This window comes from Salmo salar, chromosome 11, assembly GCF_965601325.2.
Source record: "Salmo salar chromosome 11, fSalSal1, whole genome shotgun sequence".
NCBI classification, from domain to species: domain Eukaryota; kingdom Metazoa; phylum Chordata; class Actinopteri; order Salmoniformes; family Salmonidae; genus Salmo; species Salmo salar.
Genome location: NC_138301.1, coordinates 25,062,006 through 25,134,094, shown reverse-complemented (window position 1 = coordinate 25,134,094; position 72,089 = coordinate 25,062,006).

Below are 72,089 nucleotides of genomic sequence, written 5' to 3'. Positions count from 1 at the left end.
GCCCTGGTATCCTGGAAGGATATTGACCTCATCCTGTCAGTAGAGGATGCCTGGTTATTCTTTAAAAGTGATTTCCTCACCATCTTAAATAAGCATGCCCCATTCAAAAAATGTAGAACTTAGAACAGATATAGCCCTTGGTTCACTCCAGACTTGACTGCCCTTGACCACCACAAAAACATCCTGTGGCGTACTGCATTAGCATCAAATAGCCCCCGCGATATGCAACTTTTCAGGGAAGTTAGGAACCAATATACACAGGCAGTTAGGAAAGCAAAGGCTAGCTTTTTCAAACAGAAATTTACATCCTGTAGCACAAATTCAAAAAGGTTATTGGACACTGTAAAGTCCGTGGAGAATGAGAGCACCTCCTCCCAGCTGCCCACTGCACTGAGGCTGGGAAACACTGTCACCAACGATAAATCTACGATAATCGAGAATTTCAATAAGTATTTCTCTACGGCTGGCCATGCTTTCCACCTGGCTACCCCTACCCCGGCCAACAGCCCTGCACCCCCCACAGCAACTTTCCCAAGCCTCCCCCACTGCTCCTTCACCCAAATCCAGATAGCTGATGTTCTGAAAGAGCTGCAAAATCCGGACCCCTACAAATCAGCTGGGCTAGACAATCTGAACCCTCTCTTTCTAAAATTGTCCGCCGCAATTTTTGCAACCCTTATGACTAGCCTGTTCAACCTCTCTTTCGTATCATCTGAGATCCTTAAAGATTGGAAAGCTGCCGCGGTCTTCCCCCTCTGCAAAGGGGGATACACTCTAGACCCAAACTGTTACAGACCTATATCTATCCAACCCTGCCTTTCTAAGGTCTTCGAAAGCCAAGTTAATAAACAGATCACCGACCATTTCGAATCCCACCGTACCTTCTCCGCTATGCAATCTGGTTTCCGAGCTGATCATGGGTGCACCTCAGCCACGCTCAAGGTCCTAAGCGATATCATAACCGCCATCTATAAAATACATTACTGTGCAGCCGTCTTCATCGACCTGGCCAAGGCTTTCGACTCTGTCAATCACCGCATTCTTATCGGCAGTCTCAACAGCCTTGGTTTCTCAAATGACTGCCTCGCCTGGTTCATCAACTACTTCTCAGATAGAGTTCAGTGTGTCAAATCGGAGGGCCTGTTGTCCAGACTTCTGGCAGCTCTATGGGGGTGCCACAGGGTTCATTTCTCGGGCTGACACTTTTCTCTGTATATATCAATGATGTCGCTCTTGCTGCTGGTGATTGTCTGATCCACCTCTATGCAGACGACACCATTCTGTATACTTCTGTCCCCTCCTGGACACTGTTAACAAACCTCCAGACAAGCTTCAATGCCATACAACACTCCTTCCATGGCCTCCAACTGCTCTTAAATGCAAGTAAAACTAAATGCATGCTCTTCACCCGACCCCTGCCCGCACCTGCCCGCCCATCTAGCATCACTACTCTGGGCGGTTCTGACTTAGAAAATGTGGACACCTACAAATACCTAGGTGTCTGGTTAGACTGTAAACTCTCCTTCCAGACTCACATTAAGCATCTCCAATCCAAAATTAAATCTAGAATCGGCTTCCTATATCGCAACAAAGCATCCTTCACTCATGCTGCCAAACATACCCTCGTAAAACTAACCATCCTACCAATCCTCGACTTCGGTGATGTCATCTATAAAATAGCCTCCAACACTCTACTCAGCAAATTGGATGTAGTCTATTACAGTGCCATCCGTTTTGCCACCAAAGCCCCATATACTACCCACCACTGCAACCTGTATGCTCTCATTGGCTGGCCCTCGCTTCATAATCGTCGCCAAACACACTTTCTCCAGGTCATCTATAAGTCTTTGCTTGGTAAAGCCCCACCTTATCTCAGCTCACTGGTCACCTTAGCAACACCCACCCGTAGCATGCGCTCCAGCAGGTATATTTCACTGGTCATCCCCAAAGCCAACTCCTCCTTCGGACACTTTTCCTTCCAGTTCTCTGCTGCCAATGACTGGAACGAATTACAAAAATCACTGAAGCTGGAGACTTTGTGTCGCACCACTTTGCTTTATCTCATATCATTGCTATGCAGACGACACACAATTAATCTTCTCCTTGCCCCCTTCTGACAACCAGGTGGCGAATCGCATCTCTGCATGTCTGGCAGACATATCAGTGGGGATGACGGATCACCACCTCAAGCTGAACCTCGGCAAGACGGAGCTGCTCTTCCTCCCGGGGAAGGACTGCCCGTTCCATGATCTCGCCATCACGGTTGACAACTCCCTTGTGTCCTCCTCCCAGAGTGCTAAGAGCCTCGGCGTGACCCTGGACAACACCCTGTCATTCTCCACTAACATCAAGGCGGTGACCCGATCCTGTAGGTTCATGCTCTACAACATTCGCAGAGCACGACCCTGCCTCACACAGGAAGCGGCGCAGGTCCTAATCCAGGCACTTGTCATCTCCCGTCTGGATTACTGCAACTCGCTGTTGGCTGGGCTCCCTGCCTGTGCCATTAAACCCCTACAACTCATCCAGAACGCCGCAGCCCGTCTGGTGTTCAACCTTCCCAAGTTCTCTCACGTCACCCCGCTCCTCCGCTCTCTCCACTGGTGTCCAGTTGAAGCTCGCATCCGCTACAAGACCATGGTGCTTGCCTACGGAGCTGTGAGGGGAACGGCACCTCCGTACCTTCAGGCTCTGATCAGGCCCTACACCCAAACAAGGGCACTGCGTTCATCCACCTCTGGCCTGCTCGCCTCCCTACCTCTGAGGAAGCACAGTTCCCGCTCAGCCCAGTCAAAACTGTTCGCTGCTCTGGCACCCCAATGATGGAACAAGCTCCCTCACAACGCCAGGACAGCGGAGTCAATCACCACCTTCCGGAGACACCTGAAACCCCACCTCTTTAAGGAATACCTGGGATAGGATAAAGTAATCCTTCTAACCCCCCCCCCCCCCTTTAAAAGATTTAGATGCACTATTGTAAAGTGGTTGTTCCACTGGATATTATAAGGGGAATGCACCAATTTGTAAGTCGCTGCTAAATGACTTAAATGTAAATGTAAATGTAAATCTTGGCCAGGTCGCAGTTGTAAGTGAGAACTTGTTCTCAACTGGCCTACCTGGTTAAATAAAGGTTAAATAAATGAATTTGAAATATTGAAATAAAAAGTATTTGTTTTCTCTAAAATGACTGTACTTCCCTTCCCTTCACTTTCTACATAGAGTAAATTAACTGAGTTAAATTCATCCAGCACAGTACTCTGCACTTACACATCTGTCATGATTGTCCTGTGAGGATCACAATGGGTCAGATCAGCTTGGCAATGGCTGACAATAACCATACCCTCTCCCACCCAGAAAGGGGGGGAGGAGGGAACTGCCAGGTTGACAGCTCACACTCGGTTGTAAAATAAGCCGGGGAGACTCTCTCTTGCTCTTTAGTATCAACCCAACGAATGTCTTTGTTCACAGACACAGAAACTCCAAAAAGTGATAATGGAACAATATTTCTAACACAACAATGTGGTAAATGGTCAGTGGGGAGATGTAGAAAACTAATGTCATATTGTTTTTTATTTTCTGATGTTATTAAAAACTGTATGGACCAAATACTGTAACTTGGAAAGGATACCCCCTTTATCTGTCAAGTTTCCATCCAATACTTTGTGCAAATGATATGAAAATGATGAACGTATTTTTGTTAAGATATGAATGTGATTTTAGGAGTCAAGAGATCATTTCTAATCATATCCTTTGCACATTAACTAGCCACGCCCCAAGGGAGGTTAGAGACCTTGTCAGCATAACGGAACGCCTCTTTTTTTACCAAGAGTGCATAAAGGCTTGGAAGAAGAATCAACCTTTAGACCAGGAAACGTGAGGCGGAGAGCTACACATTTGAAATGATTGAAACTCTCAACCTCAACACGAGGTGAAGAAAATGAACTTATCAGACCAGGACATGGCCAGTCTGCAGCATTGCGTGTAAAGTGGTTCAAACTCTGGTTATCCACACGAGGTGGAGGAAGGAGAAATCTCCCCTCTCAAGACAATCACTGGTACGGCTAAGAGGAAGTTCTGAGGAAACATCGCATGGAGAACGGACAAGAAGGACATTGTACCCTCTGGTGGACAATCAGAGCATGTACAAGTGACCCACAGGAAAGGCCTGCCAACAACTTTCTGAGAAGGCTTGGCTCCGACTGAGATAAACAATGAACGAAGGCATTTCACACGTAAATAAATTAATGCTTTCTTATTCCAAATGGGTGGCGGTTCGTGTGCAAGGTATATGATTAATGTGAGGACAGTCCTAGAATGTATCCACGATAAGTGTCCCCCCATCTATGTTGTAACAAGCCGTCATATCTTGTCAGTCTACTAGGGACCTTTGTCTTATTTAAAGGGTGTATGTTTATTCTGTGTTATCATTTAGTTAGTTAGTAAATAAATAATTAAACCAATTTGTGTAGTACTGAATAATGAACTAGGCTGCGGTTTTTGTAGATCCAAGGTTACGACTGGTCAGAATAATGATTTGATAAGAGGTAATGATTAATAAGATGACTGTTTATCAATGTTATAGATAAAGACCTTATAGAGTTTAATTCGGGAGATGATACCACACCCCAAATCTGAATGAGTTAATTGTTACGTGATTAATTTAATCAGTTAACAATTAAACATAATGGATTCAATAAATAACAGTCATCGGGTTAATGAAAGTAAAATCACGACACATCCTTCCCGCTATTCATTTATTGCAGCTATGGTATCCTAACCACTCCTTCTTAACTTCTACACCTCCAGGTTTCCTCATTTAATTAACTGGCCTTTCACTGACCATGGTGTGGAAGCTGAAGTAATGAGTCAGATTGACTCACTCAGTGATGTTTCACCACTGGTCTTTGTTAGGGTTGCTGACCTGAGCCTGATCCTATCTCTCTTCTCTCTCTGCATGGTGACTCTCACACCTTGCTCCTTCCTCACCTGGCTCTCCATGCCTCACTAACCCCGGAACGGAGCAGCAATTGCTGAAGCCCCTCAGGCGGAAAAGCTTCATTACAGGGAGGAGCTAGTTAGTGAACCTTGACCTCTGTTAACTGCAGCCATTGTCTCCATAGGCGTAGTCCCCTCTGCAGGCTGTGTAAGGTTATTTATAACTGGTCTAAGTAGGTAGAGATATATCTCTCGCTCTCTCTCGCTCTCTCTTTCTCCCCCTTCTCTCGCCACACAAAAGCTGTCCAGCACTGTAATTACCGTAGAGAGAGAGAGACAGGGAGAGGGAGAGAGGGGCGGGGTCAGAGGTGACGTGAGCATTGGTCCTCGTGGCAGAGCATGCAGCCATTAATGATGTAGGAATGGAGAGTACCTACGGGACCTGCCAAGGGAAGATAGCAATGACGGGGAGTTAATTAGCATTTAGCGAGATACCTCAACCGCCACACGCTTCTCACTGACCTTATAGCGACTCTCTTCACTGGTCTCTGTCTCCCTGCGTACAGGCTGTCAATCAGCCGCTCAGAACTGATGACCTCGTCATTCTGTTAGTAGGAAGCTATGTTAGGGCCATAGCTACTGGGTTACAGTACACAGCACCAAAGCCAATGCCAATCTCACTGTACTTTATCTCTGATGTCTACAACAGAGTAGTATGGCAGAGTAATGAAGTTACTAGTTACTAATGTGTTTTGACAATCATGTTGGGAATCCCTAGTCTCATAATGAAATATAAGCCATATGTAACTAGACAACAAACAAGCAATTCAAAACATATATGACACAGGTCAAGTCAACTTTCCTGGCACAAATTAACAACCTCTACTATTTGAGCAGACAGAGATTGGTCACCCCTTCCACAATGGACGTAACTTCAATTTCTCCACAGTGAGTTACAGTCAGCTACACAATAGCATTGAGGCAGTAGCTAGGCTAAAGTAAGCTAAGTGCTTTTCCCAAGAATTCACCTCCTTTCTCATTCACAGAACCAATAGATAAGTAATACACTGTACTGTATCTTCACTGAAAAAAATATGTTTCTGACTTCAGTTTTTTTATATTCACTTCTTTTCACATGGTCAATCTTTACTGCAGTAAAATAGAGGTGGGTATAACACTATATATTACTCTGTATAGATGTTCTATTTGGGTTGATAAACCAAAACGTACAACATACAAAGGTGATACAATTCTGTTGCTCTCCCTTCTATTGTTAGCTTGATAATGAATGAACAAACCAAAATAAGTTAGTTCTCAAAGTCATTAGGACACAGTTCTGACTAGGTTGAAGGTTGACTTTCTCAACACCACTGTTTGTGATGACGAAGGTTATTTCCCCCCCTATCCGGTCCACTGATACCCTGGTCAGGCTGTGGGTCAGCCCCTTTCTTCTAAACCTGCACACACTCATTAGAAAATTCAGAATAAAACCGCTGAGTCTAGCTTGTCTGGCATGTGGCAGGGCTGAAAGGAGGAACATCTCAGAATGGAGAAACAGCTTAGTCTTTGTCAAGGCTAGGCAGTCCTCTGGAGGTGACACTATCACGGACACTTAAAGATGCAAGCTTAGTAGTTTTACTATCCCTCCTTCCTCTCTCCCTCCTCCTCTGTCTGCTCTGAATCTTACGAAGTCAGAGGCCTCATTTGCATAACTTTGTCCACTGCATAAGCGAAGGGGGAAGCTGCATATTCCCAGCTATTAAAATGTGTATGGTCATTGATAAGTGGAAACTATGGAGCAGTGTAGCTAATTTTAGACTTTGACAAATTAACATTAATACAGTTGCTTTCAAATAATGACCTCCCACACAGAAACAATCCAATGCCTCTCTCTCACAGTCTGAGTTCATGATCCTACCAGGTGATATAGACAGAGCTGCCTCTAACCTTTCGACCAATTCTACACATTTTTGCCATGCGTAGAAACAATGTTGCAGTTTTAAAGTTACTTTCCTTCAATTCTACACATTTTGCTATGGGGCGGAGAGAAACATTTCTACACATTTTAGCTTGACTTATGCCATGTTCATACGATATCTCGGTAACTAACAAAATCAATGGGGGACCCTTGGAGGTCTGGGAACACTGGAGGTCTGTGGCCCACTGGAGGTCAGGGCCCCTGGGCATGTAATTCAGCCATGATTATAAAAAGGTTTAGAAAGCTGGCTAGACTAACTTACCTAACAATCTCTAAAATGCTAGCTGACATTGAGTGACTCTCATCGACTAGCATAACAAGAGGAAAACTGCTGATGCACTACCACATTTTTAAATTGCAACCTTGTGTATTCTAACTCCCAACAGTAACTAGAGACCCAGACGAAGTTCCCTTTTTGGGGGTTGGGGGCCCCCTAGCGGCACAGCACATAGTCTGCATATAGGCAGAGTGTCACGTCCTGACCAGTTAAGGGTTATTTGTTATTGTAGTTTGGTCAGGACGTGGCAGAGGGTATTTTGTTTATGTGGTTCGGGGTGGTGATTTTTGTAGTAGGGTGTTTGATTTATTATTTCCAGGTTTTTTGGGGTTATGTTCTAGGTTTGTATTTCTATGTGGTCTCAAGTCTTTTGTATTTCTTTGTCTAGTTTATTGGGGTTGGACTCTCAATTGGAGGCAGGTGTTTTCTAGTTGCCTCTGATTGAGAGTCCTATATATGGGTATGTGTTTGGTTAAGTGTTTGTGGGAGATTGTTTCTTGTTTTGCTGAGTGTGCCTGACAAGACTGTTTTGTTGTTCGTGCGTTCTTCGTTTGTTATTTTGGTGTTCTCTTTTATTTAAAATAAATACAAGATGAGCATGCACATTCCTGCTGCGTTTTGGTCCTCTATTCCCGACGACAACCGTTACAGAATCTCCCACCACAACAAGACCAAGCAGCGGAAGAAGGAGAGGAGGAACGCTGAGAAAATGGACTTTGATATGTACGATCGTGAGAAGTGGACGTGGGAGGAGATTATGGCCGGAGAAGGTCCATGGAGGAAGTCGAGCGAAGACAGGGAACGCTACAGGGGAACACGACTGGCGTTTAAGCCCGAGAGGCAGCCCCAATAATTTTTTTTGGGGGGGCACACGGGTAGTTTGGCTGGGCGAGGATTGAGCCCCAGGCCAAAGCCCAGTACCTTTTCTGGGCAACCAGTGACTGGACAGGTCCCATGCTTCGGGGTAATGGGTACTGTGGCGAGGCCAAGTATTTTTAGGCCGATACGCGCAGTACCAGCGCCCTGCATTTGCCAGGGGGAAGTGAGCATCCAGCCAGTAAGAGCGATGCCAGTTCTGCGCTCGAGACCGCCAGTACGCCTCTACGGTCCAGTGCGTCAGCCCTGTCCTCCTCGTCCTGTTCCCGCTCCCCGCACTAGCCCTGAGGTGCGTGTTCCCAGGCTGATACCTCCAGTACCAGCACCACGCATCAGGCTTCCAGTGCATCAGCCCAGTCCGACTCGTCCTGTTCCCACTCCCTGCCCTAGCCCTGAGGTCCGTGTTCCCAGGCTGATACCTCCAGTACCAGCACCACGCATCAGGCTTCCAGTGCGTCAACCCAGTCTGACTCAGCCTGTTCCCGCTCCCTGCACTAGCCCTGAGGTGCGTGTTCCCAGGCTGATACCTCCAGTACCAGCACCACGCATCAGGCTTCCAGTGCGTCAACCCAGTCCGACTCGGCCTGTTCCCGCTCCCCGCACTAGCCCTGAGGTGCGTGTTCCCAGGCTGATACCTCCAGTACCAGCACCACGCATCAGGCTTCCAGTGCGTCAACCCAGTCCGACTCGGCCTGTTCCCGCTCCCCGCACTAGCCCTGAGGTGCGTGTCCCCAGACTGGCACATCCAGTACCAGTACCACGCATCAGGCTTCCAGTGCGTCAGCCCAGCCTCGAGAGTTCGGCAACAGTGTGCAGTCCAGAGTATCCGGCAACAGTGTGCAGTCCAGAGTATCCGGCAACAGTGTGCAGTCCAGAGTATCCGGCACCAGTGTGCAGTCCAGAGTATCCGGCACCAGTGTGCAGTCCAGAGTATCCGGCAACAGTGTCTAGTCCGGAACCGAGGGAGTCTGCCTGCGACCCGGAACCGAGGGAGTCTGCCTGCGACCCGGAACCGAGGGAGTCTGCCTGCGACCCGGAACCGAGGGAGTCTGCCTGCGACCCGGAACCGAGGGAGTCTGCCTGCGACCCGGAACCGAGGGAGCCTGCCTGCGACCCGGAACCAAGGGAGTCTATCAGCAACCCGGAACTGAGTAAGTCTGTTGACGATCCGGAACTAAATAGCATTAACTGTGTATCAAATGAGTCTGCCTACAGTGTGGAACGGAAGAGGTCTGCCTACGATCCGGAACGATGGGAGTCTGCCTACGGCCCGAAACTGAGCAAGTCTGTCTGCATTCTGGAGGACAGTAGGCCGGAGCCAGAACCACCTCCTGTATAGGTGGGTTGGGGAGGGGGGGTGTAGCACAAGTGCCGTCGGTGACGGCAGCCACTCTCCCTTCCCTCCCTTTAGTTTAGGGGGATTTAAAAAAAAAAAAATTATGAGGTGCATCCGGGGTCTGTACCTTTGGGGGGGGGGGGGGGGGGGGTGTACTGTCACGTCCTGACCAGTTAAGGGTTATTTGTTATTGTAGTTTGGTCAGGACGTGGCAGAGGGTATTTTGTTTATGTGGTTCGGGGTGGTGATTTTTGTAGTAGGGTGTTTGATTTATTATTTCCGGGTTTTTTGGGGTTATGTTCTAGGTTTGTATTTCTATGTGGTCTCTAGTGTTTTGTATTTCTTTGTCTAGTTTATTGGGGTTGGACTCTAAATTGGAGGCAGGTGTTTTCTAGTTGCTTCTGATTGAGAGTCCTATATATGGGTATGTGTTTGGTTAAGTGTTTATGGGAGATTGTTTCTTGTTTTGCTGAGTGTGCCTGACAAGACTGTTTTGTTGTTTGTGCGTTCTTCGTTTGTTATTTTGGTGTTCTCTTTTATTTAAAATAAATACAAGATGAGCATCCACATTCCTGCTTCGTTTTGGTCCTCTATTCCCGACGACAACCGTTACACAGAGGTGGCACTGGATATAGATATATAATATTCATAGACCAAAGGGGGTCCATTCAACTCTGTAAACTAAAGACATAGAACTGATTAGATATTAATGGATGTCAACGGCTTCACTAAATTTATCGATTTGAAGAAAAATATATTTCTTCAGTCAGTGCTGATGAATGTCATTAACTGTGTGTGTGTGGCACTACGGAGGGACGATGTCAGATGGCAGGCTTGTTTATTATCAAAGGCTTACTGTTGTGCAGGACTGGTGTCGACTCACTCACCATTAGCATATTTACAGAGCAAGCCTGTCGAACAATACCCTAGGAAAAATGTAATGCAAATAAATGTGGAGTAAAGACTAGGGCTGGGAATTGCCAGGGACCTCGCAATGTGATATTATCACGATACTTAGGTGCCGGTACAATATGTATTGTGAATCTCACAATTTTATACTGAATTTATTGTATGATTTTATTATGATTTGAAGATCCAAAGAATTGCTCACTATATGTTTCCAGCAAAGAGACAACAAAGAGCATTAGATTAAAAGTTTTGATCAGTCAAGGAAATAAAAGTGCTGAAAACATTTTGGCTCACTATTTAAAAATAAGATGGAGAATGAGTTACTACGGTAGCAATTATTTATTTATTTACTTTACAAATCGGGCCAGGCATCCTTGGCTTGAACAGGGAGAGAGTGCTGGCTCCTACGGGCGCTGGATGTTCATCCAGGTCCGGAGGCAGGTCCAGATCTGGTCCGGGCGGTGGATCCAGGGCTGTCTCTGGATCAGGCGGTGTTGCAGGGGAAGGACTGGACTTCAGACTCAGTGCTGGTTGTGGGTCTTTGATGTTTCCTTGGTTGCCGGTGAAGGCAGCGGACCCAGAACTGGCGTTAAGTCAGCCGATGGAGTTCGACCCAGGACAGGAATTGATGGCTGGACCAGGACTTGAGCCTGGCCAGCTGGTGGGTCCAGGACAGGTCTGGACATCGGACCCAGTGTCTGGGTCTGACGATGGGCCCAGGGCAGGCATATCTGCAAGGGCAGCAGATGTAATATGGACCATGACCGGAGTTGAGTCCGGTGATAGTTGGTCAAGGAGAGACACCGGCTGTCGTTTGGGCTGCAGGGCTGACTGAGAGTCTGCTGGCTGAGCAGGTTGGAGATCTGGCACTTGCTGAACCAGCTGGGATGCGGAGTGGAGCTCGGCCGGCTGGTGGAATGATTTGGGCCTTGGTAGCTTTCGCAGGGCAGGCTTGAGCATTCGCAGTCACCAGTCTGGCTACACTGCTGTCATCAGGTTGGCTAGCTGGAGCACTTGGAACGACATGGTTAGGTGCAGTTCTGGCCACTGCTCGGCTGGCGCGTGGACTGGTGAAGATAGCCATGAAGGTTCCGGTGCCGAACTGGGCTTTAAAGGGATGCCCGCTGTGGTATCGGTGTGGATGACAGGATTCAACTCTGGTAGCTGCTGGGCAGAATGGCATGCTAGAGGCTGCATTGACGGCTGGACAAGCTGGGGTCCGGGTGGATATCTGATGACCAAAGGAGCTGGTGAGGACAAATGGCTGGAGCACCTCCAGGGGCATCAGTGTTCACTCCACATGAGTGAGTTGCGGCTGGACCGGCGGCCGTGACACCCAGGCCGTTTAAGGCTGGGGTACGTCTGGTCGATCCTGTGGTACTTAGGGAGGGGAGATGAAGGCCAGGAATTGGGGTGCCTCAAGTAGCCAGACAAAGGTTTGGGAGCTGGTGAGTTCTGGACATGAGGGGGACTCAGGACCGCCGCTGCAGGGCCTGTGTGCCTCAGTAGTGTCGTGTATTCCTACTGTTGACACCTGAGTTACTCCAGGCTCAGTTCCCTGACGGTAAGAATGTGACAGTAGGCGGACAGAACCCTCATGGGGAGCCTCTCCGTGACCTCGATGTTCTGGACTTCCCAGTCCTTCCCTTCTCGCCAGCGTGTGTACCTGGTCTGGGGCATGGCATGTGGCATTAACTTAATCCTATCGCTACTGGTCATAGTCCAGGACAATTGCACCTATCTGGCTCGAAGGACCATGAAAAAGTGTGGCACCAACTGGTGGTGATCTCGAAAGAAGTGCCGGTTTAGAATTTCAGTACAACTGTCTCAGCGTCCCTGTTAGAGGACGGAAAATACCAGTAGGAGACCGGTGTACAGAACATACGTTTATTGCCACGCTTAACACAGGCACACACACACAGCAGACAGAAAGTGGACTAGTGAATGTGTATTGTAGTAGGTTTTTCTGTCATTGATGCACTAACATAGGGAAAGTCCAGTGGTGGACGGGGTCTATAGTTGAGTGGTCTAGCTGTGTGAATGTCCTATTAAGTATGGTAAAAAAAAATGGTAAAACATAAACAAAAATAGCTTCTTAGCAAACAGCAATTTCTCAAGCAATAATTTTTCTAGGACTGTCAGAGAGTGGTCTGAGTGGGGAGAGAAAACTGAAAACTAGCTGTTATTGTCAGAGAGGTTTGAAACCCTCTGAGTGTAAACCCTTTACACTCATACCCATATATGGGTTAAGAATGGCAGATTTGGGCACTTATAAGAGCCTAAATTGGAAGGTAGTAAATATGCTTCACATGTCGTACAGCTATTCTGAACTTGAACAACCTGCGCAACAAGAAGTTGCCCCCATCCCTCCCAGTAATTGGGAAACGTTTGCACATTTTTTGTTGTCTGAGTGAGGGAAATGCTGTAAATTAAGAGGACTCAATATATTTTGTATTTAATATATACAGCTTTGATGTCATACTAGCAAGCCAAACACCCGTGAGTCCAAATCTGCACTTCACATTTCCAAATTATAAAACTCATGTCATATACAGTGTCAACGTTTATGATCACTATGTTTGATGTACACATGGCATCATACCCTGGCTTATTTTAAACAGAATGAGCCTATGTTTGTTTATTTTGAAGAAAATTTGCCGCAGTACACGCACCTGAATGCACTCATGACTCCTACGATCTGTTTCTGTAAATTGCCTTGTGAAACCCTAACACTGTAAGATCATATTTTATAACTTTGCTAGTTATGTTGGCAATAGAACAAGCTTTCAAATTCTGCACACCTGTCCCAGATTGCGATTTATAATGTACTGTTTTTGGATTGCCGTCTTATCGACTTGTAGTGCAGCCTAATCAGCCACGCAAAATGGTCTTGCATGGAAACAAATCTGCCCAATTAGCTGATTCATTTTCACTACTTTCGACACACCCACTCGCTCATACTCCGGTCGCCATATTAGGTTGCAGCTACCCATACATCAACGGCGCATGCTCAACTAGCATGCAGCCAGTTCACATACAGCGCTGGTAAATAGAGACAGATTAACAATAGCCTAAGAAACAAAATATTTACAAACATTGATAAATTAGCGACATTATAGATTATAAGACTCTGCCATTTGTTCTTTACAAAACACAATGTTTGATGGGACTAAGAGATAGCTAGGCCTCCTAACTGTCCCTAGAATCTTTAAGCAAACAGCTGGAGGCAGGGCTTTCTCCAATAGAGCTCCATTTTTATGGAATGGTCTGCCTATCCATGTGAGAGAAGCAGACTCGGTCTCAACCTTTAAGCCTTTATTGAAGACTCATCTCTTCAGTAGGTCCTATGATTGAGTGTAGTCTGGCCCAGGAGTGTGAAGGTGAACGGAAAGGCACTGGAGCAACGAACCACCCTTGCTGTTTCTGCCTGGCCGGTTCCCCTCTCTCCACTGGGATTCTCTGCCTCTAACCCTATTACAGGGGCTGAGTCACTGGCTTACTGGTGCTCCTCCATGCTGTCCATGGGAGGGGTGTGTCACTTGATCTGACGTGATCTTCCTGTCCGGGTTGGCCCCCCCCCCCCCCCCCCCCCCCCTGGGTTGTGCCGTAGCAAAGATCTTCGTGGGCTATACTCGGCCTCCTCTCAGGATGGTAAGTTGGTGGTTGAAGATATCCCTCTAGTGGTGTGGGGGCTACCGTCATGATACCTTTGGAATTTAGATTTTTTTTTAAATCTATCTTCGTTCCACCTGTCGGTGACCTGCAAGCTTCAGAATACCAAAGGTATCATGACGTCTGAGTTTTCCCTCCATTTCTCTTCAATCAAATTCAATCAAATTTACTTATAAAGCCCTTTTTACATCAGCTGTACAAAGTGCCGTACAGAAACTCATCCTAAAACCCCAAACAGCAAGCAATGCAGGAGTAGAAGCACGGTGGCTAGGAAAAACTCTCTATAAAGGCCAGAACCTAGGAAGAATCCACAACAACACACTGCTGAGGGGTATCCTACGAAGCAAGCTAGATCTACTCAGGGTTTTCTAAAGCTAACCAACTTCAGTTAACTTCACATTCCAGCTCAGGCTTCATCTGTACTACGACGGTTGTTATTGCTCGTCCACCTGCCGCTAACTCTAGCATGCAGGCTTGTAACTGCACGTGCATGTCGCACATGGCTAGTTGAATACCGAACTCTTCATTGAGACAATGCTGAAACATCAATCAATGGTCAGTGACACATTTCAATATGTGCCGAAATCAAAATGAAAGAAAAGTTACCTTGCAAATTCAGCTGGCTATATGGGAAATAGGCTTTTTGAAGTGCCTTCTTTACTTTATTACTTATCGTTAATTCTGTCTTTGGTGTGCTTTTAAATTTACAAGCACCTTTTTTATTAAGTCATACAAAAGTGTTACATTGTGTGAAGTTTAAAATGTATTCTGCCATTACTAAATGTGTAACGTGATATATTTTAACATTAAAATGTTTGAAAAAACATTTGATTAATAAAATATTTAATCAGTTGTCTTCCATAAATGAAAGGCATGATGACTCACTCTTTGCAAGAGGGAGTGAATCTGATTTAATTGGTTCTCGACTAGTGACTCAGTCATTTCATTCAGGGTAAGTGGAGTTAGCCGTGAGTTAGTTCTGCAGGATTTGTTGTCATAGAAATGTACCTGGCTAAAAGGTGAAACAATTTCATATGGCCGGTTATCCCGAGTTGAACTCAGAATTGAACGAAGTTATCCTGCTTACTCCTCAAACCTGCTTTGTAGGATACCCCTCCGGTGAATTTCATTCTAGTCCACCTGACTGTGGTGTTATGTTTATTCATGGTTCTTAAAATGTAAATTAGGTTTTAGGAAGGGCCTTCTGTTCTCCTTTACTATTGTGTAGGCTATTTTCACCCTGCAGCATTCAGAGGATATTTTTGAATGACTGCCAATTCAGGTCCAAATGTTGGACCTTGGTTCAGAATACTCTGCTTCCATTATGACCCCAGTTTTAGAAGAGGCATTCTCCTGATTGTTTCCACATTCTGGGATAGTGGCAAGTGAATGAACGGAGGAGAGGAACACAATGAGTCTGCCCCTCCCCTGCCCCTTAATTAACTGCTGGAATAAAATACAAAATACCATGTACATTTTCCTGGAGCCTCCTCCTGTAGAAAGAATGTAATAATGATATTGTCATGGTGGTAATTTGATTAATTGTAGAGAGAAAGTGTGTACAATGAGATCCTCTACCCCTCTTGCTCATAATTCATCTACATTTTCCAAAGAGTGTATTTTTGTGCCGGCTACCTTTGTATTGCTTTGTATTTTGGTCCTTCTGGCAGACTAGAATTTTGTTCTTTAATTTAAGGGACACAAAGGACACAATAAGATGCTAACATGCCTGACATTTCAGGGCTCCCTACGTGCAACGGAGATTAAATAAAGTCCATTCATATTTCAAAGAGGGAAACGGCACAATTTTCTGCTTATTACAGGGTTATGTTCTTGTTTTAAGAGTGGGACCAATCAGAGTGAATTTGTTATAAAAACAAAGGCTAACGGTAAAGTTGGCAGACAGAACAACCGTTCATCCGACAGTTTGAACAACACGGAGAAACAATGTTATGTGACCTACTAGTTTAGGGCTTTGTTTTTTAAGGGTTGGCTATTGGTTATTTTTGACTTTACTATTTCCAGTGTAACGTTAAGCCTTTGAATAGATGGACATGATTGCAGTACTTACTTATTTTCTTCACTCCCTGTGGCGCATATGTCTACTGCAAGACCACATCATGCTAGGCTGTCTCTAGCAATCTTTGCCCTAGGTATGTATAGTAACCCCAGGTGTAAAATAGTAAATAATGGCTACTTCTCAGAAAGTATTAACTTGTCAAGAGGACTAAAACAGGGCTGTCCACTATCGGCATATCTATTTGTTATGGCCATCGAAATGTTAGCTATTAAAATCAAATCAAACAATAATATCAAGAAATCCAGGGATTAAAAACAAAGGTGTCATTGTACGCTGACAATTAATGTTTTCTTTTAAGTCCGCAATTTGGATCCCTGCACAGCCTCAGAGGATCTAGATCATTTTTCTAACCTTTCTGGATTAAAACTGAATTATGAAAAGTGCACCATATTAAGTATTGTATCTCTAAAAAATATAACTTTTACATTACTGTGTAGTATACCAATAAAATGGTTCGAACAGTGAAGTGGACATATTCGGTATTCATAGCCCGAAAGAAAGAAATGATCTTACTACAATACATTTAATTAGAAAGTTAGCCAAATTAGTTAAGATTGTGCTACCATGGAAAGGACAACACCTGTATATTTGTGGAAAAATCAGCCTGATTAATTATTTAGTCATATCTCAGTCTACCTATTTACTTATGGCCCTGCCAATGCCTAACAACTTGTTTTTTAAAATTATATGAGCAAACACGATTCCACTTTACTTGGAACGGCAAGCTAGAAACATTTTAAAGGCCTATTTATATAATGAATATGAATTCGGAGGGCAGAAATTATTAAATATTAAAGCATTGGGCCTCTGACTAAAGAATTCATTCATACAAAAACTATACTTAAATCCGAACTGGTTCTTTAGCAGATTAGTAATGGCTCACCCCGTGTTCAAGAATGGTATTTTTCTCTTCATTCATATTACAACATCTCACTTTCGTTATTTGAAAATGAAATAATCTCCAAAATAATGCTATTTTTATACCAAGGAATAGAAAGCTGGTTGCAATTTCAGTTTAATCCACCAGAAAAGACAGAACAAATATTATAACAAATATTAGGGTTAAACTGAAATATACTAATTGATAAAAAAATACATTATACAAATAAAAAAAAGTATAATCTTTGTCAATTATATTATACATAGGACTGGTGCAGCATTACCACAAAAATGGAGGAGGCAAGTGGAAAGGGGAGAATGTAAGGAACTAGCCAAAATTGTATAGAGAAAATTGTGATAAATAAAAAGTATACCAGTTTCATTTTAGCTGCTCTATACAGGTTGCAAAATAGTTGGGAGGAGATTTTTGATGTACCGATTCAATGGCACATGGTTTATGAACAATGTCAGATTCAAAACTTTCAAAAGGTTCAAAGTTTTTTCAATTTAAATTAATATGCTAAACTCTTGCAACCAATAGAATGCTATATATTGGGGATACAACCATCCCACCTCTGCAGATTATGCTGCGAAGACAGAATCATTAGATGTTTTGGTACTGCCCACATGTTGCTTGTTTTTGGTCTCAGAGTCAGGAATTGCAGAAATCTATATTTACTTGGAGCGAACTCTGCAAATAGCACTGCTGGGTGATTTTATAAGTTATAGCCAATCAATAATAATAATACTCTTAGCAAAGGTGTTTACTGTATCTTTACAATCTTACAATCTGTAGAATCTATGAGAATAGAACGGTTCAGAACTTTTGTGAAACATCACAGCACAATGGAAAAATATAAGATAAATATAACTCTTATCTCTTATCTCTTCTACTCCCCTGCAGGGCTCTTTGTTTATCTTTGAAATGCTTTCTCACAGATCCCATTTCTTGTGGAACAATTCTAAAACCTTATATATATATATATATATATATATATATATATATAGTTAATCTGTAGTCTAGGACCCTATAAATGTAGAGGAGGAAGGGTCCCATAGCCCCTCCCCTTCTATTAATACAACATATTATAATAAATTATTATAATACATCAAACATTTGGTGCAGCCCCTATCATGACCCCAATTTGTACCATCAATGTATAATCTGAACGTGGAAGCCTAAGTGTTGTTGTCCATTAGTTTACTCCAATTAGGGGAGGAATGGTAGGGATAGGGGAAAATAATAATGAAGCAAAATATATTAAAATAAATATATATTTAAAATAATATATATATTTACCCCAAAAATATATATGGGGAATGGAAATTATGCAGACAATTAAATTGATAGAAGCCACAATATTAAAGCTGATCTACCCCCTAAAAGTAAATAAATAAAATAACAAAATAAAATTTAAAAATGTATATTTTCCGCCAGGTTTAGCCCAACTTGGTGGACCCAACTTTCCCTGTGTGGTCCGATGTAGGGCAGTATTCACAATGGGGAAAAGCAGACCCGAGATACACACACGTACAGTGGGGTTCGTAATTATTGACACCCTTGATAAAATGAGCAATAATCACTGTATAAAATTAATTATTCAAATACTCAGCTCTATAGTATGCTTAAACATTTTTGAACAATTATATTATTTTATACTAGTATAATTGCTCAGAGAAAGAGATTTTGTCAATCAAGTAAATTATTGACACCCCTAAAGGAGTAAAAATGGTTGACACCCCTAAAGATTCTTATAAATAAAGTAGTCAAAAGTTAGTCACTTTTATTGTAAATCAGAATATAATATGTTTCTCAGCACTTCTACCTTAATGTGGATGCTACGATGATTACAGATAATACAGAATGAATCATGATAATGATGATTGAGAAAGTTACAGAGGGTCAAAGACCATACCCCCATTTCATACTAACCTCTCACCATTACAATAACAGGGGAGGTTAGCATGTCTTGGGGATATGATCCTTGGCACTCTGTGACTTCTCACTCATCGTTATTCATGATTCATTCTGTATTATCTGTAATCATTGTAGCATCCACATTAATGTAGAAGTGCTGCACGTATTCTGACCAGTGCCAGCCTGGTACGTGTTTGGGGTGGAGATCAATGAAATGGAGGTATGGCAGAGGTGTGTCTACAGATACGCATACTCTGACCTTGACTTAGTACCCTCATAATTCCACCACTATTACGCTCTTGAAAAGGTGTAATAAGTTTAGCAAACCTGTTAGTTGCAAGGGGGAAAACACATTTCCTCTGATAAGAATGACACCATTCTCTGTGCAGTATCATTTATAAATTGATAAGAGCTATTATAGGTACATGAGTAATCAGTTTGAAGAAGTGGATGATAAATACGCTACACATACTGAAAAAGTATAATGACTGAAATTAGTGGAGATGAATGTGAAACCAGTAGTACGGAGGAAACTGACTGGTAGCCTATTCCGGCCTCTTTTCCACAGTGATGTATAACTAGCTGTGCCAATATTCATAATTCTAATAGTAGTGCAATAATCTGGGACATATAACCTACTTCATTCATTATGGAACACAGACCAAACGTGGCAGTTTGAACCTGGAGCCTGGTGCACTGTTCACGACAACTGGAACGTTGTCAATCATTTCCATGATCACTGAGGATAGGATAGCTTTATAGGACTATTGTGGGAGGGTTTTCAGCAGGTTGAATTGCATTTATTCAGTGCGCTCAAGGGATCCAAACTGAAAGAGCTTATTGCGCATCTGCATAAGGTAAGTCTGAATACCAAAAACTGAGAAGTGTATAGAGGGGATAGTGCAGCATTTTTCTACCCAGAGTCAGATTAACTCATGGATACCATTTTCATGTCTCTGCGTGCAGTTTGAAGGAAGTTGAATGTCATTTCTAGAGTCATTGCTAATCAGCGTTAGCGCAATGACTGGAAGTTTACAGGAACAACTAGCATGCAAGCTGTTCCTATAGACTTCCAGTCATTGCACTAACACTTACTTGCAATACAAACACTTACTTGCATAGCCAACATGGGGATGTGGTTCTGGAATAAAGGAAAAACAGATTAAAAAAGTCCCCTCCACATTACCACAGAGATCACCTCTGCACATATCAATACTAGCTATAAGGGCCTAATATTACAAAAACACATCTTATCCCTTGACTAAGGCTGGCAATTTCAGAACTGGCCATGACCAGTGTTGATGATTAGTTATTTGAGAAGGAGACCAAGTCAAGACGTTGGACCGGGTGATTCAGTTTATAGTAAGGCAGTTTATTATGAGACAAAGATATTTGGCAAAGCATGCACGGACTCCTTCGTTTAGCTCATAGGGAACTAGCAGAAGAGAGCCCCGAAAACATAGTGTGCGTTTAATTTATACAATGAAATAACAGTGTGTTGACGTTGAGTCTAGTAGGTCCGCTCTCCTGACTGGTCGATGAGTGGAGGGACGGTCCATTCTCCAGGTGGTGTCGACTTCCCATTGGCCCTTGAAAGTGTCCTTTGTCCTCGGAGTCCAACACACCTAAGTGTGTGTGTGTGTGTGTGTGTATTTCTGGTAATTCGTGTCTGGGTGCTTGCGATATTCATGGAATGTTGTTCTTTACACCAGTGGTCAGTTCGTGTGGCTAGGGCGCCTTCATGTCTTGATATATTTGTGTGAGTTTCTTAAGTCAGCCATCTGTCCTCTGGGTGTGGTCGTGATTGGTATCACTTGGTTGCTCAATATGTCTCTGGAATTTTGTTGTGTGCTGTTGTGAAACATGTTGTGCAAATGCCCTCCTTATATATCATTAGGTAAAACGTTAGATTATCTTTATTACAAATCCCCCTCTTCACGTCTGCAAGACGTGACAAAGAAAAACAATCTGCGGCACAGCGGGAGTGAAAACAAACAAACGGAAGTACACAAATTTGTCAGAGACAAATTTTGTGAGTCCCCCTCTTCACGTCTCACCTCAGCAGATAACTTGTCAAGTCTCAATAGGGATTAAAATCATATCATTACCATTACAATCCACCCGTTTTGCTAGATATTTCACATACATTATAACACATCTATTTTGATTGGATTCAGAAATTTCACACAAATTCAAACTAATTCATGCATCCCAATAGATGGTCTCATCTAACATGTGCTCCTCATATTTGAATGAATCCTCCACCTTGCTCGGCGGTAGGTACTTGTCGTCTCATTGATCTGAACTTTGACTTGGTCCGTAGCTCACCATCTGCTCCGTTATCATCTCTCTAGAGTTCTGGTGATTAAACCTCTTGCACACGGGACCAAACAACAACCACACAACCCAAACACACTCATACAGGTGAAAGCAGCCCATAATACAGTTCTTGCAATACTTTTCCATTTCCCAAACATGAGCTGTGTTATCAAAAATGTACGTACAGCAATGAACCTAATAATTCTACCTATACCATCCTCTTTGCCCGTAACCTATCGAGAGTCAGTCTATTTTACCAGGTCATGAGGGAGGTGGCGGATAATTGGTCAGAGAACCTCTTTACTGCATCCCCGGTTTCATTCATGAATCTCTGTTGATTATATAAGATGTCATTGATTCAATCCACATTATTATTTATTGTCAACTACTAACATAATGTAATGTTAAAGCCTTCACATATTTGATTCATAACTTTGTATTCATCTTGAACCTCCCTGAGGATGCCAACAGTCTTCTCATTGATTCAAATTATCAATTTTGTCTAAGAACTTTAACTCCATCATAATTATCAGTTCTCCAAATTTCCTTAAAGTTAGTATCCCAAATGCCCTTAAATTCACCATCCAATGGCTTTTCATTGCGGCTGATCAGACCACAAAAGGAAAAGTCACCAGTGGAGTCAAAAAGTCATAACCCCTTTTCAGAACCGTTTTTTCTTTCTTACTACATTAGACAAATGAAAGCTAATAACCTTATCTACATTTTGTATCTCAAGTTCCCAGAACATTCCCTATCAAAAGAATTTCACGTGTTTAATTAAAACTCAGAAAATAAAACTTTAAAATGCCATGTGTGTCTACCCCTTTAATATATCCTGTCCCTAGGAATTTTTCCCCAAAGAGCTAAGCGCTCCATATTCCATAAAATAACCACTTGGTCAGCATTTCCTCATACTACACCGATTCAGAAACCCAAAAGTTAACTACAAACAAAACCTAAAAATGCTTATACTTCCATTGTACTCCCCCCAATCATTAGTTTTAAACTTAATTGAACATGCGCTACCCTTGGATACAATACTGTACTTCAATCTATGAAACCCCATATTTTAACGTACTATTTAACCAATTTGACCCAAGATTGCTTAAAACCTTAAAACCCCTTCAGTTTGTCTGCAAACCGGCCCATTCTGTTTGTTAGGAATACCCTGCCATTTTACACAACTGTGTTTAATGTGCACCTTCCCTGTTAATTTAAAATTAACTCCACCTGTATCTTCTTACATTTTAGTCCCATTGTGCATGGGCTGGGATCCGAACCCGGGCCTCCCTCGTGGCAGGCGTGAAAACTAAACTATTCGAATGCATACTCGGGTTCAGTGTCTTCCACCTGAAGCAAAGGAAACATTAGGCCCCTATCAGCCTGACCAGGGTCAATAGCGGTGGTGATCAGACTAGTAGCAAGAGTACGAGCGCATGGAATGCAACAGCATCCACAAAGAACGAGTATTGCGACAAAGACGGAAATAGTGACCAGTACTGACGATACCAGCATTTTATATTTACCGAACGCATCCATCCAAGAATCCCACATAGAGGTATCCACCCCTGAGTGCCGCTTCATCTTGCCGTTGAGAGTACGGAGACCCTCCAAGGCAAGCGTGAAACTACCGTCAGGAGCGGTATTATTAGGAATGAAGGTGCAGCACTGTTCCCCAAAGATAGTACATACGTTACCCTTTTCTGCTAATAGCATATCTACAGCAATGCGATTTTGGAAAGCCATGAGCGAAGTTGCTTTCAATTGGCCGTGGATAGCTTCAAATCCCAGTTGAGTCCAATTACCCAATTTCTGAACATTAAAATGGATGTAATTTATTCTATCAATATTTTTGTTAATTGTGCACCACCAGCAAATAGAGGATTCAAACCCAGCAGCCACTTGGTCTACCAACTTGTATTCGTCGGGAACCCCCCTGGGGACCCCGATAGCGTCAATGTAGGTGGAGTCCCCGGCAGGTTGGGCCGCTGCGCGTTTTGACTTAAATGGCCCAACCTCGGTTCCCAGGGATTGGATACGAGCAAGAAGATCCCAAACACCCATGGGGTAGACAGAAATAGGCAACAAGAGGTTAATTAGGCCACAGAGGCCAGTAGTATTATCAGGCAATCTATCAAACAAGCGTTTACCCCCACACCACCACCACACATCCGCTCTAGAGAGGGGTTTGAATGATCCGTAAACAGTAAAAACGTCTAGACACCATCCGTCCTGGATATCCCCTACCCAAGCTTTACCCCCAGTTAGGTTGACGCAGGTAAAGCTGGCCTTAGCAACAACATAAGAAAATAACGGCTTCATGACGGAGGATAGCGCGATTGGGTAAACCACGTCCCAGTCAGAACAATTTGCATCTAGATTGTCTTGTGACATTAATGGAATCAGACATGTCGGGGAGATAGGGGCAGGCACAATGCGGAGCAATGGTCTTGGCCCCATGCAAACCACACAGTTCTGACGGGTGGTATTAGCTGCTTCCTCAGTTAGCAGGAGCCAGTTGTTAGAGAACCCGGAGATACCGGTAGCTATCTGGATGGTATCATCCATAGTTGGCGGGGAGGTAGCCAAAGTAACTGGACCCCATGCTCCACCCTTCCTAGGCGCTGCCTCAGGAGATGAAATGTTGTCCTTCACCGTGATTGCTTGTGGGCTAGATAAATTAGTTAACCTGTTAGGGCTAGGGGGCAGCATTGACACGGCTGGATAAAAAACATACCCGATTTAATCTGGTTACCACTCCTACTCAGTAACTAGAATATGCATATACTTATTACATATGGATAGAAAACACCCTAAATTTTCTAAAACTGTTTGAATGGTGTCTGTGAGTATAACAGAACTCAAATGGCAGGTCAAAACCTGAGAGATTCCTTTACAGGAAGTGGCCTGTCTGACCATTTCTGGAACTTCTTTGCCATCTCTATCATTTACTAAGGATCTCTGCTCTAACGTGACACTTCCCACGTCTTCCATAGGCTCTCATAGCCCGGGAAAAAAGAGAATGTCGTCATTCCAGCCCCAGGCTGAAACACATTATCGCCTTTCTCAAGTGGCCCATCAAGAGACACTAGCTTATGCGCGTGACCCCGACCGCCCCCGCCTTTGGGATTTTTTCCTCTGTTTGCCGAAAAGGAGATTCCCTGTCGGAATATTATCGCTTTTCTACGAGAAAAATGACGTAAAAATTGATTTTAAACAGCGGTTGACATGCTTCGACGTACGGCAATGGAATACTTTGAATTTTATTGTCAGGAATTGCGCCAAGCGCGCGACACTTCTTTACTATTTCGGATAGTGTCTGGAACGCACGAACAAAACGCCGCTATTCGGATATAACGATGGATTATTTTGGACCAAACCAACATTTGTTATTGAAGTAGACGTCCTGGGTGTGCATTCTGACGAAGACAACAAAAGGTAATGACATTTTTATAATAGTAAATATGATTATGGTGAGTGCTAAACTTGCCGGGTGTCTAAATAGCGAGCCCGTGATGCCTGGGCTATGTACTTAGAATATTGCAAAATGTGCTTTCACCAAAAAGCTATTTTAAAATCGGACATATCGAGTGCATAGAGGAGGTCTGTATCTATAATTCTTAAAATAATTGTTATGCTTTTTGTGAACGTTTATCGTGAGTAATTTAGTAAAATGTTAGCGAATTCCCCGTAAGTTTGCGGGGGGTATGCTAGTTCTGAACGTCACATGCTAATGTAAAAAGCTGGTTTTTGATATAAATATGAACTTGATTGAACAAAACATGCATGTATTGTATAACATAATGTCCTAGGGTTGTCATCTGATGAAGATCATCAAAGGTGAGTGCTGCATTTAGCTGTCTTCTGGGTTTTGGTGACATTATATGCTGGCTTGAAAAATGGGTGTCTGATTATTTCTGGCTTGGTACTCTGCTGACATAATCTAATGTTTTGCTTTCGTTGTAAAGCCTTTTTGAAATCGGACAGTGTGGTTAGATTAACGAGAGTCTTATCTTTAAATGGCTGTAAAATAGTCATATGTTTGAGAAATTGAAGTAATAGGATTTTGAAGATTTTGAAAATCGCGCCACAGGCTGGCAGTGGCTGTTACGTAGGTGGGACGAATTCGTCCCGCCGGTCCCATAGAGGTTAAGCAAATCCGCAGATTCCAGTCTAGGGAGTTTGGTACATATGGAGCGAGTACAAACTGCAAACAGCCTAGGCTTTTCCTTGGCCGAATAATACATTTCAACCCCGTTGTAGTTTTAGATAATGTCAGGACCCTGCGCCAACCCCCGACATCGTCCCCCTCAGACCAAGCGGACCAGTCTGGTCCAGATTCGGACACTAGATTTTTCCAGGACCACTCGCTATAGCCCCCTAAGGTCATATACCATATTTTGTCAGTAAACTCCATGGCACTAGCCCACCCATTTCTAGAACGTCCCAGAAGCCCCCATGGCAATGTCACTGTAGTGGTGGTGTTTATGGCTAGACATAAGGTGGTGCTCCTAACTTGTTTTGGAGTACATGATTTGTCAGTGGAGACAGTGGAGCGTTTGTGGATCCTGTGGTTTGTGGAAGGTAGGGTACTGTTGACTGTGGGTGGGTGAGTAAGTTGTTGCACTAGCCATGTGAGAGTTCCTAAGGATACCAGTAATAATTATAAAAATAACAAACAGGGGAGCTGATATCCCCAGCCGCTCCCAGGGAGGAAGGTACCCCGTCCCTGGGCTTGGCGCCTTAGGACGTGGAAAAGGGAGCTGTGACCCCATTTCCCTCGTCTAAGGGATCAGTGGTTGGGGTCGAATAAAGGGCGCGTAAGTCAGCCCTGGTTTCAGTCAAAGTTCTGGAAGGGGTTGAGGCTGGAGTGCAGTGTGTAAGGTGGTGCCAAGGCACTCCAGATTTACCTTTGACCTGGACAGAGTGTGAAGTAACTTCCTTCACTTCGTACGGTCCAGTCCACCTGGGTTCCAGCCACTTTCTCTTGTGGACTTTGACCCTCACCCAGTCCCCAACTTTTACCTTCAGTGGTGGCGAGTCTCCCAACAGCTCCCCCTCTTGGACCTTGCGGATCTGTGTGGAGAGAGCTGCAGAAAGTTCCGTCAGTTTTTTCACATAATCAGACATTACAATTTGTTGTACATCAAGGGCGGGCATATGACCTCCCTCCCTTGGTGGACCAGGCATGACTCTACCAGTCATTATCTCATGAGGAGAGAGATGGGTGCCTGTACCTGGAGAGGCTCTCATAGCCATCAACGCCAGGGGCAGGGCTTCAACCCATGTCAACTACGAACCTGCACATACCTTTGCTATTTTAGCCTTGAGGGTTTGATTAGCGCGTTCCACGAGGCCCTGAGATTGGGGCCTGTACACCGACCCAAATTTGTGTACAATCCCGATTCTCTCCTCCACCTGTCTCAGGTGCTTGTTACTGAAATGGGACCCGTTGTCGGATCGGATCTGTCTTGGAACCCCATACCTTGGTATGAGTTCGGTTTGCAGCCACTTTATGACTGACTTGGCATCTTCTCGTGCCTTTGGTATTGCTCTGGTACTACTGTTACCCACCCAACAAACCTGTCGTTCACTCCCACCAGGTACCCCCTTTCCACTTGCCACGTTATCTGGGCCCCTGACGGTGTCTTCCTTTTCTCTTTTTTTTTCTTCCTTCTTAAACATGTGGTTCCTGTTTCTGTCCTTTTCACTTTCTATTCCCTTCTCAACTGCTTCCTTCAAACCTTCCTCCATCACTACCTTATTGCTTTATAATGTTCCTTTCCCCCCGCTCTATCCTGTATCTTCTGATCTAAATATTCGCTAAATTTAAGTTTGGTTGGTGGAATGGTTGCCATTTTATTACCCACACTAATGTCCCTCTATCTTTGTATACTTAGCCCGTCGTTGGTCAAAACCAGCGATGTATTCACGGTGTTGACACAGACTTATCTCTGGTGCCCCACCCTCGTAGACAAAGTTCCGAAAATTATAATTTAATTTAATGAACTGTCTATATTACAGTAGCAGAATAACAACCACTTCAACCTTTATTAAGACAGTTCGTTAATTGTATTGTTGAAATAACCCAGGACAATACCAACAGCACGGCGGCTTACCACAATTCACTCAGTAATTCTTAAAAATTATACAAATGAAATTAAATTGATTAAAAGGAGACCTGTGAAACGCTCAATCAACACTACAATATTCCAAATTATCCGACTGTATATTGGCGCTCCTAACTGATGACTACTTCAGTTGTCCCAATCTCACGGATATTTCCAGGTTAAATTTTCTATGCACCCGACTGTGTATTGACGCTCCGGACTGAGAGTCACTTCAGTCCGCCCCAATTTCACGGAATGCACTATTCCAATGTATCTGACTGTATATTAATGTCTCCAACTAAACGCCACTTCAGCCGGACAGAAACTCACAGATACGTTTTACCAATCCCAGTTTACTAACTCTACTTGAGTAGTTATACCGATCCCAGTTTACTGACGCCAGTCGGTTCTAATCGTGATCAATCCCAGTTTTACTGATGCGCCTAGTCGAGCGCCATTTCGACTAGTCCCAGTGTACCGATGCAACTTGACCTAACAACTAATTATCCGACTATATATTGGTGCTCCTAACTGATGACCACTTCAGTTAGCCCCAATCTCACGGATATCTCTGGGTTAATTTATATGCACCCGACTATGTATTGATGCTCCGGACTGAGAGTCACTTCAGTCCGTCCCAATCTCACGGAATGCAATATCCCATGTACCCGACTATGTATTAATGTCCAAACCAAACGCCACTTTGGTTGGACAGAAACTCACGGATACATTTTTAGGCCTATAACAGCAAATATCCTTGTACTCAGCCTTAACGTTTGTCTATATAATTTCATGCAATATTAACAGTAATTCATACTCACGCCCAGTACTCCTGATCAAAATTTGGATAAAGACTATAATATAATATGCAGATTTTGTTTAACAGGCTCTGCTTACCTTTTTTTTTTTAAGTCAAGCTCGTTGATCAGTTTCCCGGGGCAAGCAGAATCGCCGATGACTCCTGCGGACAGGTCACCCGTCCTTACGAGGTTGTCCCGGACTTGTCTCCTCTCACATCAACCATTAATGGACCGAATTCAGGAGTTTGAAACCATCCTCTGCTACCAATTCTGTTGATGATTAGTTATTTGAGAAGGAGACCAAGTCAAGACGTTGGACCGGGTGATTCAGTTTATAGTAAGGCAGTTTATTATGAGACAAAGATATTTGGCAAAGCATGCACGGACTCCTTCGTTTAGCTCATAGGGAACTAGCAGAAGAGAGCCCCGAAAACATAGTGTGCGTTTAATTTATACAATGAAATAACAGTGTGTTGACGTTGAGTCTAGTAGGTCCGCTCTCCTGACTGGTCGATGAGTGGAGGGACGGTCCATTCTCCAGGTGGTGTCGACTTCCCATTGGCCCTTGAAAGTGTCCTTTGTCCTCGGAGTCCAACACACCTAAGTGTGTGTGTGTGTGTGTGTATTTCTGGTAATTCGTGTCTGGGTGCTTGCGATATTCATGGAATGTTGTTCTTTACACCAGTGGTCAGTTCGTGTGGCTAGGGCGCCTTCATGTCTTGATATATTTGTGTGAGTTTCTTAAGTCAGCCATCTGTCCTCTGGGTGTGGTCGTGATTGGTATCACTTGGTTGCTCAATATGTCTCTGGAATTTTGTTGTGTGCTGTTGTGAAACATGTTGTGCAAATGCCCTCCTTATATATCATTAGGTAAAACGTTAGATTATCTTTATTACACCAGACAAGATTGAAATGGAGTGGAATATGATGGACATAAAGTGATACACTCACTAATGAACGCCTACACCGATAGGTGGCTAGTTAGCTAGTAGTTGAAGCTAGCTAAATACATTGCGCGGGCCGAAATGGATCTACACGTGATTTATAAACATATTGACAACACTGACTCTGCATAGCAAATGTATGTGCTGCTTAGCAAGCTAGCTAGTTACCTCGGCTAGCTTTCTATAACGAGTAATCAAAATATATAACGCTTGGCTGGAACATAGTAAAACTAACGCTAGATGACTAGTTAGATAGATATTTGGTATGATTATACTGTAACTAGTAAATGTCAGCTCGTTTTGAGTTTAGGTTTACCATCAGTTTCCGAAGTAGCTATCCACTCCAATCATTCACCCTGGTCTTTCCACAACATTCATCCAACTCCCTTTTGGCTGTCCAATTTAATTTTCTTATCAGATAATTTCCTCTCAGTTTGCTGTTGACTGGTACAAATCTCGCTATAGCTCTGTAACATCCTCCATTTTTGTTGTGGGGTTCTCAGGAAACGCGCAGATCAGAAATCCCCCGAATGTGACCCAACCAATGGAATTTCATCAGCGGCCACAGAGGGCAAACTGGGGTTTGACCTCACCGTCTAATATTCATATCATCTCATATTCTGATCCTTGCCACTTAATTATGTCCATTTAGAGCTGTTTGAATGAAAAAAAATGGTACATATTGTACCTTTAATCAGTCATTAGAAACCCCACTGTAAGGTGCTGTGGTCCTTCGGGTCTGCCTTCCAATGGCATGGGAAGCCTGAAGCCTTTTTGTTCTTTCATTACCACAGCATTTGTTGTGTGTGTGTATTATCTCGTCTGAAGTCATCATCCTTGAAGCCTTACTGCAAAGGTCAGTGCTTCTATAAAGTCAACCCCGCCACCCCGCCCCCAGGCAAATACCAGATAACTTTTGGGACCTCCGAGGGGCTTAATACATTTTGTCAGGAGGTGGAGAGAGGGTGACACCTTATTACCACAATCCACTGGAGTCCTTAAGGAGACCCGTGCTCTCAGAGTTCTCATACATACTCATTTGAAAGTTTTGATTACCAATCTCCCACCCGTGGTGTCGGATGGATTTGGAGCTCCACGCATGAACGGAGCCATTAGTCTTGAATAAAGCTTTTATGAGAAGTTCTTTACGGCAAAGCATCCTTACAAGGCACAAACTACAGTCTGACCTTCAGATCAAAGAAGTGTTTAGTCCCAGTTGTACACTGAGGAATGTTTTTCCATAATTTGTGCTCTTCGGTGTTGGCTGATCCGATATTGATCAACAGTTCATCCATCGATTTTATTATGTTGTATTTGAGTCATGTTCAAATTGTCTTTGAGTTTACTTTGCGTTATATTCAAGTTGTATTTGAGTTATGCACCCCCTTCCTCTATGGTCTCTGAACTCTCCAGCTGTGTTTCTGTGCATCCATGCCACCCCAGCACCCGGCTGTAAATAACCCATTCTGGTTGGCTAGAGCACAGAGAAGACTGGCTGCTCAGCCAGTACATCCAGAACAAGCCAACAACAGCAGGAGGTTGAGGTAAAGATGGCTATTTTATGGAAAGCAGGAGGTCCAGTTGAGCCGGATTCTTACGGTCATCAAGACAAACCTAGCATTTAGTGCTAATTCCTTTAACTGCTGTCTAGCAAAGCCTGTTCCTTTCACTCTCTATTTTCCTCTCTTTATTATATCTATTTTTGCCATCACTTAAATACACTACATGACCAAAAGTATGTGAACACCTGTTGGAATTGTGATACAGTGAATTATAAGTGAAATAATCTGTCTGTAAACAATTGTTGGAAAAATTACTTGTGTCATGGAAAAATAGATGTCCTAACAGACTTGCCAAAACTATAGTTTGTTAACAAGAAATTTGTGGAGTGGTTGAAAAACGAGTTTTAATGACTCCAACCTAAGTGTATGTAAACTTCTGACTTCAACTGTATATATATATATATATATATATATATATATATATATATATATATATATATATATATATATATATACTTTCACAGGGACATTGTTGGACATAATGGCCTGGTCCATACATAAAAGATCCAAGATGTTATGGTATTCTTTAAGGGTTTAACCCATTACCCTTATCTGTCTCACATATGAGGCAATAGGTACTGTACATGAGAAGATTGAAGAGTGAAATTTATTTATTTATTTAACATCTATTTTTCCTACTACAAAAGAGAGATATTCCACATATCCAATACATTAAATCCACTTAAAAATAATTAAGAAGCCATCCCTTAATATATAAATTTGCGGAGTGTTTGGAAAACAAATTTGAATGACTCCAACCTAAGTGTATGTGAACTTCCGACTTCAACTGTATATATATATATATATATATATATATATATATATATATATATATATAGTTGAAGTCGGACGTTTACATACACTTAGGTTGGAGTCATTAAAATTAGTTTTCCAACCACTCCACTGGCTAATTACAGTCTTAAGGAGTTCCTCCAGAGAGAATGCATGGGGCTGAGGGAGAACCTGCAGGGCTGTGGCTCACTGTGGGGAGATGTCTGTGCTCCACTTCTCCTCTACATTATTGAATATACAATACACACACACTTTGGAATAGCACTGCACTTCTCCCTGATATCTCCAGAGGACATTGCGTAATCCATGGCATCCAATACATCATCTCAACCCATCCAGAAGGATTTGTCTGTGATCAGTCAAACATGAGGCAGCACATATGCACACAGCAGACACACAGATAAGAGAACACAAGCCACCCTGACCATGGTACTGTTTTATGATTCTATGTGTGTGTGTGAGTTCGTGTCCGTGTACACGTGCATGTGAATGTGTTATGTCAACCCGGTAAAGCCCATGATCCTTGTTGCTATATTACATCTGTTCAGGGGTTTGGCCATAGCTTTCTTTGACAATCTTCCCTTTTCTCTTTCCCTTTAGCCGTCTGTTCCCTGCCGCCCCATTTCTGGACTTTCATAACAATCTTGTCTCCATTTGTTTCTCCGTTCTTGCTTTATACTGTTCAACCAAACTTCAACAAAACAATTACAGGAGGACAAAACTGAGAGTGAGGCAGAATTTTGTAGAACTTATGATTTATTAATGCTGTATAAAACAGGAATCAAAATAAATATCTTTGAATAAAATAATCATTTCAACAATAATAACTTCAAACTGAAATGCTTTACAATTTTGTTTAACAGGAGTATTCCACCAACGTGTTAAATTCAAAGTACTCAACTAGTCGAGTAGACTATCAACAGTCTCTGGCTTCAGTGCTGCGATGTGGCATGTCACCACATTGCCACCAGTGCTGAATGCCCTTTCTCAAGGTGTACTAATGGCAAGAATGCACATGTATTCCTTAGCCAGTTTGCACACTCTTGGAATGTTCAATTTATGGACACTCCACCATTCCAGGGCATCTGCCTCACTGTTAGCATCAACAGCATCAACTCCTTCTGCTCCTATTTGTAGTGTTGATACATCTGTGTCTGCCATAATTGTCATTGGCTGTGCCAGCAGTCTCTCAAACTCTGCTGCTGCTGCTCTGGTCTTTATGTATTCCACCTTGCCCTTGATGTATGTGGTCTTAAAGCCAATTATTTGTAATTATTTTGACATACAATGAGCTCCAAAAGTATTGGGACAGTGACATTTTTTTTAATGATACAATGACTATGAGGTTAAAGTGCAGACTGTCAGCCTTAATTTGAGGGTATTTTCATCCATATCGGGTGAACCGTTTAGAAATAACAGCACTTTTGGTACATAGTCCCCCCATTTTAAGGCACCAAAAGAATGAACAAAAATATAAATGTAACATGTTACAATTTCAAATGTTTTACTGAATACAGTTCATATAAGGAGATCAGTCAATTGAAATTAATTCATTAGGCCCTAGTCTATGGATTTCCCGACTGGGAATACATATATGCATCTGTTGTTCACAGATACTTAACCTCTTGGGGCTAGGTGGGACGCTAGCGTGCCACCCGTGGTGCACTCCATCAACAGCAGGTGCATTTCAAGAGCGGCAAATTTGAATCCAAATAAATGTCAAAATTCAAATTTTTCAAAAATACAACTATTTTACACCATTTGAAAGATAAACATCTCCTTAATCTAACCACGTTTTACGATTTCAAAAAGGTTTTACTTCGAAAGCATACATTTAGAGTATGTTAGGACAGTACATTTACAAGAGTTGTGTATAATGTTTTGTCAAGTCAAAGACAGGGTCACCAAAACCATAAAACCAGCTAAAATGATGCACTAACCTTTTACAATCTCCATCAGATGACACTCCTAGGACATTATGTTAGACAATGCATGCATTTTTAGTTCTATCAAGTTCATATTTATATCCAAAAACAGCGTTTTACTATGGCATTGATGTTGAGGAAATCGTTTCCCTCCAATAACCGGCAGTCAAGTCAGCGTCACAAATTAAATAATTAAAATTAGAAAACATTGGTAAAATATTATATTGTCATTTAAAGAATTATAGATTTACATCTCTTGAACTCAATCAACTTGCCAGATTTAAAAATAACCTTACTGGGAAATCACACTTTGCAATAATCTGAGCACTGCGCCCAGAAAAATACGCGTTGCGATACAGACTAGACGTCATGTTGGGGAGATCTAAAATCGAAAATACTATGTAAATAATCCATTACCTTTGATTCTCTTCATCAGATGTCACTTCCAGGTATCACAGGTCCATAACGAATGTAGTTTTGTTCAAAAAAGCTCATCATTTATGTCCAAAAATCTCCGTCTCGTTAGCACATGATGTAAGCCAGCCGGACTTCTCGTCATGAACGAGGGGAAAAAATATATTTCCGTTCGTTCAAACATGTCAAACGTTGTATAGCATAAATCATTAGGGCCTTTTTTAACCAGAACATGAATAATATTCAAGGTGGACGAATGCATACTCTTTTATAACGTATTGGAACGAGGGTACCCAACATGAACACGCGCGCCAGGTGTCTAATGGGACATCATCGTTCCATGGCTCTTGTTCGGTCAGATCTCCCTCCAGAAGACTCAAAACACTTTGTAAAGGCTGGTGACATCTAGTGGAAGCAATAGGAAGTGCCAAAATATTCCTAAGCCCCTGTGTTTTTCAATGGGATAGGTTTAAAGTCAATACAACACATCAGGTATCCACTTCCTGTCAGAAAATGTCTCAGGGTTTTGCCTGCCAAATGAGTTCTGTTATACTCACAGACACCATTCAAACAGTTTTAGAAACTTTAGAGTGTTTTCTATCCATATATAATAAGTATATGCATATTCTAGTTACTGGGTAGGATTAGTAACCAGATTAAATCGGGTACATTTTTTTTATCCAGACGTGCAAATGCTGCCCCCTAGACCCAACAGGTAAAAAAAAAAGTAGGGGCATGGATCAGAAAACCATTCATTATCTGGTATGGATCGCGTCACGGTATCTCTGTGCATTCAAATTGCCATCGATAAAATGCAATCATGTTCGTTGTCCTGCCCATACCATAACCCCACCGCCACCATGTGGCACTCTGTTCACAATGTTGACATCAGCAAACCATATAGGCTGTCTGCTATCTGCCCGGTACAATTGAAACCGGGATTAATCAGTGAAGAGCACACTTCTCCATCATGCCAGTGGCCATCAAAGGTGAGCGTTTGCCCACTGAAGTCAGTTACGACGCCGAACTGCAGTCAGGTCAAGACCCTGGTGAGGATGACGAGCACACAGACGAGCTTCCCCTAGACGGTTTCTGACAGTTTGTGCAGAAATTCTTTGGTTGTGCAAACCCACAGTTTCATCAGCTGTCTGGGTAGCTGGTCTCAGATGATCCCTGGTCTCAGTCACCCCTTTAGATGTGTGTGTATTAGGTAGTTGTTGGGGAATTGTTAGATTACTTGTAAGATATTACTGCACTGTCGGAACTAGAAGCACCAGCATTTCGCTACACTCACATTAACATCTGCTAACAATGTGTATGTGACCAATACAATTTGATTTGATTCGATTTGAAGCGCAGCCCCTTTATAGCGTGAGCGCACCATGCATGGCTCTTGCCTGCTCCACATACTCATAGGTAGAACACTGTGAGCCTGGGCTGGAACATTGTTAGCTCTCCACTCATGCTGCACAGAAGTTAACACACTTGAATAATGCAACACGGCATGTAGACATTTTTGAATCTGTTAATTACTGTCCGCAAAAAAATGTCCAAACAGGCTAGAAGACTTTAAAATGAAAAGCTAGCATCAATTCAATATCAACCCTAGTACTTGGTTTGTGTTAATATGCAGACCATAACGGAAAATATGCTTATTTCAAGCTGATTGTCACCAAAAACGTTATTAATTTACTTAATTGTCTCTCTCAAGTCCAAAGATACGTTCCCCTTTCATCTGTGTCATGTCTCTCTCTCTTTCTCACTGAACTTAAATGTGTGGGCATGTGCCTCCTCATGAATGATCTAAATACCGTGTCTTAAAGAGACAGTGTGTACTTTAAGAAAATAAGAGATTGCTACTTCTATGCAAATGTTGTTGATCAGTACAATAAAATAAGTCAAAATGGAAGGGAAACATATTGTTTGTCATCTGTAGCCACATGAAATAAGTGAAAGCAAGCTCAACTGTTAATCAATAGAGATTTACAATTCAAATAAATGATTACCATTATGCTGTCATGTAGATAGATTGGTAAAAAATGTATTAATGCATACATGGCTGGCTGAAAAATTTGACATCCAATTTCAAATATAAAAATATTGAACTCAAAAGATGCCCAACGATTGAACAGAGCAGTGGCTGAGTTTATTTGTCTAGATCAAGTGCCATTCTGTAACTTTGGCTAATACGCCTTGTTTTGCCGTGTCATCATTTTGGTATCGAGTATCGTGATGGTATTGAGTATCTAAACCGGATATCTGTATCAAAGTCAAAATTCTGGTATCGTGACAACACGTGTGTGTGTGTGTGTGTGTGTATGTGTGTGTGCATTTGTATGTGTTTTTGTGTGGGCATGTTTTAACATTACAGTGCACTGAAACACAATGCCCTTTAGTCCTACTTAAATAGTGGATGGCATCAGAGGGCCAGGAAAAATATTTCCTCTCTAGGGTAGGGGGCAGTATTTGCACGGCCGGATAAAAAACGTACCCGATTTAATCTGGTTATTACTACTGCCCAGAAACTAGAATATGCATTTAATTGTTTGATTTGGATAGAAAACACCCTAAAGTTTCTAAAACTGTTTGAATGGTGTCTGTGAGTATAACAGAACTCATATGGCAGGCAAAAACCTGAGAAGATTCCTTACAGGAAGTGCCCTCTCTGACCATTTCTTGGCCTTCTACTCTCTCTTTATTGAAAACTGAGGATCTCTGCTGTAACGTGACACTTCCTACAGCTCCCATAGGCTCTCAGAAGGCGGCAGAACGTTGAATGATGACTTTGCAGGCCATGGCTGAAAAACAGTAGTGCATTTGGTAAGTGGTCGATCTGAGAACAATGAGACTGGCGCACGCGTGCACGAGACGAGTCCATTTTAGATTTTCAGTCTTTGAACGAAAACAGGGTTTCCCGGTCGGAATATTATCGCTTTTTTACGAGAAAAATTGCATAAAAATTGATTTTAAACAGCGGTTGACATGCTTCGAAGTACGGTAATGGAATATTTAGATTTTTTTTGTCACGATACGCGCGTCACCCTTCGTTACCCTTCGGATAGTGTCTTGAACGCATGAACAAAACAGAGGATATTTGAACATAACTATGGATTCTTTTGAACCAAACCAACATTTGTTATTGAAGTAGAAATCCTGGGAGTGCATTCTGACGAAGAACAGCAAAGGTAATCCAATTTTTCTTATAGTAAATCTGAGTTTGGTGAGTGCCAAACTTGATGGGTGTCAAAATAGCTAGCCCGTGATGGCGAGCTATCTACTCAGAATATTGCAAAATGTGCTTTTGCCGAAAAGCTATTTTAAAATTGGACATAGCGATTGCATAAAGGAGTTCTCTATCTATAATTCTTAAAATAATTGTTATGTTTTTTGTGAACGTTTATCGTGAGTAATTTAGTAAATTCACCGGAAGTTTGCGGTGGGTATGCTAGTTCTGAACGTCACATGCTAATGTAAAAAGCTGGTTTTTGATATAAATATGAACTTGATTGAACAAAACATGCATGTATTGTATAACATAATGTCCTAGGAGTGTCATCTGATGAAGATCATCAAAGGTTAGTGCTGCATTTAGCTGTGGTTTGGGTTTATGTGACATTATATGCTAGCTTGAAAAATGGGTTTCTGATTATTTCTGGCTGGGTACTCTGCTGACATAATCTAATGTTTTGCTTTTGTTGTAAAGCCTTTTTGAAATCGGACAGTGTGGTTAGATTAACGAGAGTCTTGTCTTTAAAATGGTGTAAAATAGTCATATGTTTGAGAAATTGAAGTAATAGCATTTCTAAGGTATTTGAATATCGCGCCACGGGATTCCACTGGCTGTGGAGTAGGTGGGACGATTTCGTCCCACATACCCTAGAGAGGTTTTAAAAGATCGTCCCTGACAAGAGCCAAGGACACAGCATGACTGGATTTCTCATCAGACATCACTCCACATTATGAGGTAGGCTATTGATCTCCACATGTACCTGGGACTGCCTTTAATAAGTATTGATGCCCCTTGACTTTTTCCACATTTTGTTATGTTACAGCCTGAATTTAAAATGTATTAAATTGAGATTGTGTCTACTTAAAAGACCCCATAATGTCAAAATTAATACAACATGAAAAGCTGAGATTTCTTGAGTCAATAAGTATTCAACCCCTTTGTTAAGGCAAGCCTAAATAAGTTCAGGAGTAAACATGTGCATAAAAAGTCACATAATAAGTTGCATGGACTCACTCTGTGTGCAATAATAGTGTTTAACATGTTTTTAAGGACTACCTCATCTCTGCACCACACACATACAATTATCTGTAAGGTCTCTCAGTCGAGCAGTGAATTTCAAATCCAGATTCAACCACAAAGACCAGGGAAGTTTTCCAATGCCTCGTGAATAAGGGCACCTATTGGTAGATAGGTATAAAAAAAAAATATCTGACAGAATATTCCTTTGAACATGGTGAAGTTATTAATTACTCTTTGGATGGTGTACACCCAGTCACTACAAAGATACAGGGGTCCTTCCTAACTCATTTGCATTAGAGGAAGGAAACATCTCAGGGATTTCACCATGAGGCCAATGGTGACTTTAAAACAGTTACAGAGTTTAATTGCTGTGAAAAGAGAAAAGTGAAACATTGGCTAGCAGCATACCACCCTACATCCCAGTGCTGGTTTGCTTCTGAAGCTACGCAGGGTTGGTCCTGGTCGGTCCCTAGATGGGCTCCTGATGCTGCTGGAAGTGGTGTTGGAAGGCCAGTAGGAGGCACTATTTCCTCTGGTCTAAAACAATATCCCAATGCCCCAGGGCAGTGATTGAAGGACATTGCCTTATGTAGCGTGCCGTCTTTCAGATGGGACGTTAAACGGGTGTCCTGACTCTCTGTGGTCACTAAAGATCCCATGGCACTTATTGTAAGAGTAGGGGTGTTAACCCCGGTGTCCTGGCTAAATTCCCAATCTGGCCCTCATACCATCACAGTCACCTAATCATTCCCAGCTTACAATTGGCTCCTCTCCCCTGTAACTATTCCCCAGGTCGTTGCTGAAAATGAGAATGTGTTCTCAGTCAACTTACCTGGTAAAATAAGGGTTAAATAAAAATAAATAGTTACTCCACAATACTACCCTAAATTACAGAGTGAAAAGAAAGAACCCTGTACAGATTTATTTTCTTCTCCAAACCATGCATCCTGTTTGCAATAAAGCACACAAAAAAAAGCTAAACATTTGGCAATTTAAAAAAAAAACTTTATGTCCTGAATATAAAGTGTTATGTTTGGGGCTAATCGAACACAACACATCACTGAGTACCACTTTTCATATTTCCAAGCATGGTGGTGGCTGCATCATATTATGAGTATGTTTGTCAATGGCAAGGGCTAGGGAGTTTTCGTTAGGATAAAAATAAATGGAATAGAGCTAAGCACATGCAAAATCCTAGAGGAAAACCTGATTCAGTCTGCTTTCCAACAGACACTGAGAGAGTTGCTTACTAAGATGACATTGAATGTTCTTGAGTGGCCTAGTTACAGTTTTGGCAAGACTTGAAAATGGCAGTCTAGCAATGACCAACAACCAACTTGACAGAGCTTGAAGAATGTTAAAAATAATGAGGTGCAAATATTGTACAAAGCTTTTAGAGACATACCCAGAAAGACACACAGCTGTAATCGCTGCCAAAGGTAATTCTAACACGTATTGACTCAGGGGTGTGAATACTTATGTAAAGGAGCTATTTTTGTATTTCATTTTCAATAAATGTGCAAACATTTCTAAAAACATGTTTTTACTTAGTGATTATGGGGTATTGTGTGTAGATGGGTGAGATTTAAAAAAAAATCAATTTTGAATTGAGGCTGTAACACAGCAAAATGTGGAATAAGTCAAGGGGTGTGAATACTTTCAGAAGACATTGTAGATAAACCTGGTATTTAATATGGAACAACATTATTTGTTTATTGATTCAAGAACATGCGAGTGAGAGGGACCGAGAATGGAGTGAAAGATGCAGTAAATTATTGATGGTTGTGATTTTCATTTTTCTAATGGTGGTCACACATACACACACACAACTCAATTTATGGCATCGGGTCAGTGCGCCCACATCTCATCTCGCTCTCCTTATCTGGGATGAGTAATTTTTTTTCGAACAGACGTTTCTCTGTAGCAATCCCCTTAATGGGGTCAGAGATGGACATATTTCACTCTAACACTCTGAAGCGGATCCTCTGACTCACATCTCTCCCATCCAATCATCTTAAAACAGGGAGAGACATCAACTCTCCTATCAGCGGCCACGCCCACTTCTCAGTGTTCCAATCGCCAGTGGTGGCAGCACCTCCACTGACCTGATTGGTGATTAACAGCGTGTGGGCTTTGCCTTGCTCTTGCCAGACAGCTTTCTGACAGGTTATATAGGAAGTGCATAGCACCAAGAGACACTGTTAGTACTATAAATTAAGATCTTTAAGAGATATTAACAAAGCTGCTGAATATGGACATGGAACAATTTAAAAAGAGTTTGTGTTGCAATCTATAGCTGCCTTAGCAGGGCCTATGAGATATATATCTTTATGGAGTAGACAGAGGGGTTGAGACTTAAGAATAACTTTTAAGGAGCCTTGTGTGTGGGAGCAACTGCTTGCACGTGTGTTACCACTCCACTATGTCTCCTTGTCATGGCTTTTGATCCATCAGTACAGATACCAACACATCTTAACGACCAAAGTCCATTTGATGTCACAAAGCTGTCCAGTACTTTAAAAATATCCTCTCCTGTTGTCCCCCATAAATGTAAAGGACATATACCAGGAACTGTGCCAGGCCCGCCACATCTGTTGACTCATCCAGCTGTAACGCATAGAATTCACTGGCTTGTATGCGAAGCAGTAATTGTTTCAAAACATTTGGTGGTCAAGAAATATATAAAACATATATATATATTTTTTGGTGAATCACATTGTTAGTTGGCGTACCCCTGACAGCATTGCACGCGTACCCCAGTTTGTGAATAAATGCTCTACAGTATACATGCTTGTTTTGTCACATAAACTGAAATTAGGCGAAACTTGTAGAATTTTAGTAAACATTTAAAATGTATTTTAAATGAGCAGAGAACACGCTGTAGGTCTGACATGACATTTACACCTGGTGTTCCAGGACAGGTATGTAAAGTGAAACGTGTTTCCAATCTCATCTACACTTCAATTCTAAACCAGAGGTTGATGTTGAGAAACAACACACTGCCCCTGAGCAAGGCAGTTAACCCACTGTTCCCCGGGCGCCGAAGACGTGGATATCGATTAAGGCATCCCCCCGCACCTCTCTGATTCAGAGGGGTTGGGATAAATGCGGAAGACAAATTTCAGTTGAATACATTCAGTTGGACAACTGACTAGGTATCCCCCTTTCCCTTACCATATTTCACTGTTTTGTATAGGGTTTAACTTTTGGTCCTTTCCCAGTGAAAGTCATTATCCACTCAATGCCTTGTGGTCAGATCTCTCTCTGATTGATAGTTAGTGGTTGGAGGCTTTTAGTGCTGACCTTTCAATCAGGATCAGCCCCATCGCTCACCCTCTTACAGTAGTCATAGATTTCCATCACATTTCTGACTCTAATGGCAGTGCTCCTATAATGTACTGTATATTTCAAGCCTGTCAACAATCAAGCTAGGCTTCGCGTGCTTTACACTTTGTTTGCATTGGTACACAATGAAGGAGGTGTACCAGGGTCTTGCATGTGCTTTGGAGTGTGTGATGATTGAGTGTTAAAGTGTGGTTGTAAAAAATCTAATGGATACAGCCTTTATAATGTATTACAGTTTGTTTCCTTTACACATATGAATCAGAGACCTTTAGACCACAGAAACAGTGTCTACACAACCTTCACACAACCTTCAGAAGACACATTTCAATAACATTCAGAAACCCTTAAAAACAACACAGAAGATTCCAAGGTTGATTAGGTTTAAGTTTTAATCTTTGTCTGAGTGTGGGCCTTTAGAGAGAACGTTCTCATGCATCTCATTACACCTCTCAACCCCATAACTGAGAGGTTATCGATTCTTTCAGGGTGTCACAGTTCAGAGAAAAAGAGGGAGAAACTAATTGAGGCCTTGTAATTACTCACACTGCTGAAATTAAGGTGACCTGAAGGACACATGATTTCTAAAGGGAAAGGCCTGAGGAATTTGGACATGGGCATAAGTGTGTGTGTGTGTGTGTGTGTGTGTGTGGGTTGGGTGGGGTGGGGGGGGGGGGGGTCTATAGCTGATCTGTGGTCAAGTTTTCTAGGACAATGAATAGACCACCATGTACAGTATAGCGTGAATTATTCCAACTCATAATCAACATCAAATGACACAATGTACCACAACCATGCTTTTCATTTAACTTCTCATACCATCTTATTTCCTCTTTTCCTTTTAATCTCCCTTTTTTTACCTCTCTCTTTCTTTCTCTCCTTCCACTCTATTTTCCACGCTATGTTGGCTGCTGACCAGTCTCAGTGCTCCTTAATTGGTTTCATGGTGAATGTGTCCATCGCTCAGTCATTCCTCTATCTCTTCAGGCTTGTGCCAAGAGGTTCATCCCTTTAAGGTACAGTTTCTATTTGTAAGACTGATTTTGGTTCTAGCAGTTTGGAGGGTGGAAAAATGACTTGTATGGCTGTGATTTAGTGTGAATAGGAAGAGAAGACTAAAAAATAAAAAAACGGAAAGAGTATGGAAGAGAGCTGGAAAATGCCAGTGATTGGTTTATCTCTGATCAGAGAATTAATCAAACCTTCCAAATCAGTTGGCTTTTGTGCAGCTCCGCTTTGCTCTAATCTGTCTGTGGAAGATTACAACTCTCTGTGCACTGACTGACAAATGAGAAAGAGAGAAAGCTAAAACTCCTTCAGACCTTTTGGATAGGAAAGCTATATACTTAGATTGTGTGGGAACTTTGTTTTGAGTTCAGTAATCTTTTATGATTAATTACTTTATGCAGAATCGATGCTGTTTTTTTATACTCCTACACTGCACTCAGGTTCAATAAATAATTTCTATGAACCATACAATTTGTAAGATTCAGTCCTGTATTGGATCTGTCCTGGTATGAACCTTGACCATTCTTTTCCATGCAAGAATCTCTCAGAGAATACACTGTAAAAAAAAAATCTAGTTGTTTAAACTAATTATTATTATTATTAAGTAACTGGTTCCACAGCCTTTTTTAGTTTACTCAACTTTTCAGTGTTACCTGAACTTAACATTTTTAGTTGGACCAAACTTGCCTCCAATATTCAGTCAACTTAGAATGTCTTTGCTCAAATTGTCTTATACAGTATGTTCATTTGACCCTCCTGCTGTGTTCCGGTCGAATTGGACCGATTTACAAGTTTTCTCTCTGAAAAATGTAGTTAATTTAATCTGATTGTCATAAGGTTCCATGACTTTGTCCACACAGGGCATCTGAACACACAAAATACATTTTGAGGATTTTCATTACATTTTGGGTGTTTTATTTAACTTTTATACACCTGTGGTGTCACCTGGTCAAAAATGACCGGTCATTAGAAATGAATGTGAGACTACAGTTAGTGCATCAAATTTAGTTCAGGCACATGCCCATTCATCAGATGGACACACTTCCTCTCCCAGACCCCCACATGCATGTGTGTTTGACAACACACACCTCACTCCCCTTCTTGGCTTCCATGGCAACCCCCATGGGAACATTTCCCCAATAGAATCTTTCCCCCAGGGCTATTACACCTGTTGGCATTCTCACAAACAATTGCAACATTGTTTCAATAATATATAGAACTTTTCTCGAGCTCTGGTATATAAAGCTTTTTGAAGCCTTGCTCACAATTCATTCTGTGGCAGCACAATGACCAAACGATATACTGTGAGGCTCTTGATCACATCTTTGATCGTGACACTGGTGAGGAGAAGAGAGTCCGTGTTAACCATTGACACAAAGTAGTCTGTGATAAATAACACAATATGCTTAGTCTGAGTATTTGTTGTAGTCAAAATAATCCATAATAATAATTGTGTCCCTTTACATGGATGATCACACCCTAGCGACTCCTTGTGGCAGGCCAGGTGCTTGCAGACTGACCCTGGTCGCCAGTTGAACAGTGTTTTCTCCAACACATTGGTGCGGCTGGCTTCCGGGTTAAACTGGCAGGTGTCAAGTACACTCAGAAAAAACTATTGAATTTATCATAGTGATTAAGGAGTAACATTAAACAATACCCCACCAATACCCCACCAACACTACAGATTAAAACCTCGAGGACCCCTTCGAGATACAATCCCGCTAACGGAATTGGTTGGACAACAATCAGTGAGACAGCACGGCACGATATTCAAAACAAAATAATCTCAAAATTAAAATTCAAGCATTATACGGCATTTTAACCTCTATGGGCTAGGTGGGACGCTTGCGTCCCACCTACTCAACAGCCAGTTGAATCCCGTGGCGCGTTATTCAAATTCCTCAAAAATGCAAAAACTTCAATTTTTCAAACATATGACTATTTTACACCATTTTAATGATAAGACTCTCGTTAATCTGACCACACTGTCCGATTTCAAAAAGGCTTTACAACGAAAGCAAAACATTAGATTATGTCAGCAGAGTACCCAGCCAGAAATAATCAGACACCCATTTTTCAAGCTAGCATATAATGTCACATAAACCCAAACCACAGCTAAATGTAGCACTAACCTTTGATGATCTTCATCAGATGACAACCCTAGGACATTGTTATACAATACATGCATGTTTTGTTCAATCAAGTTCATATTTATATCAAAAACCAGCTTTTTACATTAGCATGTGACTAGCATGTGACTAGCATTCCCACCGAACACTGCCGGTGAATTTACTAAATTACTCACGATAAACGTTCACAAAAAGCATAACAATTATTTTAAGAATTATAGATACAGAACTCCTCTATGCACTCGATATGTCCGATTTTAAAATAGCTTTTCGGTGAAAGCACATTTTGCAATATTCTCAGTAGATAGCCCGGCATCACAGGGCTAGCTATTTAGACACCCAGCAGGTTTAGCACTCATCAAAGTCAGATTTACTATAAGAAAAATGTTCTTACCTTTGTTGTCTTCGTCAGAATGCACTCCCAGGACTTCTACTTCAATAACAAATGTTGGTTTGGTCCAAAATAATCCATCGTTATATCCAAACAGCGGCGTTTTGTTCGTGCGTTCTAGACACTATCCTAAAGGCTAAATAAGGGTGACGAGCATGGCGCAATTCGTGACAAAAGAATTCTAAATATTCCATTACCGTACTTCGAAGCATGTCAACCGCTGTTTAAAATCAATTTTTATGCCATTCTTCTCATAAAAAAGCGATAATATTCCGACCGGGAATCTGCGTTTAGATAAACAGACAAAGGAAAACAAAGCATTCGGTCGAAGCCCATAGTACTCTGAGTGGCCACTTGCCAAAAGCGATAAAGTGTTTCAACCAGAGCCTGCCTCGATATCGTTCAACGTTTTCCCGGGCTCTGAGACCCTATGGAAGACGTAGGAAGTGTCACGTTATTGCACAGATCCTGAGTCTTCAATAAAAAGAGCCAAGATGAAACACTACTTCTCAGACAGGCCACTTCCTGCTTGAAATCTTCTCAGGTTTTGGCCTGCCATAGGAGTTCTGTTATACTCACAGACACCATTCAAACAGTTTTAGAAACTTTAGGGTGTTTTCTATCCAAAGCCAATAATTATATGCATATTCTAGTTACTGGGCAGGAGTAGTAACCAGATTAAATCGGGTACGTTTTTTATCCAGCCGTGTCAATACTGCCCCCTATCCCCAACAGGTTAAATTGGGTACGTTTTTCATCCGGCCGTGAAAATACTGCCCCCTAGCCCCAACAGGTTATTAACATTGCTGAAATAAATTAATCAAATCAATGATGAGAAAATAGTCAGATTAAATTATAGTTGACACAGACATGGTGGCATAGCCAGAAGATCAAAATACTGTGAACCAAGAGGTTGTGAGTTCAAATCCAAGGTGAGTACATGTTGAATAATAATGACTGTATAAATTAACATGCACAATATGTTATCTTAAAAAGTACTTCAGGCTAGGCGTCCCGCCAGCAGGACAACTTCCGGTGAAACTGGAGGGCGATTCAAATAAATTATGGATATTAAACATTTAGGTAAATACAAGTGTCTTATATTGGTTAAAAGTTGAAATTCTTGTTAATCAAACCACACTGTCTGATTTACAATAGGCTTTAGAGCGAAAGCATGCCATGCGATTGTTTGAGGACGGTGCCCCACATCAAATCAAATGTATTTATATAGCCCTTCTTACATCAGCTGATATCACAAAGTACTGTACAGAAACCCAGCCTAAAACCCCAAACAGCAAGCAATGCAGGTGTAGAAGCACGGTGGCTAGGAAAAACTCCCTAGAAAGGCCAAAACCTAGGAAGAAACCTAGAGAGGAACCAGGCTATGAGGGGTGGCCAGTCCTCTTCTGGCTGTGCGGGGTGGAGATTATAACAGCACATGGGCTAGATGTTCAAATGTTCATAAATGAGCAGCATTGTCAAATTATAATAATCATAGTAGTTGTCGAGGGTGCAACAAGTCAGTAACACAAGAGTAAGTGTCAGTTGGCTTTTTCATAGCCGATCTTTGAGAGTATCTCTACCGCTCCTGCTGTCTCTAGAGAGTTGAAAACAGCAGGTCTGGGACAGGTAGCACGTCCGGTGAACAGGTCAGGGTTCCATAGCTGCAGGCAGAACAGTTGGAACTGGAGCAGCAGCACGGCCAGGTGAACTGGGGACAGCAAGGAGTCATCAAGCCAGGTAGTCCTGAGGCATGGTCCTAGGGCTCAGGTCCTCCGAGAGAGAGAAAGAAAGAAAAACAGAGAATTAGAGAGAGCATATTTAAATTCACACAGGACACCGGAAAAGACAAGAGAAATACTCCAGATGTGACAGACTGACCCTAGCCCCCCGACACATAAACTACTGCAGCATAAATACTGGGGCTGAGACAGGAGGGGTCAGGAGACACTGTGGCCCCATCCGATGAAACCCCCGGACAGGGCCAAACAGGTAGGATATAACCCCACCCACTTTGCCAAAGCACAGCCTCCACACCACTTGAGGGATATCGCCAACCACCAACATACCATCCCGGGACAAGGCCGAGTATAGCCCGCAAAGATCTCCGCCACGGCACAGCCCAAGAGAGAGCATACCAGACAAGAAGTCCACGTCAGTGACTCAACCCACTCAAGTGACGCACCTCTCCCAGGGACGGCATGGAAGAACACCAGTAAGCCAGTGACTCAGCTCCCGTAATAGGGGTAGAGGCAGAGAATCCCAGTGGAAAGAGGGGAAACCGGCCAGGCAGAGAGGCAAGGGTGGTTCGTTGCTCCAGCCTTTCCATTCAGCTTCACACCCCTGGGCCAGACTACACTTAATCATAGGACCTACTGAAGAGATATGTCTTCAGTAAAGACTTAAAGGTTGAGACTGAGTCTGCGTCTCTCACATGGGTAGGCAGACTATTCCATAAAAATTGAGCTCTATAGGAGAAAGCCCTGCCTCCAGCTGTTTGCTTAGAAATTCTAGGAACAATTAGGAAGCCCGCGTCTTGTGACCGTAGCGTACGTGTAGGTATGTACGGCAGGACCAAATCAGAAAGATAGGTAGCAAGCCCATGTAATGCTTTGTAGGTTAGCAGTAAAAACCTTGAAATCAGCCCTTGCCTTAACAGGAAGCCAGTGTAGGGAGGCTAGCACTGGAGTAATATGATCAAATCTTTTGGTTCTAGTCAGGATTCTAGCAGCCGTATTTAGCATTAACTGAAGTTTATTTAGTGCTTTATCCGGGTAGCCGGAAAGTAGAGCATTGCAGTAGTCCAACCTAGAAGTAACAAAGGCATGGATAATTTTTTCTGCATCATTTTTGGACAGAAAGTTTCAGATTTTTGCAATGTTACGTAGATGGAAAAAAGCTGTCCTTGAAACAGTCTTGATATGTTCTTCAAAAGAGAGATCAGGGTCCAGAGTAACGCCGAGGTCCTTCACAGTTTTATTTGAGACGACTGTACAACCATCCAGATTAATTGTCAGATTCAGCAGAAGATCTCTTTGTTTCTTGGGACCTAGAACAAGCATCTCTGTTTTGTCCGAGTTTAAGAGTAGAAAGTTTGCAGCCATCCACTTCCTTATGTCTGAGACACAGGCTTCTAGCGAGGGCAATGTTGGGGCTTCACCATGTTTCATTGAAATGTACAGCTGTGTGTCATCCGCATAGCAGTGAAATTTAACGTTATGTTTTCGAATGACATCCCCAAGAGGTAAAATATATAGTGAAAACATTAGTGGTCCTAAAATGGAACCTTGAGGAACACCGAAATGTACAGTTGATTTGTCAGAGGACAAACCATTCACAGAGACAAACTGATATCTTTCCGACAGATAAGACCTAAACCAGGCCAGAACTTGTCCATGTAGACCAATTTGGGTTTCCAATCTCTCCAAAAGAATGTGGTGATCGATGGTATCAAAAGCAGCACTAAGATCTAGGAGCACGAGGACAGACGCAGAACCTCGGTCTGACGTCATTAAAAGGTCATTTACCACCTTCACAAGTGCAGTCTCAGTGCAATGATGGGGTCTAAAACCAGACTGAAGCGTTTCGTGTACATTGTTTGTCTTCAGGAAGGCAGTGAGTTGCTGCGCAACAGCTTTTTATAAAATTTTGGAGAGGAATGGAAGATTCGATATAGGCCGATAGTTTTTTTTATAATTTCTGGGTCAAGATTTGGCTTTTTCAAGAGAGACTTTATTACTGCCACTTTTAGTGAGTTTGGTACACATCCGGTGGATAGAGAGCCGTTTATTATGTTCAACATAGGAGGGCCAAGCACAGAAAGCAGCTCTTTCAGTAGTTTAGTTGGAATAGGGTCCAGTATGCAGCTTGAAATTTTAGAGGCCATGATCATTTTCATCATTGTGTCAAGAGATATAGTACTAAAACACTTTAGTGTCTCCCTTGATCCTAGGTCCTTGCAGGGTTGTGCAGACTCAGGACAACGGAGCACATCAACATATTTTTCCACCGGCATAGGCTTCATAAAATCACAAATAGCAATGAAATATTCACTTACTTTTTGAAAATCTTCCTCTGAATTGCAATCCAAAGGGTCCCAGCTACAACATGTAGCGTCGTTTTGTTAGATAAAATCCTTCTTTATATCCCAAAAAGTCTGTTTAGTTGGCGCCATCGATTTGAGTAATCCACTTGTTCAACATGCAGCGAAAGGAATCCAAAAAGCTACCGCTAAACTTTGTTAAACCAAGTCAAAATACGTACCCTACAATGTAATTAAACTATAATATTTCATATGGAAAGAAGTATGTTCAATAGGAAAATGATATTAGCAGGTGCGCGCCCTCTTCGTCGCTCGCTCACAGACTGATTTAAATCTCGGAGTCCCAGTAATAAAACTCATAATTCTTCCTCATTTGGGATGAAACAAGCCTGAAACCTTGAACAAAGACTGTTGTCATCTAGTGGAAGCCATAGGAATTGCAATCTGGGAACTGGATTTTGTATACTTGGATATGCCACTATACTTTCCATTGTAAGAGCATGGGCTATCAAAAAAATAATTTTAGGTTGGTTTTTCTTTGGATTTTCTCCTACCATATCTATTGTGTTATAGTCTCATTCATCATTTTAACATTTCTACAAACTTCAAAGTGTTTTCTATCCAATGGTAATGTCACGGTTGTCGTTGGTTAAGGAGGACCAAAACGCAGCAGGTATATGTAAGCTCATCTTGAGATTTATTAACTCCAAAATGAACACCAAAATAACAAAAGAGAACGAACGATCAACACACACAGTCTGGCAAGGCACAAGGCTAAACTCAGAACAACCTCCCACAATTAAACAGACAAACACACCCAACTAATATAGGACTTCCAATCAAAGGCAACACCACACAGCTGCCTTCAATTGGTAGTCCCACCCCAATTAACCAAACATAGACATACAACTAACTAGATCAACATAGAAATACGTAAACAAGGAACAGTGCCCAAAAACCCCGGAATAATAAATCAAACGCCCTCCTAACTAACACACCACCCTGAACCACATAAAACAAATACCCTCTGCCATGTCCTGACCAAACTAAAATGACAATTAAGCCTTATACTGGCCAGGACGTGAGAGTACCCCCCCCTTAAAGGTGCTAACCCCGGAAGCACCTTAAGAAAAACAACCCCAAACAACAACAAAAACAAAAATGCCCCCCTACTAAAGGGAGGGAAGGGAGGGTGGCTGCCGTCAACGACGGCACTGTGCTACACCCCCCCTCCCCAACCCACCTATATCTGGAGGTGGCTCCGGTTCTGGCCGTTCCAGGCAGTTGGGCCACTCTGGCAGCTCGGGGCAGTCTGGCCAGTCTGGCAGCTCGGGGCAGTCTGGCAGCTCGGGGCAGTCTGGCAGCTCTGGCGTCTCCTGGCAGCTCCGGCGTCTCCTGGCAGTCGGGCCGCTCTGGCGTCTCCTGGCAGTCGGGCCGCTCCGGCGTCTCCTGGCAGTCGGGCCGCTCCGGCGTCTCCTGGCAGTCGGGCAGCTCCGGCGACTCCTGGCAGTCGGGCAGCTCCGGCGACTCCTGACTGGCGGGCAGCTCCGGCGACTCCTGACTGGCGGGCAGCTCCGGCGACTCCTGACTGGCGGGCAGCTCCGGCGACTCCTGACTGGCGGGCAGCTCCGGCGACTCCTGACTGGCGGGCAGCTCCGGCGACTCCTGACTGGCGGGCAGCTCCGGCGACTCCTGACTGGCGGGCAGCTCCGGCGACTCCTGACTGGCGGGCAGCTCCGGCGACTCCTGACTGGCGGGCAGCTCCGGCGACTCCTGACTGGCGGGCAGCTCCGGCGACTCCTGACTGGCGGGCAGCTCCGGCGACTCCTGACTGGCGGGCAGCTCTGGCGACTGTTGACTGGCGGGCAGCTCTGGTGACTGTTCACTGGCGGGCAGCTCTGGCGACTGGCGGGCAGCTCTGGCGACTGTCGACTGGCGGGCAGCTCTGGCGACTGTCGACTGGCGGGCAGCTCTGGCGACTGTCGACTGGCGGGCAGCTCTGGCGACTCTTGACTGGGATGACGCACTTGAAGCCTGGTGCGTGGTGCTGGTACTGGACGTACCAGACTGGGAACACGTACCTCCAGGCTAGTGCGGGGAGCTGGCCTGGGGCTCCATTCTTGCCCCGCAAAACTGCCCTTGTGCCCCCCCCCAAAAAATTATTGGGGCTGCCTCTCGAATTTCCTAAACTCTTCCATCGCCCTGGAAACGCTCCTCCTTAACTCAGCCCATGTCCATCCTTCCTCCTCGTTCCTCTGCTGCTTGGTCCTGGTTTGGTGGGAGATTCTGTCACGGCTGTCGTTGGTTAAGGAGGACCAAAACGCAGCAGGTATATGTAAGCTCATCTTGAGGTTTATTAACTCCAAAATGAACATCAAAGTAACAAAAGAGAACGAACGATCAACACACACAGTCTGGCAAGGCACAAGTCTAAACTCAGAACAATCTCCCACAATTAAACAGACAAATACACCCAACTAATATAGGACTTCCAATCAAAGGCAACACCACACAGCTGCCTTCAATTGGAAGTCCCACCCCAATTAACCAAACATAGACATACAACTAACTAGATCAACATAGAAATACGTAAACAAGGAACAGTGCCCAAAAACCCCGGAATAATAAATCAAACGCCCTCCTAACTAACACACCACCCTGAACCACATAAAACAAATACCCTCTGCCACGTCCTGACCAAACTAAAATTACAATTAACCCTTATACTGGCCAGGACGTGACAGGTAATAATTATATGTATATCCTGGCTTCTGGGCCTGAGTAACAGGCAGTTAACTTTGGGCACGTCAGTCAGGCGGAAATTCAGAAAAAAGAACCCTAGCCCTAACAAGCTTTAGCACTGTGTGTGTGACCAGTTCCATAGCCCTTTTAAGTTAACATGCCCAAATAGTAATTTATAGTTGAATGAACATATGAGACAAGTTGAGCACATTTTAAATTGACTGTATGTAAATTTGGGCTAATATTTTTTTGTTCAGGTAGCACTCTGGGAGAGGAAGTGTGTCCATCTGATGAATGGGCATGTGCCTGAACTGAATTTTATACACTAATTGTAGTCTCACATTCATTTCTAATGACCGGTCATTTTTGACCAGGTGACGCCACAGGTGTACAAAAGTCAAATAAAACACCCAAAATAAATGAATATTGGAGGCAAGTTTGGTCCAACTAAAAATGTTAAGTTCAGGTTACACTGAAAAGTTGAGTAAACTAAAAAAGGCTGTGGAACCAGTTACTTAATAATAATAATTAGTTTAAACAACTAGAAAAAATGTTTACAGTGTAGAAAGATGAAACCCAACAATTCCCCTCACAACACAGGCTGTCAAAGTGTGAAGCTTTGGACGATAAGTTATGCTCCAGGAACCGTTCAGGAACAGTTCTTGTCTATAACCTTCTAAAATATCTCCTCTGATGATCTACAGTGTGTTAGAACCCCGGTTTAGGTGACCTTGCCCCCCTGCTCGTGTTTACGTAACCTCGCTCTGAGTAGCGCTGCGAGGAATGCCATGATTTATTAATCTTCTGCAGGTCTTGGTTGGTGATTATTTGCTTGGCACATTCTTGCCCTCTGTTTTTGTAAGGGTGTTCTGACTGAGAATGAATGCTTTGTTATAGTAGAACCGGGCCCTTGACCCGTCATCTTATGCATATACTATTACCTAGCCTGCCTCCGCTTCTTTGCAGATTCATTTTGTTTTTCCTCCACTCAACACTCAGAATCATGGTTACCTCTGCTACACACCACACAAATAGAACTCTCCACTATAACTCTAATTCCACTTTGTAGATCTCATACTCCATGGCGATCGATCTCCACAGTGGGAGGAACTGCTAGCTGATTAAACAAGTTTGAGCAAAATTCCTACTAAAGAATTCATTAACAAATTCCATGCATTCATTAATACAGCACTTACCTAGCATCGACTGATTAATTTGGTGCTAAAAAAAGCTGTGGTAGGAAATGGTTAACCATTCTCTGCCAATATGGCTTGAAATGCATCAAGCATTTAACATTGTCTCTCTCTCTCTCTCTCTAGCTGTCTCTCTCTCAGCAGGGAGAGAAACATATATCATTAATCTCTGTGCAGTGGAGGAGTTGACAGTAACAAAGTTGCACTGCCAGGCCATGTTTTCCTGAGTTGAAAAATAGCTTTGTAATGCATGCCTAGAAACTCATTAATGAGCTGAACGCTAACCCCCGTGGGTTTGTTTAAAGTAATTAAATTCACCTTAAATTATTCAGCAGAATCCATCAGGTGTCTACGCTGTGAAGGGAGCTGGGAGAGAGAAGAACACTTCCATAGCAGTCGTAACATTATGATGTTGAACTAGCAGCAAAGCATACCCATGTTTTGGAGATGTATGGATGCATGTACTGTATGTGTGTGTAAAATTGGCTGATTAAACAAATTATTGGGGCTACATTTAAAGAGTGGAAGATTGTATTAACTGGTACAGTGGTATTCATTCTTTTTCATATGGAAGTTTGCTAAAGTAAAATGTCTGAAAAATAGAAAATAAGAAGAAATTCAAGGAGCAGCCTTCCTGTTGAATCCATTATGGAACTATAATCTGAAAGGAAAATCAAATTTTCAACATGAGTCCACTCCAATCAACCTCCTGCATTGTTCAGACGGCAAAATATCCACCGTTTTTCCAATCACGAGTGGGCACACATCTCCGGTGACATAGCCACGGGAATAGTGGGGGTGTTGGGGATGGGGGTGTTGCCATGTATCTGCCGACGGGGGGATAATTATATACATTTTGTCCGCGCTACAGACGACTATATCGGTTCGCTAACACAGGACTAGTAAAGGCCCAGTGCACTACTTTTGTGAAAAATATACACTACCATTCAAATGTCACTTAGAAATGTCCTTGTTTTTGAAAGAAAAGCTATTTTTTTTGTCCATTAAAATAACATAAAATTAATCAGAAATACAGTTCAGACATTGTTATTAATGTTGTAAATTACTATTGCTGCTGGAAACGGCAGATTTTTTATTGAATGTCTACATAGGAGTACAGAGGCCCATTATCAGCAACCATCACTCCTGTGTGCCAATGGCACATTGTGTTAGCTAATCCAAGTTGATCATTTTAAAAGGATAATTGATCATTAGAAAACCCTGCTGTGCTGATTAAAGAAGCAATACAACTGGCCTTCTTTAGACTAGTTGATTATCTGGAGCATCAGCATTTGTGGGTTCAATTACAGGCTCAAAATGGCCAGAAACAAAGACCTTTCTTCTGAAATTTGTCAGTCTATTCTTGTTCTGAGAAATGAAGGCTATTCCAAGCGACAAATTGCCAAGAAACTGGAGATCTCGTACAACGCTGTGTACTACTCCCTTCACAGAACAGCGTAAACTGGCTCTAACCAGAATAGAAAGAGGAATGGGAGGCCCCAGTGCACAACTGAGCAAGAAGACAAGTACATTAGTGTCTAGGTTGAGAAACAGACACCTCACAAGTCCTCAACTGGCAGCTTTATTAAATAGTGCCCGCAAAACACCAGTCTCAATGTCAACAGTGAAGAGGCGACTCCGGGATGCTGGCCTTCAAGGCAGAGTTGCAAAGAAAAAGCCGTATCTCAGACTGGCCAATAAAAGTAAAAGATTAAGATGGGCAAAATAACACAGACACTGGACAGAGGAACTCTGCCTAGAAGGCCAGCATCCCGGAGTTGCCGCTTCACTGTTGACATTGAGACTGGTGTTTTGCGGGTACTATTTAATAAAGCTGCCAGTTGAGGACTGGAACTTGCCGAGGAGTCTTGTTCTGAGCACACACTGTGCAAGCGGCGACGAATATGAAGATGTCAGGAACCATGGTGGGTCACCAAGCGCCAGGGTCCAACGGGAACCCGGGTGGCAGGTCAGTCTGGAGGAGTGGGCCCACTCCAGGACCGCTGAGCAGACCACGTCAGGCATGAGCATCCAGTTATCAGGACATCCCCCCCCTAGGAATGCTGTGCCTCCAGGACCTGTTTCCCTGTACCCCAGCTGAGTGCCGTTGCCAGGCACGAGGTGGGAAGGATGGTCTCGGGCTCCGGGTTAATAGCCATTGGGCTTTAACGGTGAGTTAGTGCATCCGGCTTAACATTCTTGGATCCCGGCCGATATGAGAGGGAGAAGTTCAACCGTGTGAACAGCAGGGCCGATCTAGCTTGCCTGGAGTTGAGGCGTTTGGCGGTGCGGAGATACTCCAGATTTCTGTGGTCGGTCCATATGATGAACGGATGTTCCGCCCCTTCCAGCCAGTGCCTCATTTCCTCCAACGCCATCTCACTGCGAGAAGCTCACGATTTCCCACATTGTAGTTTTCTCCATGGCATTGAGGCGATGGGAGAAGAAGGCGCAGGGATGTAGCTTCAGGTCCAGGGCAGAACGCTGGGACAGGACCGCACCCACTCCTACATCCGATTTATCGGCCTCCACCACGAACTGACGGGAAGGGTCAGGATGAACCAGGATGGGAGCAGTGGTGAAGCGGTGTTTGAGGTCCCGGAACGCCCGGTCAGCAGCAGGGGACCACGTGAACGGAAACTTGTGAGAAGTGAGTGCTGACAGGGGAGGAAGACAGGGTGCTGTTACCCCGGATGAGGCAGCGATATAAGTTGGCGAACTGCAGATTCCCAGGATCCATCTGGACACTCCCAGCGGAGATGATATAGCCCAGAAAGGGGATGGTGGAGCGATGGAACTCCCACTTTTCCACCTTAACAAAAAGCTGGTTCTCCAGGAGGCGTTGAAGATCCTGTCGGACGTGGAGCACATGTTCTTGAGGGGAGCGGAAGAAGAAGAGGATGTCATCAATGTAGACGAAGACGAACAGGTTCAACATGTTGCAGAGAACATCGTTTACCAGAGCCTGTAACACAGGCCAAATGGCATGACCAAATACTCGTAGTGGCCACTGGCTGTGTTGAAGGAGGTTTTCCACTCATCCACCTCCCGTATCCACACCTGGTGGTAGGCATTCCTTTGATCCAGCTTGGAAAACACGGTGGCCCCCTGCAGTGGCTCGAAGGCTGAGGAGATGAGTGGTAGCGGTCTTCACCATTATGTCATTGAGTCCCCGGTTGTAGATGCACGGGTGCAGGGTCTTGTCCTTCTTCTCCACAAAGAAGCACCTTGCACAAGCGGGAGAGTACGAAGGTCGTATAAATCCTGCAGCTAGGGAGTCCCCAATGTAGTTGTCCATAGCCTTGGTCTCCGGTCCCGACAACGAGTACAGTCGTCCCCGGGGCAGATTGGTGCTAAGGAGAAGGTCAATCCCACAGTCATAGGGTCAGTGCGGCGGAAGCGAAGTGACCCGGGCCTTGTTGAACACCTCCCGAAGGTCCTGATACCCCAAGGGAATGGCGGAGAGGTCCAGGGCACCTTCCGAGCCCCCAGGAAGACGTCCCGTGGCAGGTTGGGCTGACTTCAGACACTGGGCATGGAAGAACAGACTCCAGCCCATGATGACACCAGTAGACCAGTTGATGAGGGGATTGTGTCGCTGGAGTCAGGAGAATCCCAATACCACGGGAATCTGAGGAGACTTGAACAGCAGGAATTAAATAGTCTCGCTGTGATTCCCTGACACCCGTCGGTTGATGGGAGTGGTAATATGATTGACCTGGCCTATAGAGCGCCCGTCCAGCGCTCTAACATATATGGGAGTGGAAAGGGACTGAGTGGGGATGTTAAGCTCGGAAGCCAGGATAGCGTCCAAAAAACTTTAATCCGAGTCAATGAGGACCCAGAGAGATTTAGACTGGCCTCCCCACAGCAGAATGGCATGAACAGGGGTGCGAGCAAGGGAAGCAGGAAAGTTCTCCATATGGCCCACCAGAGTACTCGCTCCTACCAGTGAGCCTGATCTCTTTAAAGGACAAGAGGACACAAAATGACCAAGAGTCCCGCAGTACAGACAACTCTTCGTGTAGATCCTGTATTGCTGTTCCGCTGGCGATAGCCCAGCTCTACCTAGTTACATAGGCTCGGGAAGCGGTGATCCAGCCATCCTCAGTGTTATTTCATAGTTTTGATGTCTTCACTATTATTCTACAATATAGAAATTATAAAAAATAAAGAAAAACCCTTGAATGAGAACTGTAGGTGCGTCCAAACTTTTGACGGGTACTGTGTATATGTTTTTTATTCTTATTTTTCAGGGGGTGCTTCAGCACCCTCAGCACCCCTACTTCCTGCGGCTACAGTATGCCTGCTGACACACGCAGGTGCACTCACACACTCAGTTACTCACTCAGTTACTCATTCAGCAATCATTAAAAAAAGATTTCATTCCAATTAGTCCATCAGGTCTGTTCCATCTCAATCCAGGAACAGACATTTCTGTTGTACTGTACAGCAGGGAGGAGAGAAACCTACGCTATAGGCTTAGCACCATTTTGACATTATCTGTAGAGGACAAAGATCTCCTGCCTTCTCCACTTATGGTTTATAACAACACCACAGGGAATATCTGTTTAACAAGTCGACAAGCACTTAAATGAACAGACAACCTTGCTGCTTCATCAGTCTCTTGGTCTCAGTCTCTTTGTCTCATTCAGTATTCCTCCCACGTGTGTCCGTGATTGACCGTAACAGACAAAGTCTTGATAAATAGAACATAGTTCAAGAGAAGTTCAGAGACCCCCGGCAATGACAATCTTTTATTCCTTTTTTTCCATGCTCAAGGACTACATATAAAGTGGTTGTAATACGGGAACTATGTAAAAAGCAGGATGTTTTCCACTTGTAGATCAGTTGAAATTGGTGATCAAATAATCCTAATGGCTCAATTGTCAGTGAGTAAAAACAGCAGGTGATGTGTTTTGAGAACGCATGATGCAAGATCAAGTGGTCATTTGCAGAAACGGAGGGCAAGCATTCTGATTGGCTGCTTGCCGTCCTCATTAATCAATTATCTCCAAAAAATTATGACTGCATGGCAATTGGAATATGGTCTGGGTTTAGCCACTAATGATGATGCATATACACTAGCTTCTAGTTCAGGTGTTTAGCCTAATACCTGTGCCTTAATACCTGAGGCACAGGAAGCATTTAATGTACAACTCCTTTCCATTGGGAGAGCTTCTGAAGCATTGACTTGAACACAAGTGATTTCATATGTCCCTTATCTGAATGGGAGACAACTATTTATGTTTTGTCAATGATATCATTTCAAATTCCGTCTCTAGCCACCTTTCTCTGCAATCAGAACAATGCGTTCCATTAGCTCAACAGAACATTATAGTAGTGATCGGTTGATTAAGGTGTCTCTCTCCCTCTGATGGGCTGTAAATGGCAGGTGGATGCTTGGTAACCTGGCCTAGTCTCTGTGTTAGACATCTTGTTGTTGTCATGTTTGATAGCACCAGAACATTTTGGCTAAAGCCGAAACAGACTGGCATCTAGGATAGATGATCGATGGCCTTTGAGTGGGGCTAAAGCTGGGGATCATATTTGGAGGAATAACTGCTTGAGTGCAAAGCCCATCAGTTGTGGGACGATTACTCATTGCTATTATTTCTAAGTGTACCTTTTGTGTTGGTACTTTATAATGATGTAAAATGAGTATAGTGTTCCCTGTGTTAATGGTACTCTGGGAAGGAGGGGTGAATCTAAGGGGATATCATCATTCACTGCTGTGCACTGTGCTTTAGTAGCCTACACCTTAACATGCATAAGTTATATAATGCAAGAATACCCTTAAAGTGGAACTGAAATCATTTTAGCAACATTAAATCTTATTCAAATCTGTTCATATACTCCCCCAGGAATAATATGAAACATTTATTTGACATTTTCTGACAAGTGAGCACTTAGATATGGTCATTTTCATGTTTTCATAAATTCATAGAATGTTTGGAGTCTTTGCAGACCGGTGCGCTATACCCAATTAGCTCTACAGTAGGCCTATAAGCAAATAATCCATTTGCCACATGGGCCTGCCATCATTCACTGAACTGTGTGTTTACAGGCAGTAGCAACAGTGCGACTTCAGATCATTAGAATGAATTCGCCAAAATCCACAAAATTCACCTGAAAGGATTTCTGCATATTTGTAAATACCATGGAAGTCCTCTTACATTTGGTAACTTCCTAGTCTTATTGTTCAAACAACTTTGAAAAGGTATGCTATCGCTCCATCAGTTGCTTATGCACATCAACAACAACAAGATCAACAATTAATGCTAGCCAGAGCAAGATGAGCTAAAATCTAACGAGGGAATATTAGTTAAACCCTGGTTGGCTATCATAATTGCACTGATAAACGATGGAGAATAGTAGCCTTCTCATCCTTCTGCAGCTTGCTTGCCAATGCATGCTTGTCCCAACCCAAGTTTTGACAACTGAATGGGAACTTGCCTGCCTGCACGCTCTTTTGATCAATGCTAAATACATTTAATTGACAACTAAGAGATATGCTAACTGCGGATAACAGTCATTCAAGTTCAGTATAGCTAGCTAGCTAGCTAGCAATGCGATTCACATTTCTTGCTAGCTAACCAAATTACACATAAATCTTTAGCTGTAGTCACAGAAAACGCTATGAGGGGGAAAAAGTTGGTCACTTACCCACTCCTCCAATGACATGACATCCTCCCAGCAGCTAGCTAACTAACATTAGGCTCTGTGTTTTTAGCTTGCTAAATAAATACCTAGCTACATAAATATATATGCTAGTCCAGGGGTGTCAAACTCAATCAGTGCACGGGCCATATTGAAAAAACGCAACAAATTCACGGGCCAAGAAATAATAAAAAAGAGAAAAAATATTTCTCCAGCTTTTGCTGCTATTCTTGCAAATGTGCATAATATTCTGTGACCCTAATCAAAAAGTATATATTAACTTAAATTAAACGTACCTTTTAGGTTGTTGTAACATTTAAACTAGTAACATGTTTTTAATTGCTTTGCACTGCATGGATCACCAGTCTGGTTGAATGCAGCATTGCCGTATGGTGCACTCAAAATGTGTTGTAGTTGAGTAGCCAGCCTAGGCTACTGCTCAAATGTTACTATAATAGGCCCACATGTTTCTCCTTGGCGTGGTGTTTTGTTGCAGGTTTAGTTTTTTGGTTATTCATTGTCAAGCTTTAAAAACTGAAGCCAGACTGCAACATTTTAGTAACCTAGCTAGGACTGTGGGATGTGTCTGTACACTTTCCCACTGCTGCATACTGTAAACAGGACACATGAAAGCAGCACAATTGAAATTGAATTCACCAATGCAAGCACATAAGACTGTAATTTTATTAAGTAGGTGATTCAACTGTTGACTCATTTACACTTGCTCGAGTGTCCTATTCAGCCCGCGGACCTTGTGTTTGACACGTGCGCTAGCCTATTAGTCACATTATGGCTGACTTGTGATCATTGCCCTTTGATTGTATTGACATTCCCAGCCTTAGTAACAGTTGTCTGTTTTTGTTCAAAATATTGAGTAATTCAACTGAAACAGTGCCTCCTGAATGGGTGGAGGCAGCAATCAATGTACCATGCAGCTGTGATTTACAACCTGATAGCAATATTTTTTGGACTACCAAGACATTTATTGGTGAATTATATTAATCATGCATTGAGCTGCATCCATCTATTCTGCCAACAATGCTTTACTGTAAGTCATGGAATTTTGAGTCAAATAGAACCTGTTTTTAAAACCTCTTATGAAGTTGGTTTTGAAGCATACACTGGGAATTACATATTTTTGACTGATATTATGATTGTCTGTTTGTTTCATATCTGCAAAGTAGTTAAAACGCTGTCAGTTCCACTTCAATGTATGTTTTTCTACACCCTGTACTATTGTCCTCTTGATCCCTTACATCCTGCTATTCTTCCCATCGACACAGTAGAGACAATCTTAATTACACAATTCTCTTAATGTGCTGAGTTGAATGGAATAATTATCACACAGTGGCCTAATAGTTTGTAATTCTTTAGTAGAACATTGTTATGCAGAGAGTGCGTGGTTGTTGTAATACATATTGGTAAAGCAGTGAAGTAGTATGACAAGGTTTCATGTATGATACAAGAGTTGTTGTTGACCATTGGTGTAAATAGGCAGGAGTTTATGTACACTGTTGCTTTTGACTCCTTCACTTAGTCACAACAGCTCATGTTCTTGCATGGTAATACCATAAAGCTTACCGTATGCTTCCCAATCGAAATAGTTTGCACATATTACGTCTTCGGTAGCCGAAGTCCTACGCCCCTTCATTAGTGATTGGTCAACAGTACTACTCCTTGTAGGGGTGGGAAATATGGATGGGATTCTTCAATTAAGTGTTTGTTGTCATTCAACAAGAGACAACTAGTTTTCATGCCCCCTGGTTTCACTTGAGAAAAACTGCGCTTAACATCATAGTTAGATGTAAAATTGGGCGACTAAGACCAAAAAATGTATTACAGATTTCTTGATTTATCTTAGATTAATTTGGCCTATATTGAGGACGTGTTACTGGGTATGTTGTTGCTACAGTGGCTCAAGAGGGACATACAACAGTAATATTGGTGCTTTTTTTTCTCATTTTTCAAGCGAAGGTCTTTAGGGAGTATGCGAGCACAGATGTTTATGTTCTGATAAAAGCAAACCGAACCTACAGTTGAAGTCGGAAGTTTACATACACCTTAGCCAAATACATTTAAACTCAGTTTTTCACAATTCCTGACATTTAATCCAAGTAGAAATGTCCTGTTTTAGGTCAGTTAGGATCACCACTTTATTTTGAGAATGTGAAATGTTAGAATAATAGTAAAGAGAATGATTTATTTCAGCTTTTATTACTTTCATCACATTCCCAGTGGGTCAGAAGTTTGCATACACTCAATTAGTATTTGGTAGCATTGCCTTTAAATTGTTTAATTTGGGTCTAACGTTTCGGTAGCCTTCCACAAGCTTCCCACAATAAGTTGGGTGAATTTTGGCCCATTCCTTCTGACAGAGCTGGTGTAACTGAGTCAGGTTTGTCGGCCTCCTTGCTTGCACACGCTTTTTCAGTTATGCCCACAGATTTTCTATAGGATTGAGGTCAGGCTTTGTGATGGCCACTCCAATACCTTGACTTTGTTGTCCTTAAGCCATTTTGACACAACTTTGGAAGTATGCTTGGGGTCATTGTCCATTTGGAAGACCCATTTGCGACCAAGCTTTAACCCCTGTGACATCCAGCGAAAAATCATATCGCCATTAGCATAACAAAATGTAATACTTTTTTTTTTCACGTTTTTTTTCAAATTATATCGTTTTATAGATACACCTCTCCTGAATCGAACCACGTTGTCCGATTTCAAAAAGGCTTTACAGCAAAAGCAAAACATTAGATTATGTTAGAGGAGTATATCGTAAAAGTAGCCACATAGCCATTTTCCGACCAACCACATGCATCACAAATAACCAAAAAACAGCTAAATGCAGCACTAACCTTCGACAATCTTCATCAGATGACACACCTAGGACATCATGTTACACCATACATGCATTCTTTTGTTCGATAAAGTTCATATTTATATATAAAAACAGCATTTTACACCGGTGCGTAACGTTGACTAACTATTTTCCCTCAAATGCATTCGATGAAACAGAGCTACAATTTACTAAATTACTATTCGAAAACATTTTTAAAATGTAATATTGTCATTCTAAGATTATCTATAAATCATAATCATATAATCATCTATAGAATATCTCTTGAAAGCACCTGTAATGCCAGATTTAAAATTAACTTTACTGGGTAATCATACTTTGCGATGAAAGGGGATGCGATACTCTGAAAAATAGGCTAACGTTACAGGTCAGCGCCATCTTGGAACAATCGCATATCACATCTAGTCTTGTATACTATTGTCTATAATCCCTTACCTTTGGTTGTCTTCATCAGAAAGCACTTCCAGGAGTCCCAGGTCCACAACAAATGTATTTTCGTTCGAAAAAATTACTCGTTTATGTTCCAAGAGCTTGTTCTTGTTAGCGCGTCTGAAGGCTGATCAAAATGCTCCGTCGGCCGCGGGACAGCCATTTCGAGAAAATGCATTTTTTTCCCATTTAGGTTCGTTCAAACATGTCAAACGTTGTATAACATAAATCTTCAGGGCGTTTTTCAACAAGAGAGCCAATAAGATTCGAGGGGGACGATTGCATTGTGTTTCAAAACGTTTCGAAAGGGGAGGGTAACCAGGGGCGCCGGCGTCATAATGGTGATGGCCCTCTCCGTGTGACCACGTTCCACAGCGTCTCATTCATTCAGTTTTAACAGTAGGAGACTCAAACCACTTTGTAAAGACTGGGGACATCTAGTGGAAGCAATAGGAAGTGCTCAATGAACCATAGCTCATGGTGTGATTAATAGGCAACGTGATGAAGTTGAGTTCGCAATTCAGAATTCCACTTCCTGTTTCGATCTGTCTCGGGGTTTTGACTGCCATATGAGTTCTGTTATACTCACAGACACCATTCAAACAGTTTTAGAAACTTTAGGGTGTTTTCTATCCACAAGTATTAATTAAATGCATATCCTAGCTTCTGAGTTTGAGTAGTAGGCCGTTTAAAATGGGCACAATTTTTTTTCAAAATGCGCTGTGGCGCCCCCTATCCTAGGCGACCGTCAAGAGGTTTTAACTTCCTGATTGATGTCTTGAGATGTTGCTTCAATATATCCACATAATTTTCCTACCTCATGATGCCATCTGTTTTGTGAAATGCACCAGTCCCTCCTGCAGCAAAGCACCCCCACAACATGATGCTGCCACCCCCGTGCTTCACGGTCAGGATGGTGTTCGTCCGCTTGCAAGCCTCCCCCTTTTTCCTCCAAACATAACGATGGTAATTATGGCCAAACAGTTCTATTTTTGTTTCATCAGACCAGAGGACATTTCTCCAAAAAGTACGATCTTTGTCCTCATGTGCAGTTGCAAACCGTAGTCTGGCTTTTTTATGGCGGTTTTGGAGCAGTGGCTTCTTCCTTGGGGAGCAGGCTTTCAGGTTATGTCAATACAGGACTCGTTTTACTGTGGATATAGATACTTTTGTACCTGTTTCCTCCAGCATCTTTACAAGGTCATTTGCTGTTGTTCTGGGATTGATTTGCACTTTTCGCACCAAAGTAGGTTAATCTCTAGGAGACAGAATGCGTCTCCTTCCTGAGCGATATGATGGCTGCGTGGTCCCATGGTGTTTATACTTGCGAACTGTTGTTTGTACAGATGAATGTGGTACCTTCAGGTGTTTGGAAATTGCTCACAAGGATGAACCAGACTTGTGGAAGTCTACAAAAATCTTTCTGAGGTCTTGGCTGATTTATTTTGATTTTCCCATGATGTCAAGCAAAGAGGCACTGAGTTTGAAGGTAGGCCTTGAAATACATCCACAGGTAAACCTCCAATTGACTCAAATTATGTCAATTAGCCTATCAGAAGCTTCTAAAGCCATGATATCATTTTCTGGAATTTTCCAAGCTGTTTGAAGGCACAGTCAACTTAGTGTATGTAAACTTCTTACCCACTGGAATTGTGATACAGTGAATTATAAGTGAAATAATCTGTCTGTAAACAATTGTTGGAAAAATGACTTGTGTCATGCACAAAGTAGATGTCCTAACCGATTTCCCAAAACTATAGTTTGTTAACATGAAATGTGTGGAGTGGTTGAAAAACGAGTTTTATTGACTCCATCCGAAATGTTTGTAAACTTCCGACTTCAACTGTATGTACAGTATGTGGACACATTTAGACTCAGTAGTCAGCTCTGATCCTTCATTCACTCAAAGTTGTATTTATTTTATATAACCTTTATTTTATCCGGGATTCATATGTTTTTACTTATGTCACCGTCTGGCTGCCTCATTTGATATTAGACAATGTAACTTTTTCTGAATTCAGGAAACTATAAGCAAATGTTTATTTTTCTGTTGTTTGATGCTATTTAATTTCACTGACAGTAACAATAACTGAAAGTTCCTTCAATTCAAATATGTCCTGTTCCTCGCACTCCCTAGAATACATTTTGACAATGAAAAAAGCTGTGATTGTATCAAAAGGAACAATTTTACCTTAACATTCTTGCAGTCAATGTAGGACGTCCATGAGCAGGCGACAATATTTTACCAAGTTTTTCCAACACACAGCTTTGACCTACTACAGGAGCTATGTTGGTCTATTGTACATCAAACAATGTGTACGCAGGTTGAATAAGATTCAAACCTTCTCAAACAGCCCAAGTCATACTCTTAGAGGAAGCTCTTCCACAATAATATGATTTGTCCCACATAGAAGTTTAAGAATTGGATTCTCCACACACCACACTAATCCCATTCCACTACCTTTTCAAGCTTTTATTATTATATAAAAACAATCTGCTTTTACACTTACAAGATCATCATGCTGAGCAAGCTGTTTTGTCTTGTAGTAACGCAGTGCCTGCCTGTATTTCCTTCAACTTTTTTATTTAGCAATACATGTCATTGAGAAAAAAAAGGGTTTTGTTCAGTAGGTGCCCAGCGTGTGTTGGACACAGTCACTCATATATAGAGGTCTATAAAGCCTGTCTTCATTCCTGATTGACATAAGCTCTTGAAAACATGGTCCTATTTCATCAATTGCTGTGCTGCTCAATGGGCAGTTCATTACCTCTGTCAAATGAAGACGTAACTTAAAGTTGTGTGTATTTGTATATTTTTTTGCAATAAACATGGTGACGCTTGAATAGTTCACATTTACAATAGGCCTATATCTAAAAACGAATTACATCCTAATTATACAGTGTGTATATATATATATATATATATATATATATATATATATATATATATATATATATATATATATACATACACACACACACACACACACACACTGAGTGAACAAAACATTACATAGATTGATCAAGTGAATTTAGGTGAAAGCTATGATCCCTTATTGATGTCACTTGTTAAATCCACTTCAATCAGTGCAGATGAAGGGGAGGAGACAGGTTAATAAGGATTGGACAATTCTTTTCCATTTTCGCCTAAAATTACATAACCAAATCTAACTGCCTGTAGCTCAAGACCTGAAGTAAGGATATACCTATTCTTGATACCATTTGAAAGGAAACACTTTGAAGTTTGTGGAAATGTGAAATTAATGTAGGAGAATATAATACATTAGATCTGGTTAAAGATAATACCATCATCTTTGAAATGCAAGAGAAAGGCCATGTATTATTACAGCCCAGGCCATAATGTATTATTTCACTCTCAACAGTTTCCTATGTGTCTCAAAAATGGTCCACCAAGGACATCCAGAAAACGTGACAACTGTGGGAAGCATTGGAGTCAACATGGGCCAGCATCCCTGTGGGGTATATACAGTGAGGGAAAAAAGTATGTGATCCCCTGCTGATTTTGTACGTTTTCCCACTGACAAAGAAATGATCAGTCTATAAGTTAATGGCAGGTTTATTTGAACAGTGAGAGACAGAATAACAACAACAAAAAATCCAGAAAAACGCATGTCAAAAATGTTATAAAATTATTTGCATTTTAATGAGGGAAATAAGTATTTGACCCCTCTGCAAAACATGACTTAGTACTTGGTGGCGAAACCCTTGTTGGCAATCACAGAGGTCAGACATTTCTTGTAGTTGGCCACCAGGTTTGCACACATCTCAGGAGGGATTTTGTCCCACTCCTCTTTGCAGATCTTCTCCAAGTCATTAAGGTTTCGAGGCTGATGTTTGGCAACTCGAACCTTCAGCTCCCTCCACAGATTTTCTATGGGATTAAGGTCTGGAGACTGGCTAGGCCACTCCAGGACCTTAATGTGCTTCTTCTTGAGCCACTCCGTTGTTGCCTTGGCCGTGTGTTTTGGGTCATTGTCATGCTGGAATACCCATCCATGACCCATTTTCAATGCCCTGGCTGAGGGAAGGAGGTTCTCACCCAAGATTTGACGGTACATGGCCCCGTCCATCGTCCCTTTGATGCGATGAAGTTGTCCTGTCCCCTTAGCAGAAAAACACTCCCAAAGCATAATGTTTCCACCTCCATGTTTGACGGTGGGGATGGTGTTCTTGGGGTCATAGGCAGCATTCCTCCTCCTCCAACACCGCGAGTTGAGTTGATGCCAAAGACTCAATTTTGGTCTCATCTGACCACAACACTTTCACCCAGTTGTCCTCTGAATCATTCAGATGTTCATTGGCAAGCTTCAGACGGGCATGTATATGTGCTTTCTTGAGCAGGGGGACCTTGCGGGGGCTGCAGGATTTCAGTGTTACGCACGCCTCTCGGAAGAGGGAACGCCACACCCTGCTACAACTCAACTCTCTGTGGTGTGAAAGAGGTATGTACTGTAGGTGTGAGTAAGGATGACAAAAGGCAGAGAATTACCGTTTACAAGGAATTGATTCCGTCGCACGGTAATTTTGGGGAAAAGGGGCTGGATGGAACCAAAGCAAAGAAAGTAAATATCAAAGACCCCTCTCCTACCTTACCTGCCTACCCACTACTTACCTAACTAGCACCACCTGGTGCACTAACCAAAATACAGGGGATGGTCCGCCCTGGTCTTTCCTAGAGTGCAAAAACAGTAAACTACTACGGGTTATGTATGCCCGCGGGCCTCTTGCCTAAGCACTCCCTAGGTGCCTTCCCCTTCCCCCTGGGAACAAATGAAACAGAATAACACAAACGTAAGTAAGCAATTCCAATAATCAAAACCACAGTTCTATTGGTGCACACACACATACCTCAAATCAGCAGCTACACAATACTTAAGAAAACTCTGAACACAGAATTAACCATCAGCCTTCTCTCAGCAATCATCTCTCCCCTCTGAGCAACAGAACACTGGCTTATAAAGCTTCAGAAGGAGTTGGTAATTGGAGACAGCTGCATCCTGACGAGGGGGCGGGGTCAGCTCTCCAATTAGCAATGGGGGCCGACCAATCAGCTGCTTGGGGAAATTCAGGAAGCCATCCTGAAACACACACATACAAATACACAAACCACAACACAGAAACTGGGGAACTTAACATTCAGTCCTTCACGGCGTAGTGTGTTAGCCAATTGTTTTCTTAGTGACTATGGTCCCAGCTGCCTTGAGATCATTTACAAGATCCTCCCGTGTAGTTCTGGGCTGATTCCTCACCGTTCTCATGATCATTGCAACTCCATGAGGTGAGATCTTGCATGGAGCCCCAGGCCGAGGGACATTGACAGTTCTTTTGTGTTTCTTCCATTTGCGAATAATCGCACCAACTGTTGTCACCTTCTCACCAAGCTGCTTGGCGATGGTGTTGTAGCCCATTCCAGCCTTGTGTAGGTCAACAATCTTGTCTCAGACATCCTTGGAGAGCTCTTTGGTCTTGGCCATGGTGGAGAGTTGGGAATCTGATTGATTGATTGCTTCTATGGACAGGTGTCTCTTATACAGGTAACAAGCTGAGATTAGGAGCACTCCCTTTAAGAGTGTGCTCCTAATCTCAGCTCGTTACCTGTATAAAAGACACCTGGGAGCCAGAAATCTTTCTGAGTGAGAGGGGGTCAAATACTTATTTCCCTCATTAAAATGCAAATCAATTTATAATATTTTTGACATGCGTTTTTCTGGATTTGTTTGTTGTTATTCTATCTCTCACTGTTCAAATAAACCTACCATTAAAATTATAGACTGATCATTTCTTTGTCAGTGGGAAAACATACAAAATCAGCAGGGGATCAAATACTTTTTTCCCTCACTGTAAACTCAGAAAAAAAAGAAACAGCCCATTTTCAGGACCATGTCTTTCAAAGATAATTCGTAAAAATCCAAATAACTTCACAGATCTTCATTATAAAGGGTTTAAACACTTTCCCATGCTTGTTCACTGAACCATAAGCAATGAACCATAAGCATATGCACCTGTGGAATGGTCGTTAAGACACTAACAGCTTACAGACAGTAGGCAATTAAGGTCACAGTTATGAAAACTTAGTACACTAAAGAGGCCTTTCTACTGACTCTGAAAAACACCAAAAGAAAAATGCCCAGGGTCCCTGCTCATCTGCATGAACATGCCTTAGGCATGCTGCAAGGAGGCATGAGAACTGCAGATGTGGCCAGGGCAATAAATTGCAATGTCCATACTGTGAGATGCCTAAGACAGAGCTACAGGGAGACAGGATGGACAGCTGATCATCCTCACAGCGGCAGACCACGTGTAACAACACCTGCACAGGATCGGTACATCCAAATATCACACTTGCGGGACAGGTACAGGATGGCAACAACAACTGCCCGAGTTACACCAGGGACACACAATCCCTCCATCAGTGCCCAGATGGCCACAATAGGCTGAGAGAGGCTGGCCTGAGGGCTTGTAGGCCTGTTGTAAGACAGGTCCTCATCAGACATCACCGGCAGCAACGTCACCTATGGGCACAAACCCACCGTTGCTGGACCAGACAGAACTGGCAAAAAGTGCTCTTCACTGACGAGTCAGGTGATGTCTCACCAGGGGTGATGGTCGGCTTCACGTTTATCGTCGAAGGAATGAGCGTTACACCGAGGCCTGTACTCTGGAGTGGGATCGATTTCGAGGTGGAGGGTCCGTCATGGTCTGGGGCAGTGTGTCACAGCATCATCGGACTGAGCTTGTTGTCATTGCAGGCAATCTCAACGCTGTGCATTACAGGGAAGACATTCTCCTGCCTCATGTGGTACCCTTCCTGCAGGCTCATCCTGACATGACCCTCCAGCATGACAATGCCACCAGCCATACTGCTCATTCTGTGCGTGATTTCCTGCAAGACAGGAATGTCAGTGTTCTCCCATGGCCAGCAAAGAGCCCGGATCTCAATCCCATTGGATCAGAGGGTGAAGGCTAGGGCGCATTCCCCCCAGAAATGTCCGGGAACTTGCAAGTGCCTTGGTGGAAGAGTGGAGTAACATCTCACTGCAAGAACTGGCAAATCTGGTGCAGTCCATGAGGAGGAGATGCACTGCAGTACTTAATGCAGCTGGTGGCCACACCAGATACTGACTGTTACTTTTGATTTTGACACCCCCTTTGTTCAGGGACACATTATTCCATTTTTGTTTGTCACATGTCTGTGGAACTTGTTCAGTTTATGTCTCAGTTGTTGAATCTTGTTATGTTCATACAAATACTTACACATGATAAGTGTCATGGCTGTCAAAAGGAGCGGACCAAAGTGCAGCGTGGTTGTAGTTCCACATTTTATTACATCCGTGAAACTTTGCAGTACACAAATAACTGAATAAACAAAACAATAAACCGTGAAGCCGAGAGAAACAAACACTACTCAAAATATAATCACCCACAAAACCCAGGAAGAAAAACCCCTACTTAAATATGATCTCCAATCAGAGGTAACAAGGACCAGCTGCCTCCAATTGGAGATCAACCCAAAAAACCACAACATAGAAATAGAAAAACTAGAACTAAACATAGAAATAGAAAAACACAAAACACCCCCTGTCACGCCCTGACCTACTCTACCATAGAAAATCACAACTTACTATGGTCAGGACGTGACATTAAGTTTGCTGAAAATAAACGCAGTTGTCAGTGAGAGGACGTTTCTTTTTTTGCTGAGTTTATATATAATATATATACATTAGATCATCATAGCTACTTAAGTAGGTCAAAGCTTTGTGCTAGAAAACCTTGTTAGAGCATGGGTGGAGTAAGTACAGTGGTGATCATCGAGCTCTTTATCAGATTCAGACCAATTCCTACTTTTCATTTAAAAAATTGTTTTTGGTTTTTAATTTCCATGGTTGTTCACCCGAAGGTGATAATTCAAAATTATACAAATTTCCACATGCAAAAGGTGTCTTTCGAAAATGTAATTTGTGCTTCAAATTATGTAAAAAAAAGGTTGTGTTTTGCCTCAGATCATTTATTGTCCAGGGCCTGGATTCCCATAAAATTGCACTTGAAAACACTCATTTATCGACTGCCTCAGACCACTCGTAGAACAGCTAACTGGGATGTCAGATGCTTTTTTGCCCTTCTGCGTCACTTTATAAACAGGAGATGTCTGCTGAACATAGAATGAAGATGTTGATCTGTCTCTCTCTGACAGCTGATAACTTCAGAATGAAATTGACTACAATAAAATGTACCGACTGGCGCAACTATAATGAATGTCTGCCTCCGGTTCTGCTGGTTCTTCTGGTCCTGTGTGCTGAAATAGTAGTACTGTCACAGACTTCTGTGGAAGTGGTTGCACTGTGTGTTGTTGAGCCGACCCTCTGGTCACATTTTATTACTGTGGTTTTGTTGGAGAAAGGTGAGGAGAAAGGTGGCAGTATAACGGTTATTGTTCCTCTCCATCTCAGCCCTGTATCCCCTCTGTCATTCTTAATGTGACATCCCAGATTATTAAAGAAAGGAGAGACTGTCACTGTACTATCCTGCCTGTCGAGAACAGGGGACATTAATGATTGGTTTCATCCATCACTATTGGTGGCAGGGTGTGTCTCAATGGAGTCACTCAATTCTTCAGCTCTTGTGGGTGTTTGCTTTTGTCTGTCTCTTTGTACATTAGGTGAGGTGAATTTCCCTTAGTGTTGTGAAGTGCTTAGGAACCCTAACCCTGATCGTATGTAACTCTACTCATTCGTTCTGATGGAAATGCTTCTAGATTCCCTCACTCTCAACCCCTTCAGTCTAATATAATTATAGCCTTGTTTGATCTCTGAGATTTTGATACTAGTGCTGAGAATATTGTTTGTTTGTGTGTGTGTGTGTGTGTGTGTGTGTGTGTGTGTGTGTGTGTGTGTGTGTGTGTGTGTGTGTGTGTGTGTGTGTGTGTGTGTGTGTGTGTGTGTGTGTGTGTGTGTGTGTGTGTGGGCTCTATCTTTTTTGTGCCGATTAGCTGTGCTCAGTAAGACAATGAGCTGGAGTAGGGATACACCCCTACCAGCATGGTGCGGCGTGGCGTGGCACGGACCAGAGCGGTGTCTAATCACCTTTCAGAGATGCAATTTATCTACTATCTTTGTGGGAGGGAGGCCTATCTGACTGAAGGAGGCTCAAGGAGCAGTTCAGCTGTGAATGGTGGGAGACTTGTTTGTGTGTGAAATCTTAATTAAAACCCTCACAGGGAGATGTAGGTGGAGGGGAGGTGTGTTTGAGTGTGTGTGTGTGTGTGTGTGTGTGTGTGTGTGTGTGTGTGTGTGTGTGTGTGTG